This window comes from Bacillus rossius, chromosome 6 (assembly GCF_032445375.1).
Source record: "Bacillus rossius redtenbacheri isolate Brsri chromosome 6, Brsri_v3, whole genome shotgun sequence".
In the NCBI taxonomy this organism is placed as follows: domain Eukaryota; kingdom Metazoa; phylum Arthropoda; class Insecta; order Phasmatodea; family Bacillidae; genus Bacillus; species Bacillus rossius.
The window spans coordinates 2,654,923-2,708,451 of NC_086334.1; the positions used below are offsets into that span (position 1 = coordinate 2,654,923).

Genomic DNA, 53,529 nt, shown 5'->3' on the forward strand with positions numbered 1-53,529 from the left:
GTCCGCCTCTGACGCTGCACGACTGACGGACATCACCGCGTGGCTCTCCCTCCCCTCACCATTCCGGACTAGTCACGCCGGGAAGCCTTCATTTCACAGGCGAGGGAGCCACACCCCAAGTTCCCCGAAGTTCAAGCTCGCTTTTTTTTTTTCCGTACCACAACAGGTGTATTTATTTGGGAGTATCTTTAATGAAGCTATCCCAACCGAATCAACCGTCCACAATGTTTTAAAGTATTTATAATGCAGCTAACCTAACATAATTGACCATTAGTTATCATGGGTTGTATATTTATTTACAATGAACAAAAAAAAATCCCCGAAGATGCACGATCGGGCGTTTGGCTCTCTCGTCTGTGAAAAGAAGGCTTCCCAATCACGCCGCATCGCGCCGCGCTGCCACTGTTGTTCCAGGCGATGACCTGCTCGGCTGGGCCCAGTCTTGCCTGCACCACCGCTGCAAGCGAGCAGCGCTGCAGTCGCGGCTGCTCCTGTTTGCATTATCGATGATTCCCCCCCCTGCCTCTTCCTCCACGCTCTTCCCACGGCAGCTCTCGAGACTCGGGGCGCCGGGGAAAGACTACATCGACTGTTCTGCGTCTTGTTCTCGTGGGTCCCGTGTGAACAGTGATTGCTTCATCCACTCTTGCAGCATCCCGATGTTCTCGTCAACGAGACTTGTTTCTCAAACCTTGAAATATACAACCGCGTAGTTCATAGCTCCTGTAGTGAACACCGTGTGTTTGAAACCCAAGTATCATCTCCTGCTACAAGTTCCACGGGAGAATTATTTTTTTTTTAGCTTAAATGATTTTTAATCAAGCGAAGGCTTCTTTCAAGTACATGTATTTTATTAGACCTATAGACTGTTCGTACACTAATAATTAAAAAAAGCAATTTTGTTTATAAATTTTAACGATCGAAGTGTGATAGAATTTCATAACAATATAGTAGTGAATCAACTTTTTATTATACACTTCATAAATAAATTTGTTATATTGGTGTCTAGAATGCTTAAAAAATTAATCATTCATTTTCGAAATTAAATTATTTTTTTATTGATTTCATCAAGATGATCATTTGGTAATATTGAATTCTTTATTCTATGGAAACTGAAATGAAATACGCTATCTTGATTTCAACAGGTTTTGTCAAAAAATGATTTTACAATTTTATAAATATTAATATTTTTAGCTCTGTCTAACCATCGGACATACTTAATGAAATTTCTTGTATAGTAGTGACCAACTGCTACAAATAGTTTTTTCCTGCAAAATAATGAATGGTGTTTAGAAAAAAGAATCCTTTCATAATTTTGACATTTATAATATTGCTTTCCAAAGACTCTATTGTATGTTCTTAGAATAATCAAAAAATTGGTTGCCTGTAAAGTCGATTTACGGACGATAGTTTAACGTGACAATGTCATAACAAAACATTGATGATGATTACATACTTTTATGAATAAAATTGAATCATTTTTATTGAATTATCACTATTTTGTATGGATACACAGAAGGAGTGTAATGAAATCTACAATTTAATTGATAAATTTACTTTTATTTCCACTCATTAATTAAAATATGTTTATTACTTTAAAGAACAGATTATTTTAGCTATAACTTATATACATATTTGCTATTTAACTTCTTCCAATCTGTGTTATTCTGTTAAGGATAGGACGATGATAGGAAAAGTCGGAAACGAATGGGAGTGTTTCAAGGATGATGTGAAGGAAAATGGCTTACCCAACACCAAAATGCAGTCAAAAATAATATATTTGCGCCACGGACTCTGCAGCAATGCTAGGAGGAACGGGTTAGCAAAGAGCAATGAAAATGTCACATTGAAATGCATGAAAACAGAATCACGCCACGGACTCGGTCGCAATGTTAGGGGGTTCAGGTTAGCAAAGAGCAATATAAAATTAGCGTAACGGGACACAGCGAAACGGGACAATGTGCGAAACGGGACACTTTTTCATGCGTGCATCCGGCGTTCATAGATTTATTAGACGTCGTCACGTAAAAAAATCAGTAAAATTGAATCATTTACTAAAGTGAAAGTAAACAAAATAACATTTTTGGTGTTAACAAGTCAGGTAGAAACGACCGGGGAACAGAGGGTGCCAATCACTCTGTGCAGCAGACTCCAGGAACGCCTGCGTCATCATCCTGCGTGGTGATACCACTCGAGCGTTTGCGCGCGCACGCCACTCTGTGTCTGGGCCGTTGGTCATCTCGCGCATCCGAGATGAGTCCGAGCCAGTCGGATACAGCAGTTGGGCGAGCACACCACCTAGGTACCATCCGACCAACAACTGTTAATACACAGATGCTCTTATAGTGTCCATTCAAGTTCATATTGTATTTTAAAACCACAGTCAAAATTTCTCTTGTACAAAATTTCTACGTTACTCTTTACCTCTATACTATCTACGTATTATTTTATGGATTGTAGGTTTGAAATGGTTGCTGATGGCAAGAAAGTTGAAAGATGCAAGTGTATAATAAAACGGAATATTATAGTATCCATGCAACAGATGTTATCATCAGTGCAAGTATTTTATGTGTTTAGTATGGAAGGTGTTTGTTTTCATGTATTATTCAATCCAATTTATTAATAGGAATTAAATTTGTTATTCATAAATGAATGGATGTGGATGACGCTCAGCACAAGCGCAGTGGGCTGAGCACCCAAATTTCGCGTGGAACCGCAGGTTAAACATATATATGCTGGATAACAATTTTGAAATTTTTTAAATCTAAATAGGACAATGATTTCATGAACATGAAAAGGTTAAATTGCTTCCTATTGCTGTTTATGTTCACAGTTCGTGTGTATGTACAGTTACATTGCCGTCAAAGTTACCCTCTAATAAATACACACAGTCGGTGGAGTGCATGCGACAGTGAGTCAACCCAAACACGGAGCTGAACTCACGGAATTCCTGATAATGGCTTCAAGCAAATGTAGAACATTTGAAAATTAGAAAACAACAGTTGGAATTTCAACTAAGATTAACTGCAATATGTATTAAAGTTTAACTTTAAGTAAACTTTTTTACAAAAACCGATGATTATTTTTTTAAATTGTGCAGAATTAACAGTAGTGAATGTAAAATTATTTTTCCTCGGTATAGACAAGTAAAAAAAAGAGTATATTTAAAAATAACTTTTTACAAAGCCGGTAAAAAGGCCCTTGTTTATGTGATACAATGACCAGCAAAAATAAAAATAGTTTCAAGGTTTCTTCTGATCACTACGACTTGAATTTTAACGAAACCAAAAAAGTTACGCGGCACATCAACTCAAAATGGTATCGGGAGGTGCGACGTCTGAGGCGTAGCAGGATAAACACAGGACTTCTTAGCGAGGAGTCCTGGGACAGATTCCTGGGCGGGCAAAGATACAAACATTTGAAAGATTCGTAGTTGTTTTTAACTTGGAGGTTTTCCTCATGCATGCCCAACAAAAGCTGATGCAGTTATTTAACACGAACCTTTCCTAGTCGCACCTGTTACAGGTCATAGTTTTTTACGACGTAATGTAAATTCAGCTGTCGGAGTAGGTTAGGAAAAAAAAATATTTTCTGTCAGTTTCACTTGTGAAAGGAGTAAAAAAATCGTAATATTAAAACGAAGTTCTTTTTATTACTTTTCCTCATCTTGTCCGAAAATGGGAAATCTTGGTAGAATTAAGCTGATGAAAGAGGCATTTGACTAAATTTGCTCTGCCAACTTATAAAACTCCTCGAGTGAGTTAATCTTTTTTTATTTTCATTAATTGTCCCTCTTTTCACAGAAACAAAGCCCCTGGGGAAAGGAGTGAAAACCCACGAACTTTATATTGAGTTGTGGAACTTAAAGCGAGCTCCGAACGCGAAGAGATCTGGGTTAGTGAAATCATTTTCAACGCTATACATTAAATTGAAAAAGTTTATTGGGTTGCATTCATGTGGTAGAAAAAAACTTAAAAGGAAGGAAAAAAATTCGCAAAGAAATATTTTAATCCGTTTTGACTGTACACACAATATTATTTATGAGTAATTTACATCTTAAATAATTTACAAATTTTATGTTTGCTGTATGGAAATAAAAACTTTTTTAACATAATTTGCTATTTTTATGAAAATATTTGCTTGGAAGTGTCTTCTTCTCGTCTTAGTAGCTCGAGGCATTTCACCATGCCTCATTATAAAACTTATAAATCCTTCTTCTGTATTCCAAATGTAAACTAAAAGTCTTCCAAGGATGAACTTAAAAAAATTACTCAGAATATTTAGTTTTATGATGTGGTAAAATCGTCAAAGAAAATTGTAGGTAAATAATGTTCAGGAAATGTGTTTTACGTTTAAAAATCAAAATATTATTTATTGTAATAATTCTATATAAAAATAATTCATTCATTTAAATCGATATTAACGAATATAATCTAGCCCTAGAGTATTATTTTCACAAACCGAGACATAAACCTAAAATGTATGTATTAAACGGTCATCGGTTGGATCTAGAATTCAAGTATGATTCAGTTTATAATGATCTTCCGATTGGTTTGGTGCGCTTTGCACCCTTCAGTATATTCTAAACCTAAACCCCCGTACAACTATGTAACGCAAACACACCATCTTTTACACTTATATGAACGGCCAAAGACAAATCAAAGTCTATTGATTATGTTAACATTTCGCTATAAGCTATTTATTGAATCTTTGCATAACATAAACACTATCACGTCATTCATATAAACTGGCATTTCAAATAAATAACTGAAAAAATTTTAAAATAGCTTTAAAACAGTTAAATTAAAACGTTAACAGATTCAAAAAGATATTTCTGTACAACTTTTATTTGCATATTTTAAAGTTTATAGGTACAGAAATAAATGAGAATAAAATTTTATAAGATGAGATAAAATATGCATCCACATTACGTCAACAATCGTTTCTAACGACAATTTTTACTATCAGAGGAACGATTTTTAACTTTGAATACCAACGGCAGTATGTATTAATTAAAAAATATACATTTTACGAGTATTAAAATTCCCAAGAATACACTTTGTTTTTGCACGCGCTGTCGATGCCAGACTATAATCTCTCATTCTTTAAAGACCACACATCTTTTAAAAAATTGAATAACTTGTATAGTTAAAACAAATTGTATTTGTCCCCACAAATATTTTTGTGGACGTACTGTGAATAATGTAGACTTACGGATGGGTTTTTACTTGACGCGCTTCGACAAAAACATTTTTCAACTACGAACATCTGTTAAAATGTTATTCCTGTAAATGGTCTTTGACATAATTTTTCTTAAAATATTTGTTTTATTTTTATTTAGACAAAAGAAAGAAAAAAATATGCTTTTAAAATATCCATAAAAATCATACTGAAACATAACTTTAATTAGGTAAATATTTAATGAATCGGCCAAAATCGTATATTTTCAATCATCATAATGTCATTTCAGCTCAGATTTCATTCTTCATCAGTGTCAATTTTTTTATAGATAAAGCCTTTTGAAAGGCATTAACAGACAAAACATGTATTAGTAGGTACCAACTTAACCGAGTGAAACGCAAGCAAAGTTCTATTTTTTTCACGCAAACACGGGCAAGCATATTATCAAAACGTTGATTGCAAATGTTCTCAATAAACCATCGTTCATCTATAGGTTCTATGCTAATACTCTGTTAAGAGAAGATTCAGTTTTAATCTAGTTGGATGTATTTTTAACAACATCAGGTAAGTTGACTCCACTTCACATAAGTTGCTAACGATATTAAAATTCTTGGGCCACCTAATAACGCTCTTCAAATTCTGTAACAGCTTAACCGACGCTCATACTTATTTCCAACATCTAAAAGTGATTTTAGCTCAAGTTATACAGTTTACAAGCTTGGATAATTCAGTAGAATCTAATAACACTGTATATTATTAGAACATATCTCAAGAGTTAATAACCCACTCCAGTTATGATTTAAAAAAAATTATATTTAATTTATATTTAATTTTTGGCACAACATGCACGAACGCAAGTTCTTCTTATGTTCTCAAATTTTTACATGGAAAATTCTTATATTTTATCGTGAAACACCCACCATTAAAAACTATGATTATATGAATAGTATACATACGCGTAAATAACTAACGAAGTATTTAAATGCATGACATTAAATACGTAAAATGCAACGCTAAAAAAAATCCCTTTTGGCACAGCCTGTAGGCGTAGGTAGATTTTGAAGTACCTATTTCTTCTGTTGATAATTTTATTTTTTCAAAATAATTTTACGAAGAGTTATCAATTCAATTCAAATAATTTTTAAATACCCACAAATATCCAAGTTTATGGCTGTACAAAACTGAAGAATTAAAAAATATTGTTGAGGAGAAAAAATGTTTGTTTCAATTCTGGGTGGATGATAGCTGAGCTGTACACACTTTTAATTATTTATTGGTTTACATTCTTACAACTTTTAGATATATAAAAAATGTATTTTTCAATTCTTTCTATTTTATGAGGGGAATACATTTTACGGCAATATAAAACGTTTTTTAAAATTATAATTTTCAGTAAAACTGTTCAAAATAATGCACAATCGAGTTGGCATAAGACTATTAATATGCACTATAGAATCAAATATTAAAATCTTCGCAAAAGCAGTGATGGGTAAACTTTTCTATTTAAAGATTTATATTTTATTGTATAATATTTTTTTCCCCCTGGAACATAGTATATGCTAAGGGAATAATACTTAGGAAATGTAAGCAAGAGGAGATGTAAGTCACCCAGGGATAGGGGGGTGGGTAGGTGGGGGGGGGGGGGGGGGCACTGTAGCGAGTTCCCTGGCTGAGAAGCCGAGGTCAGTGGCTGAGAGGGTGCGCTTAACTAAAATGTCGGCGAGGCTCCAGGAACAGGGGACACCCCCTGCAACCCGCGCTACTCGGCTGTCGGGCGGGTTGCCTCACCGGTCCCTGACGAATTGCTCATTTTCGTAATGGTTCCAGTTCTCTCCAGTTCTCTCCAGTTCTCTCCAGTTCTCTCCAGTTCTCTCCAGTTGTCCGAGACTCCCGCTGAACGCTCAAGCGGAGTGCAGAGAGGACAGTTGCTTCCCTCTCCCCAAGCTCGCCTCAAGTATGTCCCACGCTCGAATAGCTACTGGTGCACTGTGTACCACACACACAATACTTAACCTCGGCATCACACGGAATATAATATGTACAGTTCTTGGTAATTTGTGTATTGTAACGACCAAAATAATAGGCTGAACGCGATAATGGCGATGTAAAGCGCGTAAAAGTGTAGGACTGCGAGACGAACAGTCACAGGAAGAGCAAGCAATTTATATAAAAAAATAATAATATTTGGTGTGTGTTCTTTCATAAGCGCGTTAGAATTAATACTTTCTTGGCGTGTTAAATAACTGATTTTATTATCCAACAATTCATTAATAAAAAAAACCTGGAATGCTATAATAAACACGGTTAGTAAAGTATAAATTAAATCAAATTAAAAAAAATTAAGTAAATACTCAACATTTAATATTAATTAAAATGCGTATAGAATTAATTATTAAATTTATTAAAACAATTGAAGTAAATTTTAATTAATAATAATAAATACATATGCTGAATGTTAATTCTAAATTATTAATTTTAAATATTAATTAAATAATAATGTAATAATACATATTGCAAATAAATTATACATACCAGAAAATAACCTCTCTTATTTAAATTACCTTGAAAAAGTAAAAACATAATTAATATCACTAATATTCTCAATAATAAATGTATTTAATTATATGGACCAGTATACAATATTAAATACTAAAGTATATAATTTTAAAGCATATTTAATAATTTTTATTTGTCTTTAGCTTTTTCATCCTGTCAATTTTTATTTGAAGTGCGCGTATTGTCAAAATTTACTTTCAAATTTTTTTTCATTAAGTGCCTAAAAAAATATTACTTCAAAGCGGATATCACATAGTTTAGTTTTGAATACATATGTCTTTATAATACACAATACTCAAAACTATGTTGTTTTTAAAATTAGGTTTTTAAGCTTAAGTAACAATTAGAACACAAATTTGTCCCAACAATTAAGAATAAATCAATTTATTTATCAACAGAGGGTTTTTACTGTTCCACATTGATATAGTTTCCCCCTTACCTAATTGTTTGATACACACCGGAAACGTTATCATATATCGTATGCAGTTGTTACGAGAGGTGAGTAGTTATTTATTCCACATAACTTCTACCAAGACAGCTTCAAACAACAATATGTCTGCAAGTTAAAATGAATGAAAAAAAAAACCCCGGCTCATACACCCTATTAATATTTTTTTTAAAAAGGGGAAGAACGATATCAAATTTTTTCTCACCGTAGAGAAATTAGCACAATAAATCAATATCCTTATAAATGTAGGTAGCATGTCTTTGATTTTTTAAAATTGTGCACTTATATTGCTTTAATACCTACTTTTCAAAGGAGAACTACTTTATAAGTTATGCTAAACTGTATGTGGTGTATTATTGTTCTTCATTAATCATCATAAAACTACTAAAATATTTTGCGTAAGGTTTTTGAACAACCTGTATTTTTTAATATTATCTTTGAAAGATTTGTGCAATGGGAGTGCAAAAAATTCAGCACAACAGTTGAAACGAGATAAAAACACAGCAAAACGAAAAGACGAAACAAACACAATAGTTTTCCAAAAAACAGAAGAGAACGAAAAAAACCCCACAAATTATGACCGCACAAAATTATTGAACCCAGGAGACGGGAGCAGATAGCAGTTACCGAAATGTCGCTTGTTTCTGTTTTAGAAAACTATTGTGTTTGTTTCGTCTTTTAGTTTTGTCGTGTTTTTTTCTCGTTTCAACTGTTGTGCTGAATTTTTCAGGGTTCAATATTTTTGTGCTGTCATCATTTGTGGTTTTTTTAGTTCTCTTCTATTTTTTGGAAAACTTTTGTGTTTGTTTCGTCTTTTCGTTTTGCTGTGTGTTTGTCTCGTTTCAACTGCTGTGCTGAATTTTTTGGGTTCAATATTTTTGTGCTGTCATCATTTGTGGGGTTTATTTCGTTCTGTTAGTCCATTTTTTTCCTTTGTTTTTCTTTGTTTGTTGACCATATTTCTGTTATGGAATATTATGTAGTGTTTATATCCTGACAACAGCAATTTGTTTTGCTTATTTTGTGTTTTTGTCATTTGTGTTTTTTGTAGTTTTCTTCTATAGATAAACATGTGCTTAGCAATGGTGTATGTCCAAAAGTTTACATCAAGTCTGTATTTTTTAAATTTTCTGTAATTTGTATTGTATTTGGAAAATACTTGACTGAATACAGGGTTTATAAACTTTGTGTTGCAATGCTTTGCCACGCTAACTTTTATGTTGAATTTTTTCTATTCAATGACATTTTTAAAATGTTGTAACTATGTGCTGTTTACTGGTATTTGATTATATAATAAATCATATTTGCATTCAAATTAGCAACACTAATCAAACATTCAAAAGAAACAAATACATTTCTCACATTAGTACCGAAGTACTTTCTTCAATGTTTTATGAATAAATTTTAATATGGGATTAAAGTAGTCAAAGGTCATTAAATTAACATTATTTTGTACTAAATAATTCAAATAAGCTGAGTTGGCTAAAATCTCATTATATAATTTATTTTTAATGGTGTCAAATAATGGTTATAAATAGCAAGTTTATTCTTATAGTGTGCCATTGCACATTTTTAGTAATGCGCATGCTCACTTTATCTATTTTAAGTTATTGTTTTTATTTTATTTTGTATAGCAAACTGGGAGCCATAATTTTTTAATTCTTGAATTTGTAAATCATTTTGTAACCAACAATTTCAGCATAATTTATATTTATAAAAGGACAAGTTTCTGTGTTAAAATTCTTATATTAGTTTTACAACAAAATAATTTTACTTTTGTCCATAATGAATGTTGATTTGGGAAACCGCACTATAGTGTAACTCTATTTGTTTTACATGTGCAGTCTTTCATGTCTCAACTCTATGGTCTTCTTCAGTTGCACAAAATAATACGTCTTTCTTTTTTAAGCATGTCGGCCATGATGTAACTGTTCCTAGCTTCGGCCGTTTCTTAATCTGTTGACATCAATGTCTTAATTAATTCTCCGTACACCGCAAGTGTGTGTGTGCGGAAGGCGTGGGTGGCCATGGGCGCGATTACTTCGTGACACACAACTTCTTCGTCACCTGAGTCATGGTGCTCCTCAGTGCCTGATGCAGCTCGTCTAATCAGGAAAGATCTTCTTTGTTACTTTCTGCATGCAGAAGAGCAACCATGAGCCACCACATATCTAAAGAGAAAATGTTAACCTAGCATTTTCGGCATTGTTTTGGACTAATAATTAATTAATATTTTTGACTCAACCAATGTAATTCTTAACATCAAAATCAATGTGTTTGACTTAAGTATTTAAAGGGCCCCTTATCTTAACATTTACTTTTACTATCAGTATGACTGTATACTCATCATTTGATATTAACCTTGTTATTGTTATTATTTAAAGTAAAATAATCTAAAGAAAAGAAAATATAAGGAACAGAGAAACGATATTGTTGTATTATTTAACTAAAACCACTGTCTGTATTAATTCTGACTAGTTAATAATTAACTATTAATCCTGTAATATGGCCTCCCCAGTCGGCTCAAGGTTCTCATGATTTTACTACACGCCTAACAAAGCACCATTGAGCCCGTTCCCCATGCTTTAACTGTTGACCTCTGTGCCTCCTTGGTATTTGGCCAGGTTGAGGTAAAGAGGGCGGCAGAATAGTAATGGGTGAATATGAATGAGAGATTGAAAAAAAATAGTAACGATATAAAATGTAAAGAGCTATTAAATGAGACAATAGATTTGGCATGACATGATTAGCAGAGATAATGAGAGAAAAAATATAATCGTGATTGGAGTTCCAACAATTAATTTTTGAGGAAGGCAAAGGTATTTAATTTGTAATTTAAATTTCATATATAATTCTTGCCATCTAAATCTATATGTAGAAAATCGGGATATTTTCTTGATTTACAGCTCAAATGCAGAAAAAATCCAAGTATATTCACTCAATTTAATCGCTTGATGATGAATGCAGAAAGAGGGAGTGTTTCAGAACTCCCTGTCTTGGATGATGTCCACTGTGTTTCCCTCGAGTCGGCCTTCCAGGAATTATTACTATGTTGTGGTGCGAGTTACCAAGTTTTACCCAGTGATATGCGATCCAAAATACATATGAATGTGATTAAGGAGTATCAGCCTATAGGCATTTACTATCTTGCTAGTTAAATAATTATAACAATTGTAGTCGCTGAAGCGAAAAACTTATATGCGCTCGAGCCTGTTGCAAACTATCAGATTCGAACAAGGCACTGTGGAGCGGGGATAAATTAAGTATGTCCATGGATCGCTATCATGGGAAAATTGTAAAACGTTAAAAATTGTATAAAGAATCGTAGATTCACAATTGTAATGGATTTAAATCCTTAAATAATGTACATTAATGATTAAATTGAAGGGAAATTTTCACCACCAGCTTGTCGTGTATGATATCGCACAGATCACAGTGGTGAAGGGTGGGATAGTAATCCACTGTCAGCATCTCCCCTGATGTACGTAGGGTGAGTGTACTTTAATAACTACAAATACATACAGTCTGGCAACTGCTACATGGAAGATTTTGAACCGGTAGTGTGGTCTTTCCTTTTACAATTCTTCTTTATTGAGCTCGTAAATCACTGAACCAATGTTAATATGTTGGTAACATCCGTTTTATTTATTTGCACTAAATAAATAAACACACATCGGAACAAAAAAAAAACGTAGTCAATGACATGGGTGAGGCAAATTCTCTTAAACTTAACTCGGAATCTATCACTGTATGTGGTTCAGTTTTCATATGAATAGTTTATTCCAGTCGAATCATAGAGGGGAAGAACTGTATGTGTAAGATCGTAGCTTGGCCTCGAAGAAGGCAGCAGGCGTGGAATGGAATGTTTCCCTCAGAAGGTATCAGACATTAATGTACTCAGATACCAGGCGGACTCGGGCTGTTATTGTCTGGTGGCCGCCAGAGTGCCCGGCTATCGCCGCTAATGGTCGTGTTTGCGTGTCTCTTATCGGGCCTCCACCCGCAGCAACAACCTGGCGGCCAGTATAAGACTGGAGCGAGCCGAGAGACTAGACATCTGTGGTCCAGTCGTCGACTCCTCGGTGACAACACTGCCAAGAATGATGAAGATCTTATTCGTGAGTACTGAGGAGCACTCTTGCAACTAAAGAGAGATATCTTGAAAGAAATATGTTCTTTTCAGGTCAAGCTGGCACTGAAAATCTTATCTGTAATTTGGCTTCATTAAGTGAAATAAAAATATTTAATTTTGTTTTGAAGTCATGAAGTTTCCGTTTAAAACTAACTTTTTTTGGGTATCAAAAAAAACATATCAAATCAAATATTCAAATTTTATACAAATAAAATTTGTAATATAAAATTCAAGGAGAATCTTATACAAAAAATTATATTGGTCTGTTAAGGCAACTAAATATTTGGGAGTAGTAAAATGGTAAATACGAAAACTTATGGCAGAGATATACATAAATATCTAACGTTCTAATTTGTGTCATCACCAATACTATTATTCAAGATTTATGCACCTAAATTAAGTTTCTAATTTTGTATATGAATAATTTTAATGTAGGACGTATATTAAAAAAACTTATTATATACTTCAAAAATTGATTTACTAACATATTATTTTTATAGATCGGAAAAAATTGCAATAAGCGAACTACATCAAAGAAGCAACAGTTGAACAAACCTAATCATTGCCCTAGTTTAAATACGACCAAATAACACTAAATTTTCATAGGTGACGTGAAAGACTTAGGTTTGCCAGAACCGGCGCTCGAGCACTGCACCTGCAGCTGCATGTGTGTTGCCGTAGCAGCTCCACATGCCAGTTGCACATGCACCAGCTGCGGCAGTGAGAGGAGTGAGTGAGCCAGAAAGTGGATGAGTTTATGAAACAAACTCAGATGACTGGCTGAGTGGCGGACAGCTGTGCGCGCTCCATCCTATGGTCGAAACAAACGTGTTGTATATTATTAAGATCCATCTTTAACACTACATTAAGTTTATTCCAAAATTTTCTTTTGTTTGGCGTGGAGTTGTCCCGACGTCTCTCTTAGTCTTGTTTATATTGCCTACGTTCTACAGCTGGGTTCTTTCTTTCTACACTTCCTGATCATAGCGTGTTAATTAGGAACCATAGGAAAACTATTTGGGTTATTTGAACTGAGTATCTTCTAACCAAGCAAACAAACACATCTTAAAGCTTCTCCTGTCAGAACTACAGCAACACAGAAGCAACACGAGATATGTTCATTACATGACAGCTACTTGTTTTTCAATTACTTCCTGAGCCAGGGTCAGCATGGATGACATGAGATACCGATTCAGGTTGTCCTTCCGACATGGTTGTGACATTATCCAGTTAAGATGAAAGGCAGGGACAGTGAAGGTGAATACTGCCAGGAGTACCTCGAGAAACACCCTGCACGCGAATATACAATCTGGAAGGTAGCGACCTAATGAGCCAAACATATAGATATAAGAACAATTATAGTGCAAATTATAGAAGAAATAATATATTTTTTAAATGTACCAAATTAAATTTATATTATTGAACTGTGTTAACTGTTGTGATCGTTAATCTGCTACAGTGTGTAAGGTTGTTATTACATCGAATACAGAACGTTTTACAACTCCCAAAGACAAAGGATATTATAATTCAATTTAAGAGGCCACTTTACTTTGAAAAAATGGTAATTTGAAATGAAATTCGAGAGTCTGAAACATTTATGTGTTCTTTATAAAATTCGGAAATTCTAAAAATTTATTGTATAAAATAAAATAAACAAATGTATGACATCATTATTGATACTAGTTTTATGCATTACAATGACGTTTTTATTTTTGTATTTACCGTCTAATGACAAGTATGGGACAGAAAGGTATTAGATTCTTAAAAATATTATAATATAACTTACAGCATTATTGTTATCAGTTAATGTTGAAATATTTAAGATGTCAATTCTAATGAACGGAATTTACTCCATAGCAGAGAAGTAACAGTAGCTTGTTTTCTTCAGGTAAGCACTGTCACCCTGTTGCTGGTGATGGCGGCCGGACAAAAGACCGACACTGCAAAGAAGCCGAAGCGGATATTGCCGATGGAGTATCTTCTCAGCAAGGTTTCCAGGGACATAGGCTCGGAGGAGCTGAACACGACTGTAGAGGCCTCCAACCGCACCCGAGCCAACGACACCAGCGCTCAGCCTAAGCATTCCTTCTTAGAAGATGACCTCTACAACTCGGACCCGCAGGCGAGATCAGCCCTGTCGGTCATTGGATCACTCCTCCCCCAAGCCATCCCCTTAGTAGTGCCGGCTGTAAAGGATCTCTACAACCGTATCTTCGGCAGGGACGCCCTGGCGCTGCAGTCTCCCGGCGCGGGACAGGACCTCATGTCCTTGCTGCCCTTCATCGTCACCGCAGAGCAGGGCGGTATCTCCTACCTCGCCAAGCCGTGAGTACCTCCTGGCACCAGCACAGACAACCCACCTGACACCAGCACAGACAACCCGCCTGACACCAGCACAGGGCCACAGTCACAGACAACCTGCCTGGCACCAGCACAGACAACCCACCTGACACCAGCACAGGGCCACAGTCACAGACAACCTGCCTGGCACCAGCACAGACAACCCGCCTGACACCAGCACAGGGCCACAGTCACAGACAACCTGCCTGGCACCAGCACAGACAACCCACCTGACACCAGCACAGGGCCACAGTCACAGACAACCTGCCTGGCATCAGCACAGACAACCCACCTGACACCAGCACAGGGCCACAGTCACAGACAACCCTTCTTACACCAGCACAGACAACCCACCATCTACCAGCACAGGGCCACAGTCACAGACAACCCTTCTTACACCAGCACAGGGCCACATCACAGACAACCCACCTCTAGCCATGTTCCTGGTCGAGTGTGGCTGATCCAGATGTGGGTTTCTAGGAAGTGCCGTTAGCATACCTGTATAGGATCGCTTTTTTAGCAAGCGCTGAAACTGCTCTTTTTTTGTCATATAATAGCTCACACACAGTCAGGAGGTTCCATAATTTTTATAGGATATAATTTGGTTTTCTAAACCGTTTATGTTTTCTGAAATTCGTTACGATATGCTCTTGAAAATAATTGTTCAACAATATGGGTCTACTTTAAAAAGATACATTATGTGCTCCTTCCATGTCATATTACTAAATTAAATTTGTGTGTAGTCTATAGTTACGTTTAAGTAAGAATACATCAGATTATTATTCTTATAAACTGGGGAGAATTATAAGCATTCTATGAACTATGAATGCTCCATAAAACATAGGTAATATCCTAAACCATCTACTGGGAACTGCGAAGATCTGAATAGTGCAAGGAAGCATTGGAAGGCACTCACTTCTCCATTGTGTAAGATGCAATAAGAATATATCCAGGTCTAAAATACTTACTTGATATAATCTTTCTAATATCATTAATTTCTTCATTTAGAAAATTTTCATTATCTACAGTGTTTGCATAAATTTCCAAATTTTTTTTAATTATTTACACCATTTATGAGATAATAGTTTGCATTCTTGAATTATATAGTCCTCTATCCAGTGATGTTCTAATGAACTGATTTTGTGGTATATTTGTTTAAAAATAGTCGATAATCCAAATCAAATCCAAATAATGTCGTTTATAATAATTTTATTTTTATCTAAAATTCCTCACTAACACGAATTTTTTTTTGTTTGATGTATAGCTAAAACAATGTTCAATTTTTGATAGAGACTAAGTCTTTTAGTGTGAAATTCGCTTGTAAAATAATCGGGTTCGATCGATATATTACCGGAGCAGTTGGAAGAAGTTCAAAATGGAATCATGCATAATATTATAAATACAGTTGATTGATTTTCATAGATTATTTAGTTGCAATACCACATCCATTTTGGTATCTCATTACCCTTCATACACTGTCTAGAGATTCAATTAGATTTCCAAATGTACAGAGGTTATGGGCAACTGTAGATCATATTTAAGATTTTAAAAACCATTTTTTTAAATTTATTTTTTTAAAATTTATTCACAAGGATGACTGCAGAAAGAGACATTTGCTAAACATCAGCTAAAGCCTTGTGCTCAAAATCCACCTAACTAAATTTAAAGCTAAATTAACAAGTGTTTGACGCTCGCTGGTGCGCACATGGGAGACGTGAAATCTTGCCACGTCTGGTTCGTGCATGTGCAGGTCTGCTCCTGGCGTGGTCGCCTCTCCCGGGGTGCCGTACATCTACCACGAGTCATCGCCTGCCGCCTACCAGCCCGCCTACCAGCCCTACCAGCCCTACCAGCCTGCCTACCAGCCTGCCTACCAGCCTGCTGTCTCCCTGCTGGCGCCCTATCTCGGCCCTTCAGAGACCCGCCCCGGGATGTCGCTCCAGCCAATCACATACAAGGCCAAGGGCCGACGTGTGTGCTTTCCACTTCCTTTTACTTGCTTCTGAGATTACAAGATCTCAATATCCACTTGAAGAAAGCGAGAGTTCATGTGTACTTGTGGTGGAATTATTAAAACGTGCTGAATTCTAGTTGTTGTTTTATTTAAAGGCGAGAGGTACGAGAGTTAAGTTGTTGTCACCGAGGTTTATTTATCCCTTCCTGCCGCAAAGAGTGAAGCATGTTAGAGGTGGAGGTAGTAGCCGGGTCCTCGGGAACACTGGCGAGACGGGAAGAGCTGTTCGGGAGCTGTCCGGTAGCTGTCCGGGAGCTGTCCGGGAGCTGTCCGGTAGCTGTCCGGGAGCTGTCCGGGAGCTGTCCGGTAGCTGTCCGGTAGCTGTCCGGGAGCTGTCCGGGAGCTGTCCGGTAGCTGTCCGGTAGCTGTCCGGGAGCTGTCCGGTAGCTGTCCGGTAGCTGTCCGGGAGCTGTCCGGGAGCTGACCGGTAGCTGTCCGGGAGCTGTCCGGGAGCTGTCCGGGAGCTGTCCGGGAGCTGTCCGGGAGCTGTCCGGGAGCGGTCCGGGCGGAGGTGATACACCCGCCGGGAAGCGAGCAGCCGGTGTCACGTGTGAGCGAGGGGCGGGGGTAACAGTTTACTCAGTATTTCACTGCTCCGTGCTCAGTAGAGGAGCGCGACAAGAGGAAGAGGGGAAGGGTCGGCAGGGGAGAGTGTGCTCAGCCTCGCAGCAAGGGGGGGGGGGGGCGCTCCGCCGGCCTCGTCACTACTGCAGTGACACGCGCCCTGGTCTCGATGCTGGGGGTCGCTATTGACCATGAAAGAAAAACTAAATAAAAATTTTCTGAAAGTCACTCCATGAAAACGGTTAAAATAGGTTGTATTTATTTGAAATATACCTAAAACATTTCTAGATAACTTATTAAATAAAATGTATTGTTTTAGTTAGAGCAGGAGTATTCTGTCTCGGTTGGAATAGTGTGTGTTCATTACACTACCTGATCCGTAGGAAATGTTTGTGTTTCTCATTTTTTATAACTCTCCGTACAATTATTTAGAAATTAATACAACTCGAAAACTTTTTAATTACCCACAATGATATAAGTTTATGGCTGCACAAAATAAGGAAATTATAAAATATTGTTGACATAGAAATCATTTTGCATTAATGATGTGAAAACATTAGATAAGCTTTTGGAAAATTTAGTTAATTATTTATTGGTTAAAGTATTTGATTTTTACATTATTATTATTACTTTAAGATAACTTAAAAAATATAGTTTTTCAATTATTACTTTAAGATAACTTAAAAAATATAGTTTTTCAATTATTACTTTAAGATAACTTAAAAAATATAGTTTTTCAATTCTATCAATCAGATGAGGGCTATAAATTTTACAGTAATCCACAAACAATATTAATGATAGTTTGCAGTAAAACTGCTAAATATAATTCAAATGGAGCTGGTATAAGACTATCATTATGCACTGGAGAGAAAAGAATATTAAAATATTTACTTAGTAAGCGTTGGGTAAACTTACCTATATAATGATTCATATTTTATTGTATAATAATTTTTTTTCCTGGAACATAGTATATGCTAAGGGAATATAAACTTGGGAAATGTAAGCAAGCGGAGATGTTAGTCACCCAGGGATAGGGAAGGGGAGCCACTGTGGCGGGTTCCCTGGCTGAACGAAGGTGAGCTTAGCTAATGTCGGCGAGGCTCCAGGAACAGGGGACACCCCTGCAACCCGCGCTGCTCGGCTGTCGGGCGAGTTGCCTCAGCTGGCCCCTGACGAATTGCTCATTTTCTTAATGGTTCCAGTTCTCTCCAGTTCTCTCCAGTTATCTCCAGTTCTCTCCAGTTCTCTCCACTTCCCTCCAGTTGTCCGAGACTCCCGCTGAACGTTCAAGCGGAGTGTAGAGAGGAAAGTTGGTCCCCTCTCCCCCCGCTCGCCTCAAGTATGTCCCACGCTCGAATAGCTACTGGTGCACTGTGTACCACACACACAATACTTATCCTCGGCATCACACGGAATATAAAATGTACAGTTCTTGGTAATTTGTGTATGAAACGACCAAAATAATAGGCTGAACGTGAGAATGGCGATGTAAAGCGCGTCAAAGTGTAGGACTGCGAACGAACAGGCACATGAAGAGCAAGCAAGTTCTTAAAAAAATATAATTAATTAATAATATTTGGTGGGTGAACTTACGTAAGAGCATTAGAAGTTATACTTACTTGGCCTGAATTAAATTATAAATAAACCATCTAAAAAGTAGATAAAATAATAGTTTAAAAAACTAAAAGACACGCTTTATATAGAAAACCAAACTAAAAAGTAGAAAATAAATTTTATTAAATTTGAATTAAGAATAGTGTAATTTTTTTATAAATATAAATTTATAATAGCGTATATAGAAAAAAAGTATTTTATTTTAAAAAAAAGTGTAGGGTGCATGGTGTCAATAGTAATAAATATTTTATTGACATATATGAGTAGAAGGATTATTATTTCGATAGTATCTTAAAAAGTACCCCACGCTTTTGTTTTTAAATAAAATACTTTTTTTCTTATATACACTACTATAAATTTATATTTATAAAATTAATTACACTATTCTTAATTAAAATTTATTAAAATTTATTTTCTATTTTATCTTTTTAGTTTGGTTTTCTATATAAAGCTTGTCTTTTAGTTTTTTAAACTATTATTTATTTTCTACTTTTCAGTTTGGTTTATTTATAATTTAAAGTGATACTTCTTTATCGAAGTATGAAAGAAATTTAATAACAATTAAAAAAAACTTGTAGTTATTACATCAATTTACCATTAAAGTAGATTTTGAATAGATATTAGCTGCAGTTAAAATAATTCGATAAATATTGTTTTATCTCAGAAGTGTCCCTAGATGTGGCTCAAATTTTCATTTATTACATGACTTTACTATTAAAGTGATTTACTGACCTTGGCATAGTTTGGAGTATTTGTAACTGCTTGGTGTAGATTCGCAGGTTGGTGTTAGAGTGGAATTTCAAAAATCTGCCCATCAGTTGTAGTATTTGAGGTTATGAATATGGTGTTTGATTTCCCATCTGCTGTTGGTTTCACAGCAAAATCAAACTTCAATTTTTCCATGTTTCGTAAAATATTTGCAGAAAATTTTGTTTTATAATAATTTTTAACTCTTGGTTAATTGGTAAAATGAAACAAAGACGTAATTGTGTTTCTCTATTTAACGAAAGAAACAACATTTAAAGCCCTTATTTCAGTTTTTTTCTTCATATTTTTACAAATATAGATAATATTCTCTTCAAGAAAGTATATTGTTCACAATAATCATAACCTACTCTCATTTTTCATTTAATTAAATGTCACAATATTTCGTACACTTTTTTTATATCGCGTCAAAGACAAACTGAAAGAAAAGAGTTCGCACATGAGCGAAATGGTTTTCTTTACAATGTGCGAACTCTTTTCTTCAAGTTTGTGTTTGGCGCGATATAAACAAAGCCTACTAAATATTGTAAAATGACATAAATTGACAAAAATCTTATTTTGAAAATTGAATAATGGATTAATCTTATCAAATTAGTGTATTGTCATCGGTCCTCGATAAATCTACAAAGTTTGAATCTGGCCGTTTAAAGTGGGTCAAAATCGCACCCAAAGGAGTCGGTTACAAACATACAAAAAACAAACAAACATACAGGTGTAGCTAATATAAAGCGTGTAATAACTGACTTTATTCTCCATGCAATTCATTAATAAAAAACTGGGTTGGTAAAGTATAAATTTAATCTAATTAATTTTTTATTAAATACTCCTTATTCAATATTAATTTAAACACGTGTATAAAATTAATTATGTAATTTAGTACTATAATTATGGTTTGTAAATTTTAATTAATTATAATAAATAATTATGTTGAATGTATTTCTTTTTTAATTTTTTAAAATAATAATGTAATAATACATATTGCAAATAAATCATACATACCAGGAAATAACCTCACCCTTTTAAATACACTTGAAATTGTTAACACAATTTATATCACTAATATACCGAATAATTAAATGTTTTTAATTATATGGACCAGTATACAACATCAACAACTAAAGTTTATAATTTGAAAGTACATTAAAATTTATTATTTGTCTGTAGCTTTTTCGTCCTGTAAATTTATATTGCAAGCTTTGCGCGCGTTGTAAAAATTTACTTTTAAAATATTTTTGATAACGTGCCTAAATAAGTATTACTTCAAAAGGGTTCACAAATAGTTTAATTTTGAATACATATATATATTTTTACAAAACACAATATTCAAGAACGAAATTGTTTTTAAAATTATGTGTTTATAGCACGAGGAACAGAATACAAATTTGCCCCTTCAAATAAGAATGATACAATTCAGATGATTAACAGAGGTCTCTACTGTTCGTCATCGATAAAACCTTTCCCCCCCCTTACCCAATTGCTTGACACACAGCTCCAATTTTATAATTTATCGTTTGCAGTTGCAACAAGATGTGCGTAGTTATTTCTTTCGTCAAACGTCTACCAAGACAGCTTAAAACAGTAATATATCTGCAAATTAAAAATTAACAAAATTACGGGCTCAGCCCTGTTTAATATTTTTAAAAACATAAGGGGGGGGGGGGAGATATTAAAAAAAATTGTTCGTTTCGTAGAGAAATTTGCACCATAAATCACTATGCTTGTACATGTAGGTGATTTTTCATTGTTTTTTTTTTAATTGTGCAGTTACATCTCTTCGATACCTAAATTACAAAGTTGAATTACTTTATAAGTTTAGCTCGGTTTTTTGTGGTGTATTTGTGGTCTTCCTCAATTATCATAAGCCTACTTAAATATTTTAGTTAAGGATTATGAACAACCTGTATTTTTAAATGCCCTGTAATTTGTATTGTATTTTGAATTCAGGGTTGACAAACTTTGCGTGCAGTGCCTTGCCACGCTAACGTTTATGTTGAAATGGTGTAACTATGTGCTGTTTACTGGTATTCGCTTATATAAAAAATCATATTTGCATTATAACCAGCAAAATTAATTAAAACATGAAAAAAAACCAAACACATAAACTATTCTCACATTAGTACTTAAGTACTTTCTTAAGAGTAATGTTTTATGAGCAGATTATAATAAATGATTAAAGTAGTCAAAGGTAATTGAATTACCATTATTATGACAAAATATTTCAATAGGCTTAGTTGCTTAACATTTTTTTAAATAATTTATATTTAATTGGTTCTATTACTGGTAATTAATAAAAAGTATATTTTTATAGTGCTGGGGATGATGAATAAGAGACTGAATTGTATTCACGATAAAATATTTAAAGAGATATTATATAAGATAATAGATTTGGTAAGACATGATTAGCAGAGATAATGAAAGAAAAAATTTAATCGTGAATGGAGTTCCAACAATTACTTTTTGAGGAAGGTCCAAGTTATTTAAATTGTAATTTTTTTCTCATATATATTATTCTTGTCATATAAATCTATATGTAGAAAACCGGGTAATTTTCTTGAATTACAGCTCAAATGCAGTCAAAATCCTAGTATATTCACTCAATTTAATCGTCTTATGATGAATTTAGAAAGAGGAAGGTATGTGTCAGAACTTCCTGTCTTGGATGATGTCCACTGTGTTTCACTCTAGTCGTCCTTCCAGGAATTATAACTATGTCGTTGTGCGAGTTACAATGTTTTACCCAGTGATATGCGATCCATAATACATATGAATGTGATAAAGGAGTATCGCTATAGGCATTTACTATCATAATAGAGAAATAATTATAACAATTGTAGTCGCTCAAGCGAAAAACTATTATGCGCTCGATCCTGTTGAAAAATATCAGATTGGAACAAGGCATTGTAGAGTGGGAGAATATAAGTATGTCCTTTGATAACAAATATTGGACAGTTATTAAACGTTAAAATTGTAGAAAGTATGGACGATTTACAATGGAAGGGGATTCAAATCCTTTAATCATGTACAGTAATTGGTAAATTGAAGAAACGTTTTCACCACAAGCTTGTGTTAGATAATGCACAAATCACAGTGGTGAAGGGTGGGATAATAATCTACTGTCAGCATCTCCCCAGATGTCCTAGGGGTGAGCGTATTTTAATAACTACAAGTACAGTCTGCCAACTGCTACATGTATGATATTGAACTGGTAGTGTGGTCTTTCTTTTAAAATTATTCTTTATTGATCTCGTAAATCACTGAACCAATGTTGATAATTCGGTAACATCCGTTTTATTTATTTGAAATGGATAAAACAACACACATCGGAACAAAAAAAACGTAGTTAATAACATGAGTGACAAAAATTCTCTTGAATTTAATTTGAAATCTATCACTGTATGTGAATCCGTTTTAAAATTTACAGTTTAATGTAATGAAACCACGGAAGCTTTAGGCAATGTTATTGTTTGTGAAATTATAGACAGTCGAGTAATAGAGGGTAAGAACTGGACGTTTTAAATCATAGCTTGGCCTCGAAGAAGGCAGCAGGCATGGCATGTTTCCCTCAGAAGGCATTAGACACTGATGTCCTCAGATACCAGGCGGACTCGGGCTGTTATTGTCTGGTGGCTGCCAGAGTGCCCGGCTATCGCCGCTAATGGTCTTGTTTGCGTGTCTCTTATCGGGCCTCCACCCGCAGCAACAACCTGGCGGCCAGTATAAGACTGGAGCGAGCCGAGAGACTAGACATCTGTGGTCCAGTCGTCGACTCATCGGTGACAACACTGCCAAGAATGATGAAGCTCTTATTCGTGAGTACTGAGGAGCACTTGCACTTATCCCTGAAAGAAATGTGTACTTCTCAGGTTAAGCTGGCACTGTTTTTTTTTTTTTTTAACTAATATGTGTTTTTTTAGTGAAATAAAGCGAAATAATTTTGTTTTGCAGCCATGAAGTTTCCGTTTGATAGTAATATTCATTTGTGTTTCAAAATAATATACCAAATCAAAAATTATATTATTTTACAAATTAAATTTGTAATTAAAATTTTAAGTAGAATCTTTTACAAAAAATTAATGATATTTATCTGTTAAGGGAACTAAATAGTTGGGAGTAGTAAAATGGTAAATCCAAAAACTTATGGCAGAGGTATAAATAATATCTCACGTTCTAATTTGTGTCATCTCCAATTATACTTATTCAAATTTAAGCATCTAAAATAAGTTTCTAATTTTGTATATGAATAATTTTAATGTTTGAAGTATATTTAAAAAACACTTATTATATACTTTAAAAATTGAATTACTAACATTTTTTATAGATCGGAAAAATATTGCAATAAGCGAACTGCATCAAAGAAACAACAGTTGAACAAACCTAAACATTTCCATAGTTTAAATACGACCAAATAACGCTAAATTTACATAGGTGACGTGAAAGACTTAGGTTCGCCAGAACCGGCGCTCGAGCACTGCACCTGCAGCTGCATGTGTGTTGCCGTAGCAGCTCCACATGCCAGTTGCACATGCACCAGCTGCAGCAGTGAGTGGAGTGAGTGAGCCAGAAAGTGGACAAGTTTATGATACAACCTCAGGTGACTGGCTGAGCGGCGGACAGCTGTGCGCGCTCCATATGATGGTCGAAACAAACGTGTTGTATATTAATAAGCAACTTTTTTAATACTACTTAAAGTTTATTCCTAAATTTTCATTTGTTTGGCGTATCCTCAAGTGAATTATCCCGACATCACACCTAGTCTTGTTTATATTGCTTACATTCTGCAGCTGGGTAATTGCTTCTTTCTACACTTCCTGATCCTAGCGTTTTAATTAGATTAAGTGGAAATATCCCTTTACTCTTAGAGGCTACACATATTTTATATAAAGTATGTATAGTTATTTTATAATAAAAATAATGAACCTTAGGACAATTAATTTGAGTTATTTGAAACGAGTATCTACTAACCAAGCAAACAAACAGACCTTAAAGCTTCACCTGTCAGAACTACAGCAACACAGTAGCAACACGAGTTATGAGAATTACATGACAGTTAGTCGTTGTTTATTTAGTTCCTGAGCCAGGGTCAGCATGGATGACATGAGATACCAATGCAGGTTGTCCTTGCGACATGGTTGTGACATTATCCAGTTGAGTTGAAAGGGAGGGACAGTGGAGGTGGATAATGTCAGGAGTACTCGAGAACCACCCTGCACGCGAATATACAATCTGGAAGGTATCGAACTAATGAGCGAATTATATATCCAAAAACTATTATAGCGCAATTCTACTTAAGGAATAATATTTCTTTCTAATTATAAAAATTTAATGAATCCTATTGAACTGTTAACTATTGTGATCATTAATCTGTTACAGTGTATAAGGTTGTTATTACATCGAATACAGACGTTATACAACTCCCAAGGCCAAAAGAATGTTATAATTCATTTTTGAGATGCCAATTTACTTTGAAAAATGATATTTTGAAATGAGATTCGTCAGTCAAAAATATGTGTGTATTTTTTTTAAATTGGAATTTTTAAATATATGTAATATAAAACAAAATAAACAAATGTAAGAGATCATTATTGATGATAAATTTATACATTGGAATAACGTTAATATTTTTGTTTTTACTGTCTAATGACAAGTACGTGACAGAAATGTATTAGATTCTTAAAAAAAATTCTAATATAACTGACAGCATTATTGTTATTGGTTACTGTTGAAATACTAAATATGTCAATTCTAATGAAAGGATTCACTCCATAGCAGATGAGTAACTGTAGCTTGATTTCACCAGGTAAGCACAGCCACCCTGTTGCTGGTGATGGCGGCCGGACAAAAGACCGACACTGTAAAGAAGCCGAAGCAGGCATGGCTGCTGGCGCCTCTTCTCAGCAAGGCTTCCAGGGACATAGGCTCGGAGGAGCTGAACGCGACTGTAGAGGCCGCCTCCAACCGCACCCGCGCCAACGACACCAGCGCTCAGCCTAAGCTATACTACGACATGTGGGATAAGGAGGCTAGGGGACTCTGGACCGAGGTACTCGGAGAACTCGTGCCCCATGTCATTCCCATCGTGAGGCCGTACGCAGAAGATATCCTCCACCACGTCTTCGGCAGGACCTCGCTGCCGTACATCTCAGCCGTAGACCAGACCAGCCTCTCCTTCCTCTCCAAGCCGTGAGTACCTCCTGGCACCAGCACAGGGCCGCAGCACAGACAACCCTCCTGGCACCAGCACAGGGCCGCAGTCACAGACAACCCTCCTGGCACCAGCACAGGGCCGCAGTCACAGACAACCCTCCTGGCACCAGCACAGGGCCGCAGCACAGACAACCCTCCTGGCACCAGCACAGGGCCGCAGTCACAGACAACCCTCCTGGCACCAGCACAGGGCCGCAGCACAGACAACCCTCCTGGCACCAGCACAGGGCCGCAGTCACAGACAACCCTCCTGGCACCAGCACAGGGCCGCAGTCACAGACAACCCTCCTGGCACCAGCACAGGGCCGCAGCACAGACAACCCTCCTGGCACCAGCACAGGGCCGCAGCACAGACAACCCTCCTGGCACCAGCACAGGGCCGCAGCACAGACAACCCTCCTGGCACCAGCACAGGGCCGCAGTCACAGACAACCCTCCTGGCACCAGCACAGGGCCGCAGCACAGACAACCCTCCTGGCACCAGCACAGGGCCGCAGTCACAGACAACCCTCCTGGCACCAGCACAGGGCCGCAGTCACAGACAACCCTCCTGGCACCAGCACAGGGCCGCAGCACAGACAACCCTCCTGGCACCAGCACAGGGCCGCAGTCACAGACAACCCTCCTGGCACCAGCACAGGGCCGCAGCACAGACAACCCTCCTGGCACCAGCACAGGGCCGCAGTCACAGACAACCCTCCTGGCACCAGCACAGGGCCACAGCACAGACAACCCTCCTGGCACCAGCACAGGGCCGCAGCACAGACAACCCTCCTGGCACCAGCACAGGGCCGCAGTCACAGACAACCCTCCTGGCACCAGCACAGGGCCGCAGTCACAGACAACCCTCCTGGCACCAGCACAGGGCCGCAGCACAGACAACCCTCCTGGCACCAGCACAGGGCCGCAGCACAGACAACCCTCCTGGCACCAGCACAGGGCCGCAGCACAGACAACCCTCCTGGCACCAGCACAGGGCCGCAGCACAGACAACCCGTCTGTTACTATTTGTTCAACAACATGGGTTTACTTAAAAAAATAGACAACTTGTGCTCCTTCCATGTCATATCACTAAATTAAATTTGTACATTGCCTATAGTAACATTCAAGTAAGAATACATCAGATTTTTCTACTTATAAACTGGGGATAATTCAAAGTATTCCATGAACTTCGAATGTACCATAAAACATAGGTATTTTTTTAATAGATAATAATTTACTAAAACATCCACTGGGACTGCCAAATCTGAATAGGGTTTGGCAAGATCTGAATAGTGCAAGGATGAATCGGAAGGCACTCACTTCTCCATTATGTAAGATGCAATAAAAACATATCCAGGTCTATAATACTTTCTTGATAGAAACTTTCTTAACTCATTAATTTCTTCGTGTAGCTAATTTTCATTAGCTACAATGTTTGCATAATTTTCCAAAAAAAATATTTTTTAAAATTATTATTTAGATAATTGCTTACATTCTTGAATAAAATAGTCCTGTAATCATTTATGTTATAATGAACTTATCTTTTGGTATTTTTCTTTAAATATAGTCGTAAATACAAATCATATCTCAATTATGTTGTTTACAATTAATCTATTATATTTAAAATTTCTTACTACATCAAGTAGTTATTTTCTTATGTATTTTATGTTTAGCTAAACCAATGTTGCGTTTTTAATAAAGATCAAGGCCTTTATTGGGAAATTCCTAAAAACAAATATTTGTAATGATCGTAATATTATCGCAGCAGTTGGAAGAAGTTCAATCTGGGATCATAATCTCCATACACACTTTTTTTTTATACATTTTTAATTGCAACACCACATCCATGTTGGTTATCTCATTTCCCTTCCTAAACTGTCTAGAGATTCAGTTAGATTTCCGAAGTGTACAGAAGTTATAGGCAACTGGGGATCTTATTTAAGACCTCGGTCAATACTATCTAAATTTAAAGCTAAATTAACAAGTGTTTGACGCTCGCTGGTGCGCACATGGGAGACGTGAAGTCTTGCCACGTCTGGTTCGTGCATGTGCAGGTCTGCTCCTGGCGTGGTCGCCTCTCCCGGGGTGCCGTACATCTACCACGTGTCCTCGCCTGCCGCCTACCAGCCTGCCTACCAGCCTGCCTACCAGCCCGCCTACCAGCCCTACCAGGCCGCCTACCAGCCTGCTGTCTCCCTGCTGGCGCCCTCTCTCGGCCCTTCAGAGACCCGCCCCGGGGTGTCGCTCCAGCCAATCACATACAAGGCCAAGGGCCGACGTGTGTGCTTTCCACTTCCTTTTACTTGCTTCTGAGATTACAAGATCTCAATATCCACTTGAAGAAAGAGAGAATTCATGTGTACTCGTGGTGGAATTATTAAAACGTGCTGAATTCTAGTTCTTGTTTTATTTAAAGGCGAGAGGTACGAGAGTTAAGTTGTTGTCACGGAGGTTTATTTATCCCTTCCTGCCCCGAAGAGTGAAGCATGTTAGAGGTGGAGGTAGTCGCCGGGTCCTCGGGAACACTCGCGAGACGGGAAGAGCTGTCCGGGAGCTGTCCGGGAGCTGTCCGGGAGCTGTCCGGGAGCTGTCCGGGAGCTGTCCGGGAGCTGTCCGGGAGCTGTCCGGGAGCGGTCCGGGGGGAGGTGATACACCCGCCGGGAAGCGAGCAGCCGGTGTCACGTGTGAGCGAGGGGCGGGGGTAGCAGTTGACTCAGTAATTCCCTGCTCCGTGGTCAGTAGAGGAGCGGGACAAGAGGAAGAGGGGAAGAGGTGGCAGGGGAGAGTGTGCTTAGCCTCGCAGCAGGGGGGGGGGGGGCGCCCCGCCGGCCTCGTCACTGCTGCAGTGACACGCGCCCGGGGCTGGATGCCTGAAGGATCTACCCTTCCTTCCTTCCATGCGGCCGGCATTCGGCTTGTAGTCGTCTGACCATCGTTATCGCTTATTTGTCAGTTATTAGTCGCAAATAGTCAATTATTTGATAGGCTTAAAATATTTAAACTTAAAATTTTACGTTTTAATTTAATTTAATCTAAACTATTTAACTTTAAATAAGTTAAACATATTAAAATTTATTGTAAATTAGAGGCATGGCGATTAATATTTTTTCGATCCAAAAAATATTAACATTGCTACAGCAAGATAAAGGCGTTTCTTATTTGTTGTAAATAAACCTATTAACTTCTAAGAGAAGATTAATATTTCTGTGAGACCATGTTTTTGTTTTTAATTGATTGAAGCTTGCTGTCGCTTTATGTCAGTCATAAATGTCTACGAGGATTTCCAGATCACTGTCTTAAAACCGTGTCCAAATTCGCTTGAAGTATATACTTTACGTACATACTTGTCCCTGGAAGTGACATCGCCAGAGCTGTCTGCCTTGAGTGTCAGCGAAAGTCAGTAGCCAGGTATACAAATAAACGAATCTGTGTACTCTTTGTATAGATACGTCGAGGTTAACTATTATCGCCGTTTCAAAGTGTTTTGTATGTTATATTTAAAATACCAAATAATTAATTATTTAATTTGAAAAATGGTGAAAATTTCTTGTGCCCAGCAAATTAACTAAAAAAAATAATATTAAAATTTTTTGCTATGAAATTTTCACTAAATTTTTCTACAGACCTATATACCGATCGTACCTCACGAAATAAAGGTAAAATTCTTAATAAAGGCTTTTGTTTGATTTTATTAAACATGTGTAATTTTATTATTGTATTTTCCCCTCCTCTTTTACTATGATATCTGAAATTAATATCACGCACAGAGTTCATAAATGTTTATAACTGCACACCAAACACACACGTTCGCAGATTTGGGACCTACACAGGGTTTGGTACCTGCCCAATGCCGTGAAAGATGGAGGTCCAATTTCCTCAGTAAAGAGTGATCATACATCATCCCCCGTTTTATGGCTGTAGGGTTTTGCGGAGTGGAGCCGAAAGCAAAGCACAGAACCCAGTCACTAGGGTGGATGCAGACTCAGTTCTTGAAGCGACTCGAGACCGCTGTCGGCGCATCGCAGACGACTGCAGCGGCGCACGGACTGCGAGGTGTTGCCCGGAGGGGGCGGAGACCTCGCGACACGGAGGCCTGTAGGCTCCAGTCCGGGGTCGTGCAGGGGCGGGTCACCGGGCAGGCAGGGCGGCCAGTTCCCCGGACTCCGCCCCCGGGGTCGCTGTTTGCCCGCGCCGTGGGACCCGGCGGTCTGACTAAGAACAGACCCGGGAGTCACGCAGTAGGCTCGACATGCCTCTAATGTACTAGCGCCGACACGGTGCCAAATTGGAACTGAATACACTACACTCTTTAATTATAACTGACGGCAAGTGTTTTGTAAAATTTTCATGTTAATTTTAAGCCAGCAGGAAAATATTTCAACAAATTATTACACTCAATATAATCGACGTATTGCAATAACAAGAAAACGCTTGTAAATAACAAAAATTAAGGTGTTAATGTTGGGTAAAACCTATTCCTAAACTTCGCAGTCATATTCAAGCAAACACCTAAACGTTAGTTTTACTTCAATCTCGTTTTCTTCCCTTTTAAAATATCAAAATAAAATACATACAAATATGATAATCAAAGATCGCGCATTTATCTCAATAATGACCATAAATGTTGTTCTTATTAAAATATATTTTGTTTCGTTTAGCTTAAGGTGTCTTATCACTAAATTTTCCATGTTGCTACGACTTTTTGGCCAAAGAAAAATTACGATATTTTTTTCCATCGTAAAGCTACCTATTTTTTTTATTTTTAAATTTGAGTTGAAAAAGAAAGGAGCCCGATTGCAAAAGAAACGAAATGGTAAGACAGTGAAGTCTTGTGGACTTGTGGTGTTCCCAGGCGTGCAGTGATGGGACTGTCGCCTGGTGAAGGCAGACCACGACTGACTGGGCAGGAGTAGTGCGCCGAACACAGGGACAACCAAGCACTTCTGCTGCTGGTCCTAACTCCCCATCCGGCCGGCAGCCAATCACGAGAACAATTATCCCACTCCGAAGATGTCTTTGTCTTTGCCATAGTTTCTCTACCCTACACCCTTGTTTCTTATGTCAGCCTGCTGAGAGATGGAGAGAGATAGTATGAAGGGGAGAGGGTGCAGAAAGAGAGAGGAAGTGAAGAGAGTTGGTATTCTCATCCTGTGGTCGATGGCTGAGGTTCGGCGCGAATAAAGCGGGTGGCTTGTTTTGGAAAGTTCTGGAACAATCAGTTAGTTGCCGGAGAGGAACGTTTGAACCCTCAACTTACAATATCACCACATTGGGTTTTTTATCAATAAAACACACTAACTAACCAATGGGCACACTATAATCTTGCTTTTTAATATTGTGCCATGCCGGCTTTCATAGAACCTCCCGTTTCCCTATTTTTTTTTGCGAGCAATAACTATTTCCTTCAGATTTTTAATTCTTAACGGTATTTAAAAAATAATTTGTCTGTTGCCAGATTTTAATGTATTTCGAGCAATGAGGGTTTCGTTTTAATTTCCCCCTATAATGTGATTAAGTGCATACGAAGTATGATAACGAAATTTCCACTTCTGGTGTGAAAGTAAATAAAATATTTTATGGTTATCATATATTTTTTCTTTCTTTTAGTGAGGTATTAATGCCATATGTTTATTTATATAATTTTCAAATATTTAAATGGCTTAAATTCTTGAAGAAAGCGAGATCTTTAAAGACGGAGGCACAAAAAATGTTTCATCCATCTGGGAATAAATTGTCCCTGGTTTTTCATAACAAACTATCGTGGAGTTTACTGAGGTGATTTCCGGGAAACTGAGAAATTGTAAATCATGATTAAGGGATATGCTGTTAACAATTATTTTATTTTCAACATATTTCAACATTTTGCGAAGGAAAAACCTAATTTCTATATAATTCGTGCATGCTAAATATTATAAGAACGTTAAGGGGTACTTAAATTACCAATAAATTTGGAGTACAGGTTTTTTGTTGCGTAACTGTACACAAATCGTAAAAGAAAATTTTCCGTTTAAAAAATACGTACCTTAATAAATACGGCTTGTACTGCCGCTAATTTTGCCACTGTTCGACACTGGAATGGCACTCAAAAACAAAGACAGAGTTTGTAACTATGATTCAGTTTGATTGGTAATTGAGTATGTGGGCTAGGTGCAATCAAATTTTATGGACATTGAAGTGGTTAAAAATAATTATTTTTACTTCCTACAAATTGACAGTTATTTTCTGTCAGATATGAAGATAAAGTAGTCTTATTAATTTTTTAGTCTAATTTGATGTTCAAATACGTGCAAAAAGCCAGATGCTAATCCACTTAGAGTAGCATTTCCTGTTTTCAACCAAGCAATCGATAACGGTTATATATATTAACTTTGCATCGTTGAACTCCAACCCCCCCCTCCCAGGTTTTTTTTTCACTCAAGGAAAAAAAACGTGATAATCAACCCAAACCAAACTAGCCAATTATTATCGTGTTCGTAGATCACTTTAACTACATTCAATAATTAATTTAGAGTTATAATATACATTTAAAATACATTATTTCATACGTATCAGTCGATTACAAATACACAAACGGTATGAAAATGTTGTTTTCAAATTATATTACGATAAATCTAATATAAAGACAATTTTTTGCATAAAAAACATTACTTTTTAATTTTCAATGCCATATAAAAATATAATCACAACTGAGGGAGTAAAAATCGTATTTTTTCAGGATTTGTTTTTTGTTTTACAAATTTTTCTATTAGCAGTCTTTCGAAAATAAACGTTTTTATATTTCGACACTGTTGATAAGAATAAAATTCATAAACATTTGCTAAAAAAATTTCAGTTGATAAAAAGTATGTAAATTCAAGTCTTATAAACAAGCTGAACCCATATTTGAGAACATTGCAGCATTTTCTGACGAACCTTTTAATAAATTCTTTATGTTTTCATGGCCTGCTGCAGGGGTGCGAGGGGAGGGGGGGGGGGGGGGTTAACCTTCTCACGGAGGCGCGCTCATGACCACGGCATCGATAAGTGATACAGTGGAGTCGAACTCTGTCGTAACTCGCCGCGGCGAGCAACACACAGTCCTATAAAGAACGAGTGCTTTGTCCCGGGGGAAAAAAAATTCCCTGGCGGACGTGGTAAATCCAAGGGAGCAGTAACTCAGTGGCTCGGTAACGAGTTAACAAGCCGGATGGCTGGCTGTTGGCAGAGGGCTTGTGGACTAGGAGGGGCGGGGGACACTGCCACTCCCCTCCCCTCTTGATCCAGTCTTGCCCCTGGCTGTATATACGTCCCGCAGAGCTGCTCGGCGGGACGTATAACTCACAGGCGCTAGCGGCGCAGACGTCAGCAGCACGACAGAGCCGCGGCCCTTCTCATTGGCTGCTGCTGAGGCCGGCTGTGTCATCAGTGGCGGTGATCACACCGTGGTGAAGAGTGGTTCACAAGTGGCGTGAAACTGAATGAAAACAATAATTCTCAAAGATCTTTACACAATATATGTTTATTAGTTTTATATTTAGTAGATTGACATGATTTTTAAATTTAAAATTTAGTTTCTCAAATCCCTCAAATAAATAAAAAGTATAAAAATTAAACCTATGTTCACAGAAAGACATTGTTTCGTTTGAAACAAAGATTAACATAAAAATTGTAAATATAACAATTAATCTTACATTTTAGCTTAAGATTCAAGTCGAAAAACTAATTAATGTAAATGTTTACTAGGTTTTTTTATACAGAATATTAAGGAATACCTAAATATTGTTTTACTATATTTCTATAGAGACGACTGGAAAAATCAATGCTAACTGAATATCAATATTTTCCCCCTATAAGTTATATGTCTGATCAGCACCGACACCCAACAGAGGTGTAGTCGACGCAAACAGTTGGCGCTCGTGTTCCGCACAGGTTCGCCAACTGCATGGCACGAGGCGCAGTGGTCACCACGTCAGGACCCTGGTTCGAACACCGGTCCTTCCATCCTTCCACACAGCTTCACACCTTAGGCCGTGACATACGTCCTCCTCAGTTTGTCGGAAGTAATTAGGTTTGCAATGAATATAGCCTATGATATTATCGCTGGCGACGAAAACCGTATCTCAATTATTTTTCAAAAAAGAACGATCCTACTGTCACGGGAATGACCACTGTAGCAATCATTGTCACAAGCAAGTTGAGTGAAGTTCGGTTCTGGTAGGCTAGGTAGGCTTTGGTAGGTTATATTGGATTAGGCAAATGTACGTCAAACAATAACAAAAACCAAATCAGGAAAACAACTTGAACACCGTCACAGGTGGTTATTATTACACAACGAATGGACGGACAGTGGTAGCATTTCTTTAACCTTCAACTCTATAGAGGGCAACCCAAAACACGCGAACTCGTTCTAGGGAAAGTATTTTATTAATGGCAAAAATATATAAATGTTTCAAGGATGTTAAACTATACTTTATTCCGCCCGGCATGAGCACGCGTCAAAAGTAAACCAAGGTAGTATCAGTTAAAAAAAAAACAGAGAAAAAGTTTACACGCATACTTCAAATAAATTTTGAAGTTATCTGAAAAACCTAAAGTGTCACTTAACGCAAGTTTTAATAGAAAACTAATTTTATAATTTTGCATATACATTGGCCATAACTTCAACCACATATCAGTATTTTTAATGTCGTTACTGAATATTATTATTATTATTAAAAATGGAAGGCTTTACTGCTACGGCTCCTACCATGTCCCTCCGTGACATAGCCCTGGTCTCACATAGCCACACTACACCTCACGATAAAGGTGCATGTAAGGTTTGTAGTTACCCTCTAAGCTCAGTGGGTTAGTTTAACGGCAACCCTTGGATCATACTGGATCAGACTGGATCAGACTGCATCAAAGTGGCTCAGCAGTTGCTAGTTGGAACCGCACCGGTTTGTTGACTCGTCACATGGGCTCACAAGTTCACGATCACAACCCTTGAGGCCCTCCTTGTTTCTGGACTTTCAACTAGACTTTAAGCTGCGTGAAAGTTATTTTCAGGGTTAGTTGAACTTCGCGTTGGATTGCAAAGCCTCAGCAAGCTTGGGGAAACCTCACCTGCACACTGGCTTGTGGCTCGTGAGACTTGTCAACTGGACGGCCGTGGATTCGTTAATTCTCTGAGCGAGGCTCTTTCGACGGTTCACAATCCTCCAATCACACAAGTGGCACTGTGGTGAAATGGTTTCAAAAGATTAGTGCCCGAATCTCAAGTCAATTGAAGCGCCCTCACAAGACGTGGAGCTAATAAAAAACTTTTGCAATAAGTGTGATCCATTCATGAGAGACATGTAAGTGGGTTACAACGTGGCAGGAGCCAATAAAAATAGACACTGCTTTGACTGTCTATAATAATAGTTCACCCTAGTGCCAGAAAAAAGTGAATTATTCAATTCCCCTAATATTCCACTAGAGCTAAGAGTTAAAAGAGGGATTAAAATGCAGTCTGGTAGTGAAATATCCGGCGAACTTCATGGGTGTTCATTTGAACAGGAATTCTTTTTCTCTAAACGCTAGATAGAGAGAAAATAAGAGTGGTTTAAAGGTGTTGCGAGCGGATTTCCTACCTTCATTCACGCGCTTCGCATTACCGATAATTCGAGCGCTGCCTGCTGTCCCCAGTCGTCAAACGGGACCTTTGTCATAGAGCTGAAGAACTGGATGTATTAAATCATAGCTTAGTCTCGAATAAGGCAGCAGGCATGTTTCCCCAGAAGGCAACTGACGCTAATGTTCTCCGATATAAGGCGGACTCGGGCTGTTATTGTCTGGTGGCCGCCAGAATGACCGCGTATCACAGCTAATGGTCGTGTTTGCGTGTCTCTTATCGGGCCTCCACCCGCAGCAACAACCTGGCGGCCAGTATAAGACTGGAGCGACCCAAGAGACTAGACATCTGTGGTCCAGTCGTCGACTCGTTGGAAGCAACACTGCCAAGAATGATGAAGCTCTTATTCGTGAGTACTGAGGAGCACTTATGCCCCGAAAGAATTATGTTTTTTTAGGTTAAGCTGGCACTGAAAACCTTTTCTGTAATTTGGCTTTATTCAGTGAAATAATAAGATTGATTTTGGTTTTGAAGTTATGAATTTTCCGTTTTGAACTAACTTTTTTTGTATCAAAATAACATATCAAATTTTTACAAATATAATTTGTAATTAATATTTCAAGGAGAATATTTTACAAAAATTATGATATTTGTCTGTTAAGACAACTCAATAGTTGGGAGTAGTAAAATATTAAATACGAAAACTTATGGCAGAGAAAGACATAAATATATATCGTTCTAGTTTGAGTCTTCTCCGTTAATTATTATTCAAGTTTTATGCACCTTGAATTTTTATAATTTTGTAGATGAAGAATTTTAATGTTTGAAGTATATTTAAAAAAATCTAATTATATACTTCAAATATTAAATTACTATCACCTTTTTTTGGCTCGAAAAATATTGCAATAAGTGAACTGCATCAAAGCAACAACAGCTGAACAAACCTAAACTTTCCCCTAGTTTAAATACGACCAAATAACGCTAAATTTACATAGGTGACGTGAAAGACTTAGGTTCGCCAGAACCGGCGCTCGAGCACTGCACCTGCAGCTGCATGTGTGTTGCCGTAGCAGCTCCACATGCCAGTTGCACATGCACCAGCTGCAGCAGTGAGTGGAGTGATTGAGCCAGAAAGTGTACGAGTTTAAGAAACAACCTCAGGTGACTGGCTGAGTGGCGGACAGCTTTGTGCGCGCTCCATATAATGGTCGAAACAAACGTGTTCTGTAATAATAAGCTACTTTTTAAATACTACTTTAAATTTATTCCTAAATTTTCACTTGTTTGGCGTATCCTCAAGTGAATTATCCCGAAATCACACTTAGTCTTGTTTATATTGCTTACATTCTGCAGCTGGGTAATTGCTTCTTTCTACATTTCCTGATCCTAGCGTGTTAATTAGGTTAAGTGGAAAAATTCCCTTATTGTAAAAGGCTACAAATATATTTGATTAAGTATGTATGAATATTTATAAATAAAAAAGAATGAACCCTAAGAAAACTAATTTGAATTATTTGAAATGAGTATCAACCATCCAAGGAAAAAAAAAACACATCTTAAAGCTTCTCCTGTCAGAACTACAGCAACACAGTAGCAACACGAGATATGTTCATTACATGACAGTTACTTGTTTTTCAATTACTTCCTGAGCCAGGGTCAGCATGGATGACATGAGATACCGTTTCAGGTTGTCCTTCCGACATGGTTGTGACATTATCCAGTTGAGATGAAAGGAAGGGACAGTGAAGATGAATAATGCCAGGAGTACTCGAGAACCACCCTACACGTGAATGTACAATCTGGAAAGTATCGACCTAATGAGCCAAGTATATATACAAGAGCTATTATAGTGCAAATCTACTGAAGGAATGATATTTCTTTCTTATTGTACTAAATTTAATTAATCCTATTGAACTGTGTTAACTGTTGTGATCGTTAATCTGCTACAGTGTATAAGGTTGTTATTACATCAAATACAGAACGTATTACAACTCCCAATGCGAAAATATGTTATAAATCATTTTTGAGAGGCCAATATACTTTGAAAAATGATAATTTAGAAATGAGATTTGACAGTCAAAAAATTTGTGTATTTTTTGAAATTGGATTTTTTTAAAAATATGTAATATAAAACAAAATAAACAAATGTATGACATAATTATTAATTATAAATATATACATTGCAATAACGTTAATATTTTCGTTTTTTCTGTCTAATGACAAGTACGTGACAGAAAGGTATTAGATTCTTAAAATAAACTAATATAACTGACAGCTATATTGTTATTGGTTACTGTTGAAATACTAAAGATGTCAATTCTAATGAAAGGATTCACTCCATAGCAGAGAAGTAACAGTAGCTTGATTTCACCAGGTAAGCACAGCCACCCTGTTGCTGGTGATGGCGGCCGGACAAAAGACCGACACTGCAAAGAAGCCGAAGCAGATATGGCCGATGGAGTATCTTCTCAACAAGGCTTCCAGGGACATAGGCTCGGAGGAGCTGAACGCGACTGTAGAGGCCTCCAACCGCACCCGAGCCAACGACACCAGCGCTCAGCCTAAGCATTCCTTCTTAGAAGATGACCTCTACAACTCGGACCCGCAGGCGAGATCAGCCCTGTCGGTCATTGGATCACTCCTCCCCCAAGCCATCCCCTTAGTAGTGCCGGCTGTAAAGGATCTCTACAACCGTATCTTCGGCAGGGACGCCCTGGCGCTGCAGTCTGCCGGCGCCGAACAGGACCTCATGTCCTTGCTGCCCTTCATCGTCACCGCAGAGCAGGGCGGTATCTCCTACCTCGCCAAGCCGTGAGTACCTCCTGGCACCAGCACAGACAACCCACCTGACACCAGCACAGACAACCCGCCTGACACCAGCACAGAGAACCCGCCTGACACCAGCATAGACAACCCGCCTGACACCAGCACAGACAACCCGCCTGACACCAGCACAGACAACCCGCCTGACACCAGCACAGACAACCCGCCTGACACCAGCACAGACAACCCTCCTGACACCAGCACAGACAACCCGCCGACACCAGCACATACAACCCGCCTGACACCAGCACAGACAACCCGCCTGACACCAGCACAGACAACCCGCCTGACACCAGCACATACAACCCTCCTGACACCAGCACATACAACCCTCCTGACACCAGCACAGACAACCCGCCTGACACCAGCACATACAACCCGCCTGACACCAGCACAGACAACCCGCCTGACACCAGCACAGACAACCCGCCTGACACCAGCACATACAACCCGCCTGACACCAGCACAGACAACCCGCCTGACACCAGCACAGACAACCCGCCTGACACCAGCACATACAACCCTCCTGACACCAGCACATACAACCCTCCTGACACCAGCACAGACAACCCGCCTGACACCAGCACATACAACCCGCCTGACACCAGCACAGACAACCCGCCTGACACCAGCACATACAACCCGCCTGACACCAGCACAGACAACCCGCCTGACACCAGCACAGACAACCCGCCTGACACCAGCACATACAACCCTCCTGACACCAGCACATACAACCCTCCTGACACCAGCACATACAACCCGCCTGACACCAGCACAGACAACCCGCCTGACACCAGCACAGACAACCCGCCTGACACCAGCACAGACAACCCGCCTGACACCAGCACATACAACCCGCCTGACACCAGCACAGACAACCCGCCTGACACCAGCACAGACAACCCTCCTGACACCAGCACAGACAACCCGCCTGACACCAGCACATACAACCCGCCTGACACCAGCACATACAACCCGCCTGACACCAGCACATACAACCCGCCTGACACCAGCACATACAACCCGCCTGACACCAGCACATACAACCCTCCTGACACCAGCACATACAACCCTCCTGACACCAGCACAGACAACCCGCCTGACACCAGCACAGACAACCCGCCTGACACCAGCACATACAACCCGCCTGACACCAGCACATACAACCCGCCTGACACCAGCACATACAACCCTCCTGACACCAGCACATACAACCCTCCTGACACCAGCACATACAACCCGCCTGACAACAGCACAGACAACCCGCCTGACACCAGCACAGACAACCCGCCTGACACCAGCACATACAACCCTCCTGACACCAGCACAGACAACCCACCTGACACCAGCACAGACAACCCACCTGACACCAGCACATACAACCCGCCTGACACCAGCACAGACAACCCGCCTGACACCAGCACAGACAACCCGCCTGACACCAGCACATACAACCCGCCTGACACCAGCACATACAACCCTCCTGACACCAGCACAAACAACCCACCTGACACCAGCACATACAACCCTCCTGACACCAGCACATACAACCCGCCTGACACCAGCACAGACAACCCGCCTGACACCAGCACAGACAACCCGCCTGACACCAGCACATACAACCCTCCTGACACCAGCACAGACAACCCACCTGACACCAGCACATACAACCCACCTGACACCAGCACATACAACCCGCCTGACACCAGCACAGACAACCCGCCTGACACCAGCACAGACAACCCGCCTGACACCAGCACATACAACCCGCCTGACACAAGCACATACAACCCTCCTGACACCAGCACAGACAACCCACCTGACACCAGCACATACAACCCTCCTGACACCAGCACATACAACCCGCCTGACACCAGCACAGACAACCCGCCTGACACCAGCACAGACAACCCGCCTGACACCAGCACATACAACCCTCCTGACACCAGCACAGACAACCCACCTGACACCAGCACAGACAACCCACCTGACACCAGCACATACAACCCGCCTGACACCAGCACAGACAACCCGCCTGACACCAGCACAGACAACCCGCCTGACACCAGCACATACAAACCGCCTGACACCAGCACATACAACCCGCCTGACACCAGCACATACAACCCGCCTGACACCAGCACATACAACCCGCCTGACACCAGCACATACAACCCTCCTGACACCAGCACATACAACCCGCCTGACACCAGCACATACAACCCGCCTGACACCAGCACATACAACCCTCCTGACACCAGCACATACAACCCTCCTGACACCAGCACAGACAACCCGCCTGACACCAGCACAGACAACCCGCCTGACACCAGCACAGACAACCCGCCTGACACCAGCACATACAACCCTCCTGACACCAGCACAGACAACCCACCTGACACCAGCACAGACAACCCACCTGACACCAGCACATACAACCCGCCTGACACCAGCACAGACAACCCTCCTGACACCAGCACAGACAACCCGCCTGACACCAGCACATACAACCCGCCTGACACCAGCACATACAACCCGCCTGACACCAGCACATACAACCCGCCTGACACCAGCACATACAACCCGCCTGACACCAGCACATACAACCCTCCTGACACCAGCACATACAACCCGCCTGACACCAGCACAGACAACCCGCCTGACACCAGCACATACAACCCTCCTGACACCAGCACATACAACCCGCCTGACACCAGCACATACAACCCGCCTGACACCAGCACATACAACCCGCCTGACACCAGCACAGACAACCCGCCTGACACCAGCACATACAACCCTCCTGACACCAGCACAGACAACCCACCTGACACCAGCACATACAACCCTCCTGACACCAGCACATACAACCCGCCTGACACCAGCACAGACAACCCGCCTGACACCAGCACAGACAACCCGCCTGACACCAGCACATACAACCCTCCTGACACCAGCACAGACAACCCACCTGACACCAGCACAGACAACCCACCTGACACCAGCACATACAACCCGCCTGACACCAGCACAGACAACCCGCCTGACACCAGCACAGACAACCCGCCTGACACCAGCACATACAACCCGCCTGACACCAGCACAGACAACCCGCCTGACACCAGCACAGACAACCCGCCTGACACCAGCACATACAACCCGCCTGACACCAGCACATACAACCCTCCTGACACCAGCACATACAACCCGCCTGACACCAGCACAGACAACCCGCCTGACACCAGCACAGACAACCCGCCTGACACCAGCACATACAACCCTCCTGACACCAGCACAGACAACCCACCTGACACCAGCACAGACAACCCACCTGACACCAGCACATACAACCCGCCTGACACCAGCACATACAACCCTCCTGACACCAGCACAGACAACCCACCTGACACCAGCACAGACAACCCACCTGACACCAGCACATACAACCCGCCTGACACCAGCACAGACAACCCGCCTGACACCAGCACAGACAACCCGCCTGACACCAGCACATACAACCCGCCTGACACCAGCACATACAACCCGCCTGACACCAGCACATACAACCCGCCTGACACCAGCACATACAACCCTCCTGACACCAGCACAGACAACCCACCTGACACCACCACATACAACCCTCCTGACACCAGCACATACAACCCGCCTGACACCAGCACAGACAACCCGCCTGACACCAGCACAGACAACCCGCCTGACACCAGCACATACAACCCTCCTGACACCAGCACAGACAACCCACCTGACACCAGCACATACAACCCACCTGACACCAGCACATACAACCCGCATGACACTAGCACAGACAACCCGCCTGACACCAGCACATACAACCCGCCTGACACCAGCACATACAACCCGCCTGACACCAGCACATACAACCCGCCTGACACCAGCACATACAACCCGCCTGACACCAGCACAGACAACCCGCCTGACACCAGCACATACAACCCTCCTGACACCAGCACAGACAACCCACCTGACACCAGCACATACAACCCTCCTGACACCAGCACATACAACCCGCCTGACACCAGCACAGACAACCCGCCTGACACCAGCACAGACAACCCGCCTGACACCAGCACATACAACCCTCCTGACACCAGCACAGACAACCCGCCTGACACCAGCACAGACAACCCACCTGACACCAGCACATACAACCCGCCTGACACCAGCACAGACAACCCGCCTGACACCAGCACAGACAACCCGCCTGACACCAGCACATACAACCCGCCTGACACCAGCACATACAACCCGCCTGACACCAGCACATATAACCCGCCTGACACCAGCACATACAACCCGCCTGACACCAGCACATACAACCCTCCTGACACCAGCACATACAACCCGCCTGACACCAGCACATACAACCCGCCTGACACCAGCACATACAACCCTCCTGACACCAGCACATACAACCCTCCTGACACCAGCACAGACAACCCGCCTGACACCAGCACAGACAACCCGCCTGACACCAGCACATACAACCCGCCTGACACCAGCACATACAACCCGCCTGACACCAGCACATACAACCCTCCTGACACCAGCACATACAACCCTCCTGACACCAGCACATACAACCCGCCTGACACCAGCACATACAACCCGCCTGACACCAGCACATACAACCCTCCTGAGACCAGCACAGACAACCCACCTGACACCAGCACAGACAACCCACCTGACACCAGCACATACAACCCTCCTGACACCAGCACATACAACCCGCCTGACACCAGCACAGACAACCCGCCTGACACCAGCACAGACAACCCGCCTGACACCAGCACATACAACCCTCCTGACACCAGCACAGACAACCCACATGACACCAGCACAGACAACCCACCTGACACCAGCACATACAACCCTCCTGACACCAGCACAGACAACCCGCCTGACACCAGCACATACAACCCGCCTGACACCAGCACAGACAACCCGCCTGACACCAGCACATACAACCCTCCTGACACCAGCACAGACAACCCGCCTGACACCAGCACATACAACCCTCCTGACACCAGCACAGACAACCCGCCTGACACCAGCACAGACAACCCGCCTGACACCAGCACAGACAACCCGCCTTACACCAGCACAGACAACCCGCCTGACACCAGCACAGACAACCCGCCTGACACCAGCACATACAACCCGCCTGACACCAGCACATACAACCCGCCTGACACCAGCACATACAACCCTCCTGACACCAGCACATACAACCCTCCTGACACCAGCACATACAACCCGCCTGACACCAGCACAGACAACCCGCCTGACACCAGCACAGACAACCCGCCTGACACCAGCACATACAACCCTCCTGACACCAGCACAGACAACCCACCTGACACCAGCACAGACAACCCACCTGACACCAGCACATACAACCCGCCTGACACCAGCACAGACAACCCGCCTGACACCAGCACAGACAACCCGCCTGACACCAGCACAGACAACCCGCCTGACACAAGCACATACAACCCTCCTGACACCAGCACATACAACCCGCCTGACACCAGCACAGACAACCCGCCTGACACCAGCACATACAACCCTCCTGACACCAGCACAGACAACCCGCCTGACACCAGCACATACAACCCTCCTGACACCAGCACAGACAACCCACCTGACACCAGCACATACAACCCGCCTGACACCAGCACAGACAACCCGCCTGACACCAGCACAGACAACCCGCCTGACACCAGCACAGACAACCCGCCTGACACCAGCACATACAACCCGCCTGACACCAGCACAGACAACCCGCCTGACACCAGCACAGACAACCCGCCTGACACCAGCACAGACAACCCGCCTGACACCAGCACATACAACCCTCCTGACACCAGCACATACAACCCTCCTGACACCAGCACATACAACCCGCCTGACACCAGCACAGACAACCCGCCTGACACCAGCACAGACAACCCGCCTGACACCAGCACATACAACCCTCCTGACACCAGCACAGACAACCCGCCTGACACCAGCACATACAACCCGCCTGACACCAGCACAGACAACCCGCCTGACACCAGCACAGACAACCCGCCTGACACCAGCACAGACAACCCGCCATCTACCAGCACAGGGCCACAGTCACAGACAACCCGGCTGTAATTATTTGTTCAACAATATGGGTCTACTTAAAAAAAAAGACTTGATGTGCTCCTTCCGTGTCACATTACTAAAATAATTATGTGATAGTCTAAATTTACATTCACGTAAGAATATATCAGATTATTCTTCTCTTAAACTGGGGAGAATTATAATTCTACCATGAACTATGAAAGCTCCATAAAACGGATGTATTTTTTAAAAAAATAGATGAAAATATCCTAAAACATCCACTGGGAACTGCCAAGATCTGAATAGTGTTTGGAAGAATTAGAAGTCACTCACTTCTGCATTATGTACGATGCAGTAAGAAGATATCCAGGTTTAAAAATACTTTCCCGATAGAAACTTTTTTAAATAATAAATTTCTTCGTGTAGCTAATTTTCATTAGCTTCAATGATTGCATAATTTTCCAAAATCGTTATTTAGATAATAATCATTTACCTTCATCAACTGTCTAGAGATTCAGTTAGATTTCCGAAGCGTACAGAGGTTATAGGCACCCGTGGATCTTATTTAAGGCATTTTTCAGTACCATGTATTTTTTAATTTATTTTGCAAGGATGACTGCAGAAAATGAAATTTGCTGAACATCAGCTAAGGTCTTGTGCTCAAAATCAACAAACTTATTTTAAAGCAAATATATAAGTGTTTGTCGCTCGCTGGTGCGCACATGGGAGACGTGAAGTGTTGCCACGTCTGGTTCGCACATGCGCAGGTCTGCTCCTGGCGTGGTCGCCTCTCCCGGGGTGCCGTACATCTACCACGTGTCCTCGCCTGCCGCCTACCAGCCTGCCTACCAGCCCGCCTACCAGCCCTACCAGCCATACCAGCCCTACCAGCCCGCCTACCAGCCTGCTGTCTCCCTGCTGGCGCCCTCTCTCAGCCCTTCAGAGACCCGCCCCGGGGTGTCGCTCCAGCCAATCACATACAAGGCTAAGGGCCTAAGTAGGTGCCTTCAATTTCCTGTCTTTATTTGCTAGTGAGATTACAAGATATAATCTCCACTTGAAGAAAGAGAGAATTCATGTGTACTCGTGGTGGAATTATTAAAACGTGCTGAATTCTAGTTGTTGTTTTATTTAAAGGCGAGAAGTACGAGAGTTAAGCTGTTGTCACCGAGGTTTATTTATCCCTTCCTGCCGCAAAGAGTGAAGCATGTTAGAGGTGAAGGTAGTCGCCGGGTATCAATTAATTGTAACAAAACTAAAAATAAAAAAATACACACTGCAGTTTCAACAAGACGCTACTTTTCGTAACTCGCTGCCAACTGAATTGCGCAAAACGACGCTATGACGTTTCTCGAAAACGTTGCTACGAAAGTGTTGAGCTGAACCTGATTCTTTATTTTTTCCTGTCAGGTGTCTAGAATATTGGTTCTCCCATGGAAATACAGTTCTTTACTTTCACAGCAAGGTGTACAGCACTTTAAAAAATAATGTTTTATTTCCTTTTGGACTTTTAGAAATAATTTTTTTTTGATAATATTTAAAAAAAATATTTAGAATAGATCATATCACATGATATGTTACTAAAACGGTTTGCCAAACACACCCAGAAAACGTAAATTTAAACACAAAATAAGTATATCAATAACGATATTATTTTTTTCTAAATCTGGTTTTTACAAAGAACAATATTTGATGCCTGGCTAATTGAACATTTGTGTTCTGATGTGTGAAAGTAACTACGCACTCATGTGAGTTGAGTTTCGTATGCGCCCTGCTTAATGCAAGCATGTTCTGACGGTGATGTAACGAGGTCACAAATGTGACGTGCTCCTGTAGACGACGTCACGGCAGAACCATCCAGCGGCATCGTCATGCTGCTCGAAGCTTATGGCGTCACAACCTAACTTGCTTAATAATAATGTCATTAACAAACAGTAATTTTAGTATAATAAATATTTCTTGTTCCATATTACATAAATTGTTTATATATACGTATATATACCTATTTATATGTAGTTATATATATTTACATGTATGTTTGTGTAAAATTAAAATAATATATTTACTAGTACTTAAATATTTAGTAGGGAAATACTAAAACTTAGTTAATTTCTAAGTTGACGGCCGTTGTCTCTCACAAGGAATCAGCTCAGTATTTTAAGTAGAGTGATTTTATGAAAACGTAGGAAAAATAAATAAGGATGATCGGGGAGAGAATGTAAACTGGGTCCCCAGTGAAGCGAGTGCAGTGCTTTACCACTGCGTCAGCTGGCTCCTTTGAATAGACAACAGGTGGCTTGTGCGGTCTGCAGTCTAATTTTGCGGGCAGCGAGAGATAATCTCTCATGTGAATACATTTTACCACCGCAGGCTACTTTTTGTGCTTCTATTTGGAAAGCATTGTTTCTAAGGTTTTTGTTATTTTTTTTAATTTTTGCACGAATAATAGCGTAGCAATATTGCAAGTGTAGCGCCTTAGGCGCCATTTCCCCCGCAGTTTTATTTACCTGCTTCGTAAGTATGCTGTTAGTAACATAAGAGCACGGTTCTATTTGATTAGGATTCTTTTTGTAGAGCATTGCAACATATTCAAGCTAACTGTAATTTTAAACGAGAAAAAAAAAACATCGTCACACACCATTGCATACCTTCGTCGGTGAATTATTTAAGGTGTTTCATTTCGATGATAACTTTCCGCGTGTAAACTCATCAGTAGTTATATTAGAAATTCACCTGCAGTTTTCTTATTTCTCACACTCTCAACGACTTTGGTCCGCTCATTCTCTCCCAGCGAGCTGGCTCGGGACAAGTAGGCTACACGCAGCGCATTAAAGGGTAGCGAGATTTACCTCCATCTCATTTGTGTCGGTTCATTAATTGGTTTCCTTATTATGTAAAGCAACTAGAGTGTCGTGGGGTAATTCGAGGTTTGTACAAACCTGTTCTGTTTGTTTCTTTTTTTTTTTTTTTCTGATTCCTAGGTGGCGATATCATTTTGTTACGAGGATACCAGAGGCGAAGCAACGTGGCAGGACAGTCGGCCCGGGGGGGTAGGAGGGGGGGATCTAGTGGGTGAGTTCAGGGGAATTTTTTTAATAAATAGTTATAACACTTAAAATAAATTTTGAAGAGTAACCTGAAAACTCTTAAGTGTCACTTAATGCATGTTTGAATAGAAGGCTACTTTATAATTTTGCATTCATTGGCCACAAATTGAAGCCCACAAAAGTATTTTTAATGTCGTTACTGAATATTATTATTATTAAAAAATGAAGGCTTTACAGCTACGGCTCCTACCGGCCCCTTCCGTGACATAGCCCTGGTCTCACATAGCCACACTACAGCTCACGATAAAGGTGCATGTAAGGTTTGTAGTTACCATCTAAGCACAGTGGGTTAGTTTAACGTCACCTCCTGGACCAGACTGGTTTAGACTGGATCAGAGTGGCTCAGCAGTTTCCAATCGGAACCGCGCCGGAATGTTGACTCGCCACATGAGCTCAACCCCCCCCCCCCACCCCCCCTGAGGCATAAACTGGACTGCAAGATTTGTCACCCTTAAATCGCCTCTTTAAGCTGTTTGAAAGTTATTTTTAGGGACCAAACGTTTTTCAGGGTCAGTTGAACTTGGCGTTGGACTGCACAGAACTCGGATAACTTGAGGGAAACTTCACCTGCTCACTGGCTTCTGACTCGTGAGACTTGGAAACTGGATGGCCGCGGATTCGCCAATTCTCTGAGCGAGGTTCTCTCGACGGTTCACAACCCTCCAATCGCACAGTAACACTGTGGTGACATGGTTCTAAAAGATTTGTTTCAGAATCTCAAGTTGGAGCTAATAAGAAAACTAAAAAAAGTGTGATCCATTCATGAGAAAGAAGTAAATGAGTTACAACGCGGGATGACATTCCTTGTATTGTCTTTAATAATGTGAAGTTCACACTAGTGCCAGAAAAAAAATTACGTTAATTATTCACTCCCCCTAATATTCCATAATATTTACAACCACTAGCGCTGATGGCTCTCGTTAAAAGAGGAATTGAAATGCTGTCTGGTGGTGAAATATCCGGCGAACTTCATGGATGTTCATTTGAACAGGAATTTTTTTTTCTCTAAACGCTAGAGAGAGAAAATAAGAGTGGTTGAAAGGTGTTGCGAGCGGATTACCCACCTTTATTCACGCGCTTCGCATTCCCGATAATTCGCGCGCAGCCTGCTGTCCCCAGTCGTCAAATGGAACCTTTGTAATCCTTCCCCCTCCCCCATCATCGATCCCTGCTCAGGGGCGTAAACTAGAGCGCGGACGAAACAACGCAGGTAACGGGGGCACCGCGCTCGTCACAGAGAACTTCATTTATTTTATTTTTTGCTCGTCGCCGGAAGTTCCTCTGATGACGTCACGTGGTCTGTCCACGCACCGGATGCCGTGTCTCTGCCCTCGGCCCACTTGACTGCTTCTGACCGGCGCGTTTGGACCGAGCTGTGGCCAATCAGAAGGCGTATTTCCCACAGGTCGTCACATATGCGAACTGTTTAAACCTCTAGCGGTAGGCTAACATATAGATAAAGACCGGAAAAATTTGCGAATTCATTGAGCGATAGGCTAAAAAACAAATAGTTATACCTCAGTGCTACCTCTGCTATTGGCTCACCACTCACCTGGGTGACTCTGGGCCAATGAGAAACACCCAACCCAAAGCTTTATCGAATCACTGGCTGCTACTTTGGGACGTCTCACAAGACAGCAGCCAATGAGTGGGTGGCATTTGACCGAGTGTACGTAGAACTATGGAGTTCATCCTGGAGGTCGTAAAACCCGCGAATTTTCCCGGTCCCTGCCCATGATTGAACAAAGAATAATTTTATAATTGGTTTCGTGACGGGCTGTAACTCAAACACAGCAACCCACAGGTGGGGCTACGAACTCGCCGTTAGCAGACCTGCCACTGAAGAAGAGACAAATCACGCTCGACTAACCCACACGGATCCAAACGCCAATCGACAGATGACACCAGCCCGATTATTCAGTCCAATAAAAATACTGTGCGTTCTTTATTGGCTGCCAGTCACGTGTTAAAATTACACCTGATGCAGTGATTAAGGTCGTCAGTGTGTGCAGAAGTATTCGTTTTAGCCTGTCGCCGAACAACAAAGCAAATTTGGCAGGTTTATGAGAACCGCTCACTCAACACGAGACCGCTTAGTCTCTCTCTCTCTCTCTCTCTCTCTCTCTCAAACTCACACACACGCATGCACTCGTTAGAACAATAGCCTCTCATTCCCGCGAATAGTGCAAAGGTTAGTGTCTAGGTAGTCTGCGTTCATTTGATATGACTGGGCATATATGTTATGCGAATGGGGACCTGTTGTGCGACTTAGCACTGGTTTTGCAACCAGGTATATGGTCACAATATTTTTTTTGCGAAGCGTTGCATGTAAACGTATTTCGAAAACTTCGCTAAGAGTCAGGCGAGTGAGTCATTTCGCAGATAAGTTGAAATTGACACGTGTTACTTATCCGCGAAAATTATCCATAACAACAGGTTTTGACTTAATAACGTCTTCTAAATCGATGAACGCCGGCTGCACGCAAGAAAAAGCATTACTCGTTGTCACTTTCTGCCTGAGCCGAACGTGCAAGAACCGGCCAATCACCGTGCGAGAAAATCTTCTATAATATCAAACAGGTTAAGGCGGGCTTTTTAACTAATTGTTCGTGATTATATTTAAAAAAATATATTTAAATTAAATTTGCAAAAACTGTAAATAATATTAGAAAATTACAAAGTATGCAATTTTTCATCAATTATTTTATCAAAACGTTATCACGTAAAAATATCGTCCGTAAACCGACTTTGCAGACAATCCCCCCCTTTTTTTAAATAACAAGTTGATGTCTAACCTCGCCCGTTTCGCCACGTGTGGGGGTGTGAGGGTCGCCTGCGACGGAACGGAAGTGCGTGGCGGCCCCGGGACTGATCACGTGACAGCTCGTCTGCCAGCAGCCTCACAGCACTTCCGGGCAGACACCAGCAGCGCTCCGTGGAGGGGGGGGGGGGGGCGCCGCCAGGGCCCAGCAGACTTTCTGCCCGGCACGCGACAGTCCAGCCAAATACACTAGAGACTAGGGACCGGAAAAATTCGCGGGTTCAATGACCTGCAGGATGAACTCCACAGTTCTACGTACACTCGGTCAAATGCCACCCACTCATTGACTGCTGTCTTGTGAGGCGTCCCAACGTAGCAGCCGGTGATTCGATAAAGCTTTGGTCGGGTGTTTCTCATTGGCTCAGAGTCACCCAGATGAGTGGTGAGCCAATAGCAGAGGCAGCACTGAGGTATAACTATTTGTATTTTAGCCTATCACGAAATGAATTTGCGAATTTTTCCGGTCTCTACTAGAGATTAATACCGGACTGCTCCAAGAAATTTGTGTGAAAACCTTGCGTTGTTGCCACGCCAGTCCGATGGAAGGCAAACGGTATGCCCAGTATGAACAATGTATCTGTTCAATACATATGGTACCAACATTTTGGCAACAAAAATAACTTTCTTTTCTCTTGGAAAAACATTTTTTTTAATCCTAGTACAGATTTATGAGAGATATAAACCTCCCGTTCTTAATTATTTAAAAATTAAATTAATAATGTTTGACACCAGATATTATTATATATAATTAAACACTATATATATAATATGTTTGTAGTTACACCTCTTGCCGCTAGGTTATTTTTCACACTCTCGCCTGTGTTGTTAGTATAGAGCTGTCCGGTGTTAGTCTCCAGTGTATTTGGTCGAGCTGCAGTTGTTTCTTGTTTGCGTTCGGCTCCATCGCACAGCACTCTCCCCCTCTCCCTCTCTCCCCCTCTCCCACACCCCCGTACAGCCAGGCTGTCCGTGCCCGCCACAGCTAATTGGATATTGTGACGTGTTATCCACCCCCCGCAAATCATCCATAACACACAGTTTTTAATGAAATGTTAATATTTAACTTGCCCGTTTTGCCGTTTTGCCATGGTTTTTATTTATTTGTTTTTTCAACAAATGAACGCCCTCGTAATTGCGGAAACTCGGAACAGCCCGTGCCGAAGACCCGAATGCCGCCTGCAGCGCACCGCGACGACAACACAGGCACAAACCAACACGTGCCGACACTCGGTGGCTAGAATTCGGCATCAGTCCGCTCTACAAGTCACATTCCTTAAGGTGAGGTCACGCACGCAATGTTGATTTTTTTTTGACGTGACAACGTCTAACAAATCGATGAACGCCGGGTGCACGCTCGAAAAAGGATGACTCATTGTCCCGTTACGCCCATTGTCCCGTTACGCTGTGTCCCGTTACGCTCATTGTACGCTTGCGCCGCATCTATCTCTCTTCCACTCGATTGGAACAACCATCGATTTGACTTTTTCGAGGCACATTAAACTTGAAACACTCTCATTCGTTTCTTACTTTTCCTATCATCGTCCTATCCTTAACAGAATAACACAGATAGGAAGAAGTTAAATAGCAAACATGTATAAAAGTTATAGTTAAAATAATCTGTTCGTTAAAGTAATAAATATATTTGAATTAATGAGTGCAAATAAAAGTAAATTTATCAATTAAATTGTAGATTTAATTTCACTCCTTCTTTGTATCCATACAAAATAGTGATAATTCAATAAAAATGATTCAATTTTATTCATAAAAGTATGCAATCATTTCATCAATGTTTTGTTATGACGTTGTCACGTTACACTATCGTCCGTAAACCGACTTTACAGACAATTTTTTTTTCAAACACACCAAGCCGCAAACTTAATTTTGTTTTGAAATAGTGTCAGTTAAATAATCAAATTTTGTTTCTTTTACTTTTTTTGTTGGAACTCAGACGACCCATATTTTAAGGCAACGGGCCTCCAAGTCTGTAACGACCTTCACAACCCTTACGTACTTACTCGGTGTTAACTGAAGCTAGTTTTGCCGAAGTTGAGGTTCTAAACTTTGACCGCCACTACTCAAGAATGACGTTTAACATATTTCTCATTGCTCCAAAAAGATCATTTACTAGGTATTAGTGCAAACCTTGCTTATACAACTAGTACAATTTCCCGTTCACTATTCCAATATTACAATGTTTTTTTCCCGTAACGATAAAATTTGTTAGTATTTGCAATTTAAATATGCTCACGTGACAGGTTAACAAAACATCTTTAACATAATTGTATTAATATTATTAATTTTTTTACTATTACTAACACAAAATATTAATATTAAATTTTGCAAAATTTATTTTGTTTAATTCTAAGTAAAAATTACGTTATCATACATTGGTCCCAATCTCATTAAAAACGATACAACAATAAACATTTTATCATTTAGCTAATTTAATTGCAGTGCCCTAAATTCCTATGGTTAGGTTCGCGCATCCGGGTAATTAAGAAGCTGCGTTATCGCGTCCATAATTTGCGGAGCGCTGAAATTGATTAATCCAGGCTACAATCTCACCCCCCCCCCCCCCCGGATCACTCCCTACAAGAGCTTGTAGAGAGATCGTAGGGCTGGAGAATAAGTTCTTAATTGGCCGGGGGTGAGAAACTTTTCGGTTGGTTGAACGACATCAAATACCTTTTCCCTTGACCCTCTTCCCCCCACCCCCTTCTTCTTCCACTACCAACTGTTGCGAACTGGAACTCTGCTTCCGAGTTTATCGCTGAATTCCGACTCTTTCGGCTGGATTATTTCCCCTCCACGGTTCGCCGATTCCATTTGACGGTGTCCCAACGCCGAAAGTTACTTTCGCTCACTTGCAGACTGCCAGATGCTCCTTCGAAAGTCCTTTATTTACTTCACGCCAGCAAACACTCCTTTCTTCCACTTGTCTTTTATTATTTATAGTCTGTTGCCTTGCATAAAGTGCGGTTTGACGCCACTCCTCATTTCCAGAGATCCTAATATTTTGAGGTATGTGTGACTACCAGGATAGACTCCTCAGCGAACAGATCATTGTGTTGGACATCATTAGTAATGAGGTTATTAGTGATTACTAGAGACAGGAAAAAAATCGCGGATTCATTTCGTGATAGGCTGAAATTCAAACATGTGTACAATTCTGCTGGTTCTGCTATTGGCTCGCAGTTTAACTGGAGCTCTCTGGGCCAATGAGAGACTATCGACCAAAGAAGCGTCGAATCACAAGCTACCCTGTGGAGACG

At 40.5% G+C, this 53,529-nt stretch overlaps 3 protein-coding genes across 3 annotated transcripts; all 3 read left to right on the plus strand.

The window, feature by feature from the left end:
- Positions 1 to 12,212: 12,212 nt before the first annotated feature.
- LOC134533484 (uncharacterized) lies at positions 12,213 to 16,747 on the plus strand. The gene is made up of 3 exons (XM_063371009.1): positions 12,213 to 12,303; positions 14,206 to 14,642; positions 16,408 to 16,747. The coding sequence occupies exons 1-3, from the start codon at positions 12,286 to 12,288 to the stop codon at positions 16,661 to 16,663; spliced, it is 711 nt and encodes a 236-aa protein (XP_063227079.1). The 5' UTR covers positions 12,213 to 12,285; the 3' UTR covers positions 16,664 to 16,747.
- Positions 16,748 to 23,349: 6,602 nt separating this feature from the next.
- On the plus strand, positions 23,350 to 28,197 carry LOC134533485 (uncharacterized). The gene is made up of 3 exons (XM_063371010.1): positions 23,350 to 23,423; positions 25,412 to 25,794; positions 27,855 to 28,197. The coding sequence occupies exons 1-3, from the start codon at positions 23,406 to 23,408 to the stop codon at positions 28,111 to 28,113; spliced, it is 660 nt and encodes a 219-aa protein (XP_063227080.1). The 5' UTR covers positions 23,350 to 23,405; the 3' UTR covers positions 28,114 to 28,197.
- A 7,492-nt stretch (positions 28,198 to 35,689) lies between these two features.
- Positions 35,690 to 45,447, plus strand: LOC134533486 (uncharacterized). The gene is made up of 3 exons (XM_063371011.1): positions 35,690 to 35,780; positions 37,746 to 38,182; positions 45,097 to 45,447. Exons 1-3 carry the CDS (start codon positions 35,763 to 35,765, stop codon positions 45,359 to 45,361), a joined length of 720 nt encoding a protein of 239 aa, XP_063227081.1. The 5' UTR covers positions 35,690 to 35,762; the 3' UTR covers positions 45,362 to 45,447.
- The last annotated feature ends 8,082 nt before the right edge of the window (positions 45,448 to 53,529 follow it).

Excerpts from the sequence above, each read along its gene's own strand:
- LOC134533484 (XM_063371009.1), top strand. Across the intron at positions 14,643-16,407 it reads ATCTCCTACCTCGCCAAGCC|GTCTGCTCCTGGCGTGGTCG; the intron begins GTGAGTACCTCC and ends GTGCATGTGCAG.
- LOC134533485 (XM_063371010.1), top strand. Across the intron at positions 25,795-27,854 it reads CTCTCCTTCCTCTCCAAGCC|GTCTGCTCCTGGCGTGGTCG; the intron begins GTGAGTACCTCC and ends GTGCATGTGCAG.
- LOC134533486 (XM_063371011.1), top strand. Across the intron at positions 38,183-45,096 it reads ATCTCCTACCTCGCCAAGCC|GTCTGCTCCTGGCGTGGTCG; the intron begins GTGAGTACCTCC and ends GCACATGCGCAG.